Source organism: Vanessa cardui, chromosome 16 (genome assembly GCF_905220365.1).
Source record: "Vanessa cardui chromosome 16, ilVanCard2.1, whole genome shotgun sequence".
NCBI classification, from domain to species: domain Eukaryota; kingdom Metazoa; phylum Arthropoda; class Insecta; order Lepidoptera; family Nymphalidae; genus Vanessa; species Vanessa cardui.
The window spans coordinates 3,021,359-3,093,447 of record NC_061138.1 but is presented as its reverse complement, the minus strand read 5'-3'; the positions used below and the strand labels follow the sequence as shown (position 1 = coordinate 3,093,447).

The 72,089-nt window shown below is 32.3% G+C and overlaps 6 protein-coding genes and 1 pseudogene across 6 annotated transcripts; 3 read left to right on the top strand and 4 right to left on the bottom strand.

The window, feature by feature from the left end:
• Nucleotides 1-11,827: 11,827 nt before the first annotated feature.
• LOC124536271 (large subunit GTPase 1 homolog) lies at nt 11,828-23,737 on the bottom strand. Its single transcript, XM_047112778.1, has 10 exons — nt 23,535-23,737; nt 23,124-23,347; nt 22,821-23,042; nt 22,458-22,578; nt 21,640-22,230; nt 20,782-20,934; nt 19,284-19,422; nt 18,564-18,763; nt 15,981-16,069; nt 11,828-12,041 (listed from the first exon to the last, which is right to left on the bottom strand). The coding sequence occupies exons 1-10, from the start codon at nt 23,628-23,630 to the stop codon at nt 11,921-11,923; spliced, it is 1,956 nt and encodes a 651-aa protein (XP_046968734.1). The 5' UTR covers nt 23,631-23,737; the 3' UTR covers nt 11,828-11,920.
• An 804-nt stretch (nt 23,738-24,541) lies between these two features.
• On the top strand, nt 24,542-33,782 carry LOC124536228 (trimethylguanosine synthase). The gene is made up of 11 exons (XM_047112719.1): nt 24,542-24,649; nt 24,736-24,868; nt 25,284-25,428; nt 26,507-27,879; nt 28,421-28,631; nt 29,240-29,516; nt 29,584-29,719; nt 31,086-31,246; nt 31,675-31,850; nt 32,335-32,457; nt 32,649-33,782. The coding sequence occupies exons 2-11, from the start codon at nt 24,738-24,740 to the stop codon at nt 32,742-32,744; spliced, it is 2,829 nt and encodes a 942-aa protein (XP_046968675.1). The 5' UTR covers nt 24,542-24,649; nt 24,736-24,737; the 3' UTR covers nt 32,745-33,782.
• Nucleotides 28,328-28,406, bottom strand: LOC124536551 (annotated as a pseudogene).
• A 951-nt stretch (nt 33,783-34,733) lies between the features above and the next one.
• Nucleotides 34,734-35,705, bottom strand: LOC124536251 (small nuclear ribonucleoprotein F). Its single transcript, XM_047112757.1, has 3 exons — nt 35,564-35,705; nt 35,304-35,491; nt 34,734-34,979 (listed from the first exon to the last, which is right to left on the bottom strand). The coding sequence occupies exons 2-3, from the start codon at nt 35,476-35,478 to the stop codon at nt 34,888-34,890; spliced, it is 267 nt and encodes an 88-aa protein (XP_046968713.1). The 5' UTR covers nt 35,479-35,491; nt 35,564-35,705; the 3' UTR covers nt 34,734-34,887.
• A 257-nt stretch (nt 35,706-35,962) lies between these two features.
• Nucleotides 35,963-37,729, top strand: LOC124536250 (phosducin-like protein). Its single transcript, XM_047112756.1, has one exon. The coding sequence runs from the start codon at nt 36,240-36,242 to the stop codon at nt 37,047-37,049; it is 810 nt and encodes a 269-aa protein (XP_046968712.1). The 5' UTR covers nt 35,963-36,239; the 3' UTR covers nt 37,050-37,729.
• A 440-nt stretch (nt 37,730-38,169) lies between these two features.
• LOC124536240 (SUMO-activating enzyme subunit 2) lies at nt 38,170-43,625 on the bottom strand. Its single transcript, XM_047112740.1, has 7 exons — nt 43,354-43,625; nt 43,127-43,281; nt 42,751-42,898; nt 40,962-41,456; nt 39,887-40,058; nt 39,497-39,664; nt 38,170-39,223 (listed from the first exon to the last, which is right to left on the bottom strand). Exons 1-7 carry the CDS (start codon nt 43,495-43,497, stop codon nt 38,679-38,681), a joined length of 1,827 nt encoding a protein of 608 aa, XP_046968696.1. The 5' UTR covers nt 43,498-43,625; the 3' UTR covers nt 38,170-38,678.
• A 4,342-nt stretch (nt 43,626-47,967) lies between these two features.
• Nucleotides 47,968-49,249, top strand: LOC124536482 (myosin light chain 1/3, skeletal muscle isoform-like). Its single transcript, XM_047113034.1, has 2 exons — nt 47,968-48,218; nt 48,542-49,249. Exons 1-2 carry the CDS (start codon nt 48,048-48,050, stop codon nt 49,118-49,120), a joined length of 750 nt encoding a protein of 249 aa, XP_046968990.1. The 5' UTR covers nt 47,968-48,047; the 3' UTR covers nt 49,121-49,249.
• The last annotated feature ends 22,840 nt before the right edge of the window (nt 49,250-72,089 follow it).

Here is a 72,089-nt window from a genome sequence, read left to right as displayed (position 1 = left end):
ATCCTGATAAAGTTCTTCCACTAACTTTTTATCGGTTTTTATTTGTAGTATAGTTTGTAACAAATTACACCTGTCACTAGTGCAATTGAAGACATTTGTATTTGTCTACAATACAACTAAACTATTTTCAGACACTAATTGAGCAATTCTGAATTATACAATAGGGTAGTGTTTTCGGTGGTGAAATATAAATTATGAAAGTTGATAAAACTTAAAGATTATATCGAAATATAGTTAAAAATTCTAATTTTGAGCCATAAAAGCACGTTATTACTTTATTATACTAAATTAAAAAGTCATAATTATTAATCTACATGTCACGTGATCTAAAACACGAGCCGCCATGGTGTGACGTAAGTGCGGCAAATACGGACCGTTTTTTATGAGGATATACAACATTTCAAAGTATTATTTCAAACACTTTAGAATACCCTATTAGATAAATTCGTCTTCTCAGGAAATTATTCTTTATGTATTTTATATTATTACTAGCTGTTGCACGCGGCTTTGCTCGCGTATAATATGGTTATAAACAACTTAACAGACTAATTTAAAATATTACATTAATTTAAGACCTCTTTGTAAAGAACCCTGGTGGTTCATTCAATTCCATGCAGTCAATTTTAAAGATTCCATCTTGTGCTTTTTTCATTGACTTTAAGCGCAAACTGTACTCTGTTTAACTTAAAAGATATATATGACACTATTTCTCATCTATCCATCTATTATCAAGTGATAACTGCAGCCCCTATCACATTCCGATGAAGTGCCGTAATTATTAGTCTAGTGCCATTGTATATGGAGGTCTTAAATCACTCAGTAATATTATTGGCACCACAATATTCTAACTTAAAAATGACGGATCTCAAGATTAACATATATACGAAATTTCAACTTCTATTTCAACCCTTAGGGTAGAATTTCCAATAACGCTTTAATAAATATCTACTCATTTCTAACTAGCAACAACAACAATGTAAATTTCTCACTGATGAGCTACGGCCTCCTCACCCTTTGAAGAGAAGATTTGGAACATATTCTACTGCGCTCATAAAATCCGGGTTGGTGGCATACTTATGTGGCAGAATTTCTATGAAATTACATACATGTTTCCTCACAGATGCAGGTTACCTCACGATGTTTTCATTCAAGTTCAAGATGCAGTGTAAACACAAATTAAGCATGTGAATATTCGGTGGTGCTTGCCTGCGTTTGAACCATCCAAATCATCGGTTAAGATGCACATGTTCTAACCACTGGGCCATCTCGGCTCCTAAAATTTCTAACCAGTTTCCCAAAAATATAGTTTCATGTTTCTAACTTCAAAGACAGCGGTCCTTCAGATTAACTTATAAACGGAACCCTTTTTCACCCTATAAGGCTGGAACATCCAGAAACATTGAAATAAGTATCGACTTATTTTTAATCAGTATTTAAAAATAAAATTTTATGTCCCTAACTTAAAAAAATGACGCACGACCATTCAAGCTTTCAACCCTTATTTCACCCGTTTAGAGATAGAATATCCAAAAATGCTGAAATAGATATCGACTTATTTTTAATCTGTAGTCCAAAAATAAAATTTCATGCTTTTAACTTAAAAAATGACACCCCTATTTCACCCCTTAGAGGTAGAATTTCCAAAATTCCTTAGTGGGCGCCTACTCAATAAATCCATCCTACTTACCAATTTTCAAGGCCCTAACTTTAATAGTTTACGCTCGGCGATGATGAATCAGTCAGTCAGGACTTGTTATTTTATATAGATTACGTATAACATTAAACATGTAACTCAAAGCTCAAGTCCTATTTTATTTGTAATTTTAGTGTGAAGCGCTATGCTTATTGATATAAATAAATGCAGACCAGCATTTGAAATTATGTTTTTAAACTGTCAAGATTAGTGCCATTTAAAACATAGTACACTAAAATAAAAAATACAAAGTGCAGATACACCGAAGACACGGATATGTCTATGTAAACACAAATAAAAAATTAAAAAACATGAAATAGAAATTAAACTAACTGTAAGTGTTACTACATAATATATTTTCCCAAATGCTGAAATAAGTCCGCACTTGAAGTCAAATTGACATAAGATTTAATTTATATAAGTTATAAATAAATTCTATGAACTTTAACTAAAAAAATTACTACTAAAAGTTAAGCCCATATCTTTCTGCGTAAATGTTAATTCTAATAAATTTCACGTTCATGCGTTCGTCGAAATTTAATTTCAAGTATATGAAATTTGTCATTCGTTACAAATAAATTTAGACTTTTTAAACAAGGACCGACCTCTTTTAAACGAAAATAAAATCACCCTAAGTCGTCAGAAAGAGGTCGAATTGCAACAACGCCTCTGGCTCGAATTTCCTGGAGACAAATCGTAAACATTAATTGAATTAAATTAGTCGTGAAACTCGTGAAAGTCGACGTGATTCTTCGTCACAACCAAATAAACTTCCCGACGACGACATTATACTGTATTATTTTTTCGGCAGCTCATTAAATTGTCTGTTTTAATAAATACCGGTGATAAAACATCTTTCTTTGTTCTATAAAACTCAATGCGAATTCTTTTAACTTTATGACCTGATAAACTGCTCGTTTCGCTGTTTGTAAAACGATGCATATTTTAACAAGCTCGATATAAAAACCATATGTATGAAAGATACATTTTTTTGCTTTGATATTTAAACATTATTTCTGTATGTCTCTTGCAGACGTAAATATAGTATTTTATTATATGAAAGGTTATTGGTAACTCGACGTATATCCGTTAGGAGGTGATAGGGGTGACTATTTGCAATAATTTTAACCCCTATATGCATAATCCAAAAGTAAACCATTTTTGAGTTTTCTCATAATTTCTTTCTTTTTTTACATTTTAAATTTGGACCGATAATTATTGCTTAAATTTTGACAGACATTCAATGTTTAATCGTTTTTATAAAACAATGGAAAAAAAATATTTTAATTGATACTTTTTTTAAATACATTTTGGAAGTTGCATTTTTGACAAATTTTGAAAAAAGCTAAAAAACGTGATAACTCAAAAATGGTTAACTTTTGGAGTATGCATATAGGGGTTAAAATTATTGCAAATAGTCACCCCTATCACCTCCTAGCGGATATATGCCGAGTTACCAATAACCCTGTATATATAGATTACATATAACATTAAACATGTAACATAAAACAAAAGAAAAAAATATATTTTAATTGAAACTTTTTTTTAAATAAATTTTTGAAGTTACATTTTTGACAAATTTTGAAAAAAACTAAAAAACGTGATAACTCAAAAATGGTTCATTTTTGGATTGTGCATATGGGGGTTAAAATTATTGCAAATAGTCACCCCTATCACCTCCTAATGGATATACGTCGAGTTACCAATAACCCTGTGTATATATTAATATATTTAATGTAAGGATCCTTGAGAGCTTGTTGAAAAATCACTGATAAGGATAGTGTTTAATGGTGCTTTAATAAATTGCAAAAAATAATTATGAAACAGTTTTTAAAGTCTAAATTCTATATTCGACGTGTCTCATAATGTCTCATAATGAATTGGTTCTTATGAGAGTTTCGGTATCGTAATGTTACAGTTTTAAATTAAAAGATGTGTGTAATGGCTATAATTCGTATCAACGTTTGTTTTTTTACACTTAACTACGCATAAAATAGATATTATGGTACGTAGGTACATTGAAAGTATTAAAGAATCGTAATATGCAACTGCAATATTGCTTCACGCACAGTCTAATTTCTCACGACTATACGAAAAACTTTATAGAGATAAGACGATTAAAGAAAGATAACAAAAAAATTGTCGTATTTTTTAGATGGCATAATGTTAAAAATTTTAATGTAAACGAAGTTATGTTTAAAAATAAACACTATTCGAATAGAAACCGGCAACCGAGCCTCCAAATCATTACCGTAACTGTCAATCATCGTTCAGTATTTCAGAATTATTATTTATCAATCAACTATTTCCAAGAATACTTCCTCCCACGACAATGGATAATGTGTTCATACGCATATTTGTTTCCCGAGTCAATGTTTGATTTCTCTACTTGAACGTTTGCCAAGAACTATCCATCAGTTCATTCTACCACTACACCCTCGAAAGGTAAAGATTTGTGTTTCCTCAAGAATCCTGACTACACATTCGGTATCAAACATACACAACGTATGAGTTATGAAATCTTTATCATTGAATTACATTAGATTTTTATTTAATTCCCGTATCGTTTATTCAGAAAGGTTCTAAAATATCTATAATTTGTTAATTTTCAAAATATAATTATTACTCAATATATGTATCATAATATATGATTGTGTTGTTGTGACTAAGTTTTTCTTTGAACTTCAACCCCGCTGCTCCACTATTGGTTAAATAATATACAAGAACAAAAATGTCATTGTCCAACGCGAGTAATTCTTTTCGATATATAATATTTAATTCATTAGCGAGAGAGAAATTAAATAATACAGAATAAAAAATTAACATGTTTAAGTATTATTCGCTAATGATTAAAATCTGTAAGTTCGATGACTGACGAGTATTCGTAACACGTGTATATAAAAATAATTTTATGTACACGTGTTACTGTAGGAGCCGAGAAGTCCCAGTGCCTACAATGCGTACATCTTTTAGTTGCTGGTTTAAACCCAGGCATGCACCACTAAAGTTTCATGGGCTTAATATGTGTTTTAATTGCAATTGCATCTGTCTAATTTCACCGTAATTTTGCCACATATTTATCCACCAACCCATATTGGAGCAGCGTCAAATATCCTTCTTACCTTCTCCTCAAAGGAAGAGGAAGCCTTAGCCTAGCTGTGGAAAATATACAGCCTTTTACTATTATACTATATTATTATAAAATAAATTGAAAGGGTTTACATTATTTTAATCCACTGTAATTTGCAGCAATGTATAAAAGTCCAAATAGTTCTTATCAATGGGAAAGCTATTATGGAAAAATTCAATATTACTTTTTGGTTAAATCCCAATTATTGTGTTGACGAGATTTCACAAACCCGTAAGGTTTTGTGAAAGCTCGTCTGGGTTGCTACTACTCACTCAATATATATTCTACCACCAAGGAGCTATATTTAGTAATGTTGTGTTAAACAAATTGTAACTACAGGCACAAGGGACATAACAATTTATTTCCCAAGGTCGATAACCCATTACTGATATAAGAAATGGGTAATATTTATGTCAATGTCTACGGAAGTGCTTCATAAATCCATGTAGAGAAGGAAAAAATATACTTTTATTCCAAATTTAAAAATCATCGTCGGTAAATCTAAATCGCGTAGATACACCAAATATTGTTTAAAATTTATAATACTTATTTCATTAGTGAATTTTCATAGACGCATATATTTGAATCTACGTAAATAAGTTATGGAGAAGCTAATTATTTGATATCCGGTTAAACACATCGTACGTTAAATAATTTAGTACGATATAAAATTAAATCATATTTAAATAGAAATGACATTCAAGACTCAAGTGTTTCAACATTCTGCTTTGGAAGTTGGACGTTATATTTATATAAACACAAATTTTGTTTATGTTATTTCTAGGCAATGATATAGGTACGAAGCAGAGTTTAAAATAACTAACATCCTTTGCCAAGAGGCAACTAAAAGTCCTAAGTACAGCGGAAAACAATTAGCTAGTGCGTAGGTACTTATTGCTGTAATTTTAAAAGTAAATTTATCGTCATTATCGATTCTTAGATCTTTCACACAAATACTATAATATTCATTATAAATTAAACTTAGCAATATATTACGAGGATAACTACAGTCGAACACTGTACGCATACTTGACTATTTTGAGAATACCTACCTATTATTAGTCTGTTAGATGCAATACAGGATTATCACAAATGTTTTAGGTAAAGGAGCTGAGATGGCCCAGTGGTTAGAACGCGTGCATCTTAACCGATAATTGCAGGTTCAAATCCAGGCAAGCACCACTATATATATGTGCTTAATTTGTGTTTATAATTCGTCTCTGGCTCGGCGGTGAAGGAAACCCGCATGTGTCTAATTTCATCGAAATTCTGCCACATGTGCATTCCACGAAGAGGAGGCCTTATCTCAGCAGTGGGAAATATACAGGCTGTTACTTTACTTTACTTACTTTACAAATGTTTTAAATTTGTATATTTATTCAACTGTGTATTTAATTGCAAATAAACTATAAATATTATGAACATTAAAAGTACTATATTTTACCAAATATTTGATGATGTGTGGTGTGACGCATAAAAATAATAAAAACGTAAACTTCCAAAAACACTATTTCTGTATAGAGGGTGAGTGAGGCAGCACATTATTTTACTATTTAGATTTAGACCTAACTTTGAATGATTATGACTGTTGTTAGTGCTAACGTTTAGGTACAATATAGTTATCAGTTATTGCCTTCCATTTAAACAAAATTAGTGCTTAAATTGATAGACTGTACTCTTAATATGTTACTATTTGCTTATTTATTTAAATATATGTATAATATTGAATAATTAATATACTTTTTTTTATAAAGAGTTTGCTGAATAACTTTTATCTCATAAAAGCATATGTTTTACAGACTAATTTTTTTTAATAGCGCAACATTGGAGAGTTTCTGTATGAGAAGAATAAACTCAAAACGGCAGAAGAAAAAAAGTTCTCGATAGATTTGTCTTTTTCCGCTTTGCTGCTGATTGTTATAGAATGTCAACAGCAAAGTGAAAAGGTCTCCTTTATCAGAGCTTTCTGCAGGGTGCCCTTCGTCAGAAACGCCGCTGAAAAAATACTACGCGGTCAAGTTGATCAAATTGGTTAATTTTGTAATGTGCCATTTTTCTTTTATTTGAAAATCAATGTAATGAACTAAAATTAAAGTTGTTAATAAAAATATTCATTTTGGTCTGTGCATGGAATATCATTTGTCTATTGTATTGTTTTATAAAAAAGCATAGTGTACAATTGTATTTCCGTTTAATACATATTCGTTATACAATTTTTCAATATGTCAGAGTCATAACCCAGCAACGGCACGACATATCCGCGCGCGATTTTTATGCGCGTTTTACAATTAAGATACGACAAGACAGACAACACTACCGTGTGGCAAAAGTTATGTTAGGTTATGGCACTTACACTGAATTTAGTAAACTTAAATATTAATAATTCAAATATTATTCAAAAAACATATAATTTATTTTTTCTTGATTTTTCCCATTTTATTTATTATCCAAATGCATATGATGTAGGTATAATTACAAAATATACATAGTTTAAAAAATAGTTGAACCAATATAAAAGGGATGATGTAGGTAAGTTGTTTATTTAGAAATTAAGAAATCAATGAATTTGAGATGTATTAACACGATGTTATTTTTATTTCAATTTCATACTAAATTCCTTAGAAATGAATCTCACGAAACATTTTTATCCTATGTTTATCTATTGGTGTGAAAATTGCAATCACTAAAATCGAACAGATTTAAGTATTTTAATAAGGTTAACCCTGAGCCCGCCATTCATAATATAAACATTTTCTGTGCGTAGCCGTTGAAATATTCGCGGAATCCTATGGCGTAATGTTGGCCCGAATCTTCTGATTTATAACGCCCGCTAATTTAAGACAAGTGCTCGATTTCACGTTCGCAACTCGTATGTCAGATATAACAATTTGAGCTAAAGTGACGTTTAGCTAAAAAAATCTTACAAAAAAACAATTTACAGTTATGGTAAACTTGGCTGAATAATTCACATTTCTCTGGTATTACGAAAATTTGTATAAAGGCGAAAGAGCCTTGCGATATAATATAGTAAAACTATTTTGAAATATAAAAAAATGCAATTTTTTTTAATAAAAAGTTATTGTGGAATAAAGACACATGCATACGTTTATAAGTCCTGAAAACATTACACTCCTTTTTTGGGACAGTCGTGTAAAAATATATTTTGATAATAATTAGAGATTTTTCTTCACTTTCATTGTTTTCAAAGTATTTCCCGCCCATTTTCACGTAGGTAAAACGCCCAACGATTCATGTCATATAAATGACGTCAACGCCATTATTTATCGTCGGACATAAATTTATTGCGTTTAAATTCTTTGTTTATTTTATAAGCACCACTTCAACTAAATTACGATGTTTGCTTTCCACATAAAGTAGACATTTCATTGATCCATATATATTTATTTATTTTGATCTTTACCGTTACATGTTATTAATGAATTTAATTTAGTATCTGTGACACTCAATATGCCAAAATGGCCCAGTACAATATATTTCTTAAAGCCCCGTACACACGCTCGTTCTTGCTTATACAGAATTACAAAATTTAATTCTGTATAAGCAAGAACGATTAAATTTTAATAGAATCTTCAAAATCCTAATAAATATTAAAAATATATAAATCAATCCATCAGCCCATAGGCCTCTCCAACTGCACGCCACTGTGATCGTTCTTGGGCTACTCGCATCCAGCTCCTGCCAGCCGTCTTGAGTAAATCGTCACTCCACCGTGTCCGAAAACGTCCTACACTACGTTTGCCAACGTCCATACCACGTTGAATGCATCGGTTTTCGTCCGATCACCGAAGTTAAGCAGATCGGACGCGTTCAGTACTTGGATGGGTGACTGACCACCTGGGAACACTGCGCGTTGTTAGCTTTACTTTTGCGATGTAAGGGGGTGAAAAGGGATGGAAGGGGCCGCAGGGGATGGAAGGGGCGCAGGGGATGGAAGGGACGCAGGGGAGGTAAGGGGGCGTACACTATATCTTAGCGCCTCAAGTCAACCTCACCTGTCCGTAGTGCATCCTGCCGAGTAGCAAACGATGCTCTGGCGACCGACTGATGGCGGTAAAATGGAAATGCCACAGGCCGATGACGGGCAGCATCGTGGCGATTCAAAATCAAAATAAACTTTATTCAAGTAGGCTTTTATAAGCTCTTTTGAATCGTCATTTTACAATTAAGTGAAGCTACCACCGGTTCGGAAAGTAGATTCTACCGAGAAGAACCGGCAAGAAATTCAGTAGTTACTCTTTTTTAACATTTAAAAAATACGTCATGTTAATTAAATACAATTATTTCAATTAATGTATCCTGCTTGGAAGTCAACAGGTATTAACTCCACGCTTTTTTATCATCTATAAAATCTTGTATCGAATAATATGCTTTTACTACCAATGTATTTTTTACAAACGATTTGAATTTACTAAACGGCAAAGTTAAAAAATTTTGCGGAATTTTATTATACAAACGGATACCTTGCCCCAAGAAGGATTTATTGACTTTGCGGAGTCGGAAACTTGGCGTTATAAGCTTATCCTTACTCCTAGTGCACATACAATGATTATCACTGATTTTATCAAAGTGATCAATGTTACTGTGAATATACATAATATTGTTGTAAATATATTGCGACGCAACAGTGAGTATTCCCACTTTGTTAAAAACATCCCGAAGAGAGTCTCTAGCTCCAAGATTATAAATAAACCGGATGGCTCTCTTTTGTAAAATAAAGACAGATTCAATATCTGTAGCATTACCCCAAAGTAATATGCCATATGACATAATACTGTGAAAATAACCAAAATAAACTAAACGAGCGGTATCAATATCAGTTAGTTGTCTAACTTTTCTAACCGCGTATGTTGCGGAGCTGAGTCTTCCTTTTAGGGATGATAAATGAGAAGTCCACTGAAGTCTGGAATCCAATTCTATTCCTAAAACACCGTAGTATCAGCTACTTCAAAACGGTCACCATTTAAAGATATATTCTAATTTTGCTTGCTAACATTAGGGGATTATGGACAATGTCCTCTTATGCAGCACTCACGCAAGCCACGGCCCCCAGATCCCGGCAGGCCCGCTATTCCTCGTCATGGTTTAGATATATAAATAAATTATTTGTTAATAATGTATGTTCTTTATGTGTATGTATGTTTTTTGTAACGTTGCTATGTCCACAAAAGTGAGGTGTGAGTTATTTCTGCATAGAAGGAGCAGATTGCCTTCTTTAGAATGTTTTAAAATAGTCCTGGAATTCTAGCATCAAAAATTGGTCCGCTCTGCATAAAATCCTTTTACGTCATTTTTTTATTGAGACAGACGGAGACAGAGGGTATACTGCGAGCGTTAGCCGCCATCTTGAAAACCGTTTTTTTGCATATATCTAGGAAACGGTAAGTTTTACGTTAAAACCGAAAAAATCTTTTTTGTAGAGAACAAAATTTCAGACCTTTTTCACACCAAACTTTTGCCCCTATTGTTGATATTTTCCGATATATTTAAGTAAAAAAAACCACATTTTTTGTAAAGTAACTCAATAATTTTCTAATATTAAAAGCTCTCACGCAAATTTTGCTGGAAATAATATCTTGCAAATGCAAAACGAAATGCGGAGCTGCCTACGGTTGCCGAAAAACTGGCTTGAAATGTTCGAATAGTGGCCAAACATGTGATAACTCAACTCCGGCGGACGAAAGCGACGAGGAGGATACATCATACACCAAATGAATCTCTCATACATTCTTCTGGTGCAGCTAACATGGACTTGGAAGAAGACAATTATATTGTTGATATTTTCCGATATATTAGATCCAACTTCGAGGGATCCGTAAATAGACGTTGTGTTAGTTTCTTTTATTCCATCACAAACAAAAAAAAAAATAAACAGCAAATTGACGCGATATAATTGGTCGAGAGCAAATCATTATCGGAATTTTCGAAGTTAAATGAAACTGGAAGTATGTAGGTGAGTGTAGATGGTACATTGTAAAGAAAGATATATTATTCAAGAACTGCATTACACTTTCTTATTGATGGTCAATTGAAACACTACCACCGATTCGGAAAAATAAATACCCTGACCTGAGAAGAACCGGCGAAAGTTACTCAGCGGTTTTTTTTTTTGTCTCATATATTATATAAACAATTTAATATGAGATAAAATAGCTAGGAGCCGATCGTTTCATTCCCAAGGTGTGCTATCGATCATAAACTCATTAATTGTATAGTAACCTTTTGCACACAAGTTTACATATTTTTTTTAAATTTGGCAGCAGAGGCGTTTGAATGCTTTCTGGGATCCTGTTGTAAAGCACTGTAGTAGAGCACAATATAGCTGAGTTATTAGCAAAGCGTATGAAATACGTAAATCTAACATTTGTATAACTCTTTTCCTGCTTCGAATAGGAAAGCGACTGACAGCAACGATTCCGTTTTTATTCGATTTCGATAAATTAACAATTCGTTAAGAGAATTAGAGCCGATTATCGAGATATAAAATGCTACATCGGAACGAATAAATGAATGACGTATTAATTCGATAATTTCTCACTAACTCGATTTTTAGGAAATGAGAGACACAAAGTGCTTCGATTTATCTACGCCTCGTAAACTTTAGAGTATTTACAAAGAAACATTCATTCTAAACAGCTGTTGAAATTTCTCATCTTTAAAACAATTTCAGTATAACAAACAACAACAACAACAGCATGTAATTTCCCACTGCTGGGCTAAGTCATCTCCCTTAAGGAGAATGTTTGAAGCATATTCTACCACGCTGCTTCAATGCGAGTTGGTGGATTCACAGGACATAATTTTGTTGTAATTATACACATGCAGGTTTCCTCACGATGTTTTCCTTCACCACCGAACACGAGATGAGTTTGAACCCGCAATCATCGGTTAATCTTTACGCGGTCTAACCAGCTATCTCTTCTTACACGGGTTATTTCGGCTCTTCTTTACTTCAGTATAAAATAAATTAAAATCGTTTTGAATGTAACAAAGTTTATTAAATACCGACATTTGTTTCTCACATTTATAAATTAATGCTACACATTTATTATCTGTATTTTAAAATATTAAATCTGTGGTTAATGTTCGTCTAAATGAGCGTAGACTCTTCTCAACTTTTCTCTTTTATTTTTATTTGCATGTTTCTTTTCGAGTTTCCAGGGTTTTCCAACGATCGGCTTGTCTGTTGGCGCTGTCACACTAAAAAGAAAAAAATATAATTAAATATATTTGTGTACTATAATTAAATTTATTTTATAATAAACATTAAAATAATAATATAAGTGTTTGTTTTTTTTTTAAGGTGTATATTGTCTCAAAAGAGTTCATATATAAGTTCTGAAAGCGAACATCATATTATTTATTTTATAAATTTTTAATTTTATTTGTACTAAATATTATTTCATTTGTCCTTATACTATTTAAGTTGTATATTTTAATTAAATTATTAAGAATATTGAAAAAAATATTCAATGTGTATATGTAAGCGAATTTGCTTATATTTTTCAAATAAAGATATATTATTGTTTGATTACAATTAGAACACATTGAAAATAATTAATAAATAATCATTTTTTTATATATATAATATCCGGTTAGGCATATGACTCCACTCCACCTGATGGTAAGTGGAAATGGAATCCAAACGCGAAGATGACTAGTACGCACAGCAAGAATGAGCTGCACTAGTCACCCTCGCCATGCCGGCCCGCAAGATGCCTCTTCACACGTTTGAAGGCACCCAGGTTATTATTATTAATTATTTTCCAATAGTTAATATAATAATTACAAATGTCAAATCAGAAAAAAATAATCAACACTTGCAAAACATCAACATGATTCACGAGAACATTTCCACAACTAAGATGAAAGAGATAGCGTCCGAAAATTATCAATTTTAGTTAAGGGAAACCTAAATAAACTTCCCGGAGACGAAATAGTCACCCTGGACCGAGGCCAAGCGTTAATTCATAAAATTTAACTGCTTTACGAGTAGTCCGGGAGTTAACGAGCATGAAAATTGCTCTTAAAGTAAATACGGACGCAATAATGTGTGCACCGTCTTATGTTTGGATGTGAAGATTGTATGGGTAAATGTAGGTTATTATAACATATATATAATATATATTAATATTATAAGAGTGTTGGGCTACAAAAGGGATGACTGAAAGACAATTGGATGTTGCGGAGATGAGAATGCTGAGAGGAATGTGTGGTGTTACGCGAATGGATAGAGTAAGGAATGAGTACATAAGAGGAAGTTTGAAAGTGACACCGATAGCCGAGAAGTTAAGTGGAAGGCGGCTATCATGGTATGGGCATGTAATGCGGAGGAATGGGGAACATATTGAGAGGAAGGTCTTTGGCATGGGTGTGGATGGATATTAAGGATAGAGGACGACCAAGAAAACGATGGATGGATTGTGTGAAAGACGATATGGTCAGAAAGAATGTTACTTGTGAGATGACGTCTGACAGAGAAGTATGGAAGGAGGAGACATGCTGCGCCGACCCTAAATAAAATTGGGATAAGGGCAGCAGGATGATGATATATTAATATTATAAATTTTAAATGAACTCTGTATGTCTGTCGTAGTTAGGGAGGCGAATACGGCAATTTTCGGTAATCATCGAGCGTGGCAGTTTAAGATATGAGAGATACCTTAGACCTAATAGAACAACCTTGTAAAGTATTAGCTCTATATGTAGTGACGCGCGCCTAGGATAGACGACCAGATTAGTAAAAAAAAAAATTAGAAAAAAAGAGAAAAAGAAAGGAAGAAATACTCGAGCGCGTCAGATTAAGATATTGGGGGTTGATTTTAGTGTTTTAAGACTAAATTTAACTAATCTGACGATAAGTCCTTGACGCCGCCGAGTTATAGGGTCGCGAACTTGTAAAAAAAAAAACGTTAATCCGGCATTCTCGAGCGCGATTTTTATTTTTTTTATTTTGAAGAATATAATCTAAAACTTACTAAAAATACAAAATCTGCCGGTTTCCGCATGACCGGAAGTGTGGAGGAGCCATTTCGTCTTCCGAAAAACGCGTTGCGGCATATAAGTCGCGAATAATACATTTTGCAAAAAAAAAAGTTTAAATAAACAAAAAAGGTAATTTTATTTTACACAAAAAAGGTCTCTTTACATTTTTGTCCAAAGTAAAAACTTTTTGACTTGAAGCATCATAAAAACTCAAACTCCCGGTTTTTTGAGTATATCTCGAAAACTGAGGGCGTTAAAAAAATATTGATATGAAATAACGATGATTAAATTATGTGACTTTTATTATATCACAAAATTTTTTTTTTTCTAATGCTTCTCGACAATTTTCGTGAACTCGGAAAAAGTTACGCGTATCTGTATACAAAAGTATTATTAACATGTACAGTTTCATGTATTTATATTATTCAATAGCCTGTTGATCCTCAAATTGTTTTTCGGACGTACCGTAAGCAAAACGAAGTGAAGAATTGAAGCAAAAAAGAGGGAATTGAGAGAAAAGAGGAGAAAGAAAGGAAAAAAAAGAAACCAAAAAACCTTTTTCGGTCAGATTAAGAGAACCCACCAACATTTTTGTCAGATTAAGAAAATATGCTTTCAGGATACCGAGATAAACCTCCCCTATGAAAATCTGACGCGCTCGAGTATTTCAAAAAAACTTTTTTTTTTACATTTTCAAAAATTCATCGTAACCTATCGTCACGCCGAAATTGTCAGTTTTTTTAAAGGGAGTTTCCTTGTGGCCTACTTAACACCCCTTCTGAAAATCTGACGCGCTCGAGTAATTTTTTTTTTTTTTGCAATTTTGACTACTTTATATGCCTACCCCCACCACGCAAACCGGCAGATTAGTATACCGTTGTTATCAGAGGCGCTTGGGGCATACGTAGTATGAATATCTGACGCGCTCGAGAATGCCCAAGTAACTGTTTTTTTTAACATTTTTGAAAAACCGTACACGCCAAACCCACCGCTAAAATGGTTTTTACCATACGAGCTTTTCTTTTCAAAATTATTTTATCTTTCGATTTTGATAGGCCTCGACGACCCCGCTGAACCGAATTTGATGAAATTTGGTATGAAGGAAATTTACACTCTGAGGAAGGACATAGGTTGCTTTTTTGCCTGACATATGATTACCAACAACCTTAAAGCGATCCTAGCCACGAGCGACTATTAATTTAATATATATTATACAAAAATAACGTATGTAATTTTTTCAACAATTGATAAACTAAAGACCTTTGTCATATGATCATGATTTTGCCTTCTGATTTAGATGACGTGCTTAAAGAGGAGATATATTGTGATAAAAACTAAAAATGCAGTTTCTGAATTTAACGAAAATTAAAACAGTTCGAAAAGACACGGGTCACGGTTTCTCGCTAATTTTTTTTTTTTTACTTTATGGCAGAAAGCAAATTAACAATGAAGCATTAAAAGGCAATTACAAAACTGCTCCAAAACATGTCCCATGCTCGAAGAAATATCATCGAAGGTCAGGAACTACAGTAAAGGGCGTTTAAAATTTTTCAAAATCAGTTTAAAATATAAAGGTAAGCGACATCTTTATGCAACTCGAAAGGGACGTTAAAGGAATGCCGACCGAGACCATCAGAGTTTTCTCAAAAACCAGTACGAACGCATTTTCATCTCGAGAGATTGAGCTTCGGCTGTAGTTTCCTTACTCGGGAACGATGGGTGCAGACTTTGATCCTCATTGAACGTTACAAACACCCTTAATGGATTTATTATTGACGCGTACTACACAATAAATGACTTATACATGTTACAATGTATCCATCCAGTAAAGAAGTCCACGTATCTTTAAGTAAATTGATTTATTCGATACGGTTTCAAGGAAAATCCGGAATCTTCCATTCTTTAAATTAAATGCTTAAGAACTAGCGCGCACTGGTAACTTTTGTCACGGTGACTGTTTCGTCACTCTTGTCGAGTCCATGAATATGTATGCAGGTGCGCGCACATTACGACGTGACATTTGTGTCTGCATCTGTACATATTAACATAAGCTTAAGCTTATAAGGGAGTTACCCTTATAAGCTTAAGCTTAAAATGTGTTGTACAAAAAACTATCACAAATTACATTCCAAAAAAGGTTATTCTTATACATACCCCAAAATCGGTTTCCCTTTCACGTGCGCGCCGCCTTTCTGCATAGCGAAGAACGTATTGTCGATTTCCTTGGACTTATTCATCCAACCCTAAAACAAAAAACATAACAATTTAAAACAGATCCCTCAATACTGTGTTAAAATAAACCAAGGTTGTTCTACATCTTCAAATAATACATTGCCTTTGATAAACTACGTAATAAAATTGTTTGATGAAATGTTTTAAGTGGGTGTTGATGAGCACTTTCTTTAATAAAGTCTTGCGCTAAAAACCTCAATCGCGTGATTTATTTCTAAAAAACGTTTTAACAACAGCAATGGACGAAGACAGAGCATCGATGACACAGAGAATAGAGAGCTACACAAACATCTGAAGATCGGACGACAGCTGGGCTAGTACGCCATTGAATTTTCATATATACGAATATTGTAAATGCGAAAGTAACTCTGTGCTTTTCACATATAAACCACTTAATCAAATTTCATGAATATGGTATAGAGCAAGCTTGAACTCCACAGAAACAGGGTTTTTATGCCAAACACCTGACAACCACACCTACTGTGATTTTTACCATAAAATGTAACCAAAATTTTTTAGTGCTATGGGTTGGTACATTCCTGCACAACACGGTCCAAAAATTGTTTAGAATATTAAATTTCGTACTCGGTTGTGAAGGAAAATATGTACGCACAAAAGCCTGGCAAGTTCGGCAGTAAATAAATATAACAACACAAAGTGCAGCAGCACGGTAAATAAAGTCCAAGCATTTTCGTCTACAGATGAGCCCAAAATGGGACATACAACAACAACAACAACAGCCTGTAAATTCCCACTGCTTGGCTAAAGGCCTCCTCTCCCTTTGAGGAGAAGGTTTGGAACATATTCCACCACGCTGTTCCAATGCGGGTTGGTGGAATACACATGTGGCAGAATTTCTATGAAATTTGTCACATGCAGGTTTCCTCACGATGTTTTCCTTCACCGCTGAGCACGAGATGGATTGTTAAGACAAATTAAGCACATGAAACAGCGGTGCTTGCCTGGGTTTGAACCCGCAATCATCGGTTAAGATGCACGCGTTCTAACCACTGGGCCATCTCGACTCTAACCAATGGGACATAATTACGCTGTTACTCGAAGCAGAAACTACAGACATCTTATATGGACATAGACATATATTATATTATTTTATCCTATCATATATTATATATATGGTTCTCTAATGTTTATATCTTAATCATCCCGAATGAAACGGATGATAAACACAAAAGCGTACAAGATATAAATCGTGATGTTTGCCAAGAATCTCAACCGGCGATATGGTCAAGATTTTATATCTAATTAGTTCAAATAAACATGTCGATTTCTTATATGTTACCATGTATTACAGACTTATTTAAACAACTTAAAACACTTATCTTTTCTCATCTTACAGACTCGTCTAAATAACTCAAAGCTGCATAAAATTATTTCTACAAGAACAACACAAATGCAGATTTATGAGAGTGAAAACCTTTTTAGGTTCACAAAAGAGAGGTATTAGAGATGACAAGGCAGTATTTACCTATAAAAAACATAGTGACTTGATGCAACTAAAGTTTTAAAGGATTACGAAAATATTATGATATCACGTACTGGAAAATAATACGAAACGCGAATAAGTTCAGTGGTTTTCGTGATAATATCGGATCTCAGCAATTTTGGCAAAATTATCTTTGATGACAATGAATTGGATTGACATTGCGAATAGCTATAGCAACGGGAGTCGAGATGGCCCAGTGGTCAGAACGCGCGCATCTTAACCGATGATTGCGAATTCAAACCCAGGCAAGCACCGCTGATTCATGTGCTTAATTTGTCTTTATAATTCATCTCGTGCTCAGCGGTGAAGGAAAACATCGTGAGGAAACCTGCATGTGACAAATTTCATAGAAATTCTGCCTCATGTGCATTCCACCAACCCGCATTGGAATATGTTCCAAACCTTCTCGAGAGAGGAGGAGAGGAGGCCTTTAGGCCATCAGTGGGAATTTACAGGCTGTTGCTATAGCAACGCACTGGCTTATATAAAAAAGGTCGCAAAGAAATATTGGAGACATATTTCCCTAGCCAGAAAAAGCTAGAGTTGGTGCACATTTAATACTAACCATCAGAGAGCTTGGTTCATTTTCTTATATTGAAAAATCTTAAATAATGAGACTTAGATAACTCTTCCCCGACGGACTCCAGTTTCGTCTTAAACTAATAAAACTATGAGGTGACACATTATCGGAGAAAAGCCTAACTGTTGAGGTTACAGTAATTTAACAGACATTTTCTGTTAAGCTTAGTAAATGCGTCCCCAATTGCAACAGAAAAGGTAACGGTAAACTCTTAAAGACAGATTAAATAAAAATAAAGAAAACCAAAAAAAGGGCTTAGATAGAAGAATTAAACTTTATGCCTAAAAATTTTATTTCAGTATGATAACTTTTTTTAGTTTTTCTAAATATTTACACAATATATATATAAAATACTTTTTAATTAATGGAGGATAAACATAATAAAATACATGTTAACTGTAATCTGTGACACACTGCTTACCTCGACAGCTCTTGCCTCCCTGGGAGTCGGTTTCCTGGTCTCATTTTTCTTCTCTTCAATCAGCTCATCCACAGGGGCCGGTTCGTATCCGGGGGGTAACTGTTCCCAGTGTAAGCGTCCACTGGCCGCGTCTTTGAGGAAAAGTCGAGCTGATCTCGACTGGTCTGGCTGACCAGCTGCCGTCATGAAGCCTCTGTTAACTGGAAAAACATAGAATTGTATTAGAAACTAAGGTATGGTAACTATATCTTCTCATTAGAAAAAAATAAATTTGTAAGTGTGCTAATTGTAAAAATGTACCGGATTTTAGTCCAATATTCTTATTTATATTGAAAGTTTATTATGTAATTTAAATGTTGAAAAAGAGTAACTACTGAGTTTCTTGCCGGTTCTTCTCGGTAGAATCTACTTTCCGAACCGGTGGTAGCTTCACTTAATTGTTAAATGACGATTTAAAAGTGCTTGTCCTTGCCCACTTGAATAAAGTATATTTTGATTTGTTTTTGATTTTGTACATATCACCAGAGGTAGGTGTGTTAATGAATATTAATACTGAGCATATTTACTTAAAATATGATCGAAAAGCCTGCTTTTTTAAAATAAAATACATAATTTGTCACTTCAAAAATCACTTAAATATAAATTGTATTTTGTGTGTGTGTGTGTGAATTTAACACAATGATTTGTTGGTTTATTTAAATACTTTAAAAAAAAACTTACATGCATGAGCAGTCAATATTTTCCTGTACTCAAGTTCACTGCCCTCATACTCCGGCAGAAGTAGTCCATACTTGTGCTGGAATGTGTATCGACTCACGAGCTGGCACAGACGAGCCATCGCTGCGTCGTGAGCTTGCATCTGAAACGAATCATCTATCAAATATCTAAACTGCTATTAATGCGTTGAATACTATTATAGCAGTCAGTACAGTGGTAAGAACGGTTCAAACACCACTATATATATGTGCTTAATTGTGTTTATCATTATCCATCTCGTGCTCGGCGGTGAAGGAAAACATCGTGAGGAAACCTGCATGTGCATTTCAGCATAGTGGAATTTGTTCCAAGCCTTCTCCTCAAAAGGAAAGGCCTTAGCCCAGCGGTGGGAAATTTACAGGCTGTTACTTTACTTTTACTTTACTACCCAGTACAAATACTTCCACCAAATATAAGCCATTAAGAGCCGAGAGTGGGCCATCTCGGTAGTTAGAACGCGTGTAACTTAACCGACAATTGTGGGTTCACACCCAGGCAAGCATCACTGAATTAACATTTGTCTCAATTGTGTTCCGTGTTCAATAGTGACGGAAAACATCGTGAAGAAACATGCATGTCTCTAATTTAAAGAAAAACTGACACATGTGTATAGCAGTGTGGTGGAATCAGCTCCAAGCCTTATCCTCGTAAGGAAGGAGAGCCTCGGCCTAGCAGGGCACTTACAGTTTGTTACTTTACTTTGTAGAAAATCAGTCTTATCACAACTCAATAAATGAGGAAAGAAAACACAAGTACCCAAATATATCTATTAGAAATCAAATTTCTATAAACCAGGTACCACTATTAATAATTCCTACAAATGTAAACATACATATGTATTAATATAATCATATATACCGCTTTCCTGATTCACGGCAGATACATATCCGGAAATATTCAAAGTTAACAATTGTATTACAAGGATTTATTTTTGAGTGAGAATTTGTCACCTTAATAACGGACGCGTACTGTGATGTCTATCAGTAATATCCACTATGATGACAACACAATTTTTGAATTTCTATTTAAAAAAAAGTGTACTGAAATATGCCCAGTATGTGCTATTGTGCTATAAAAAAATTGTGCATCATAATGGACATCTATCAGTACGTCATCAGAAAGACATTTTCCATTGAGTAAATTATATGATGAAGTCTTTCTGATGTATTTTGACTCCAGTAGTAATTTTCGAAGTCATTATAGTACGCACACGAGGTATAATTACTTAAAAACGACGCGTTCAGAAATAATTGAAAAAAAAACAAAGCGTTTAGAAATTATTGCTTCTATTATTAAAAAAAAAAACAGAGACAAAATTTATAACACATATTACATACTTCAACATATACATTATACTATACATGCATATCAGTAGGACATACCATATACATTATACTATACATGCATATCAGTAGGACATACCATATACATTATACTATACATGCATATCAGTAGGACATACCTGATCGATGGGCAGCACAGCCGTTAGCAAGAGATCTGGTGCCACGGCGTATGCCGGTAATACTAGTCCAGGGCAGTCCAACAGTTCCAAATCTTCGTCCAATATCAGAGATTGGATGTGTCTCGTGTGACCCGGCATTGAGCTGACACTAACCTATGAATATTAAAAATGGAGCTCAATTAATTCTCATCACACCGTATACTTACTTGCCAAACAAAACTACTAGGTATCAATGTCTTTTGGTTCTAAGTTAAGGTACTACAGACACCATGGTAGCATGCGAAAGCTATTCTAAGACAGAGAGGGTACAGGTGGTTTTTAGTGGGTACACCGGAGTACCGGGGCGCACTCGGTTTCCAGGGCACCGGGGAGTGCCAACTTACCCCCCCCCCCTTCCATCCACGTGGGGGAAGTGCGTTACCTAACTAACTAACACGTTTTTTCAGCGAGAACAAAGGGTACTATAAACACATGGTACATAACATCCTTTGTTGTTGTTTTTAAGGTTGGTGGAACATTGGCAATGCAAGGATTTGCTAATATTTCGTACAAAATTACTGATAGAAGATTAGCATATAATAGAGATATAAGAATAGAAGCATTGCACTTAATAATTGATAGACAAAATATTATTAATCTATGGTTGGGAAAAGGAAATAACTTAATCTGAGAAAAAATGGTCAAAATCTTGAGGAAGTCTGCATGTGTCCAATGAAAATCTCTACCACATACACCTAATATTGGAGCAAAGTGAAGTAAGAAGCTTCACGCGCTTTCGCTTCAGGAGTTAAAGATAACTTTGACCAACAATTTGGCTTTATTAGAATATGACTGATTGTAATTATTATTTTTATTTACCTTTTTAGTTTGCATCAAAACATTGACAGTACTTGATTTTCCTACATTGGGGTAACCAATCATTCCGACTGTCAATCTTGGTGGATTCTTCAAATTACCAATCTTCTGTTCTTTAAGCACTTGTATCAATCTATCACGATCGAAAATTTCATGTGAATTCGTAACTTGGTCAATATTTTCATTTACTTTATCAGCATCTTCTGAAACAGTATTTGAATCTATTTTTTCCGATTCTTCTGTTGATTGTGCTGATGTTGCATTATTTAGTGTTAATTCTATACTTTGAAAAGGTTCTATAGGCTTATCTGTTCTTAGATTTTCTAGTACCTTATCTAATGCTATTTGAATTGCATCAATTCTATTGGCTGTGGCATTAACTGCTTCACCAATATCTCCCAATTGCCTTTTAAACAGTTCAATGTCGTCTTGTGTATCATTTAAAGCATTATGATTGTCTAATTCCTCTTCAGACTCTGCAGACTCGGCACCTGAATCATCATTATCCTCAACAGCTTTAGCTTCATTACTCTCTTCAGATATTTTTCTTTCCTTTGTACTTTTTGCAGCTGAGAAGAATATTATTGAAATGTTCTGAAAAAAAAACATATATTATAATAAACATTTTGTCAAAGAACCTGTAATTTCTGATCAATATAAATATAAATTTACATGTCATATAAGTCAAACAGCAATGCTTAGAATAGTTGTCTTCCAGTTTGAAGGAAAAGTGAGCCAGTCTAATTACAGCTCTCAAAATTGGTTGTGCATTGTTTATACACTAATACACTTTTTGTTTGTAAATATTATAAAGTTTTTACCTCTTTAGCAAAATATTCAGCCCAACACTTTCTTCCATACTCTGTGGTCAAATCAGCTTTGTTCAATAACAAGAAAATCTTGCAATTTTGTTCATTTGCATATTTTTCTAAATCAGCACATCTGCAAAAATAGTTGATATATGACATATCATACTGATAAAGGAATGCAACTTATACATATATTTACTCACACTAAACACACACTTAATCCTTCATCTTTACCCCACCATCAAACATCAATACTTTTCTTCACAGTTTTGTTCTGTCAGTATATAGACAAAGGGAGTATAAACAATATCATAAATTCCCATCCATAGCTAAGAACTTAAATTACTTTTTTACTTTATTATAGTAAAATTTTACCTGAACAATAGTGGATTCCTTGCATCTAAAAGTATTAGAACTATATCAGACTTTTCCAAAGTTCTCCACAGTTGCTTCCACAGTTCTATATTTCTTTCGTATGGTGTTACCGCTGCACCCAGTTTGGTTTGCAGTTCATTTAAATGACGTCTCCAATCAAGAAATTCATCCTTCTCCTTTGTTAACTGTTCTTCTGCTGTAATACCTGGTTTCCATTGAGGTCTGGAAAAAGTACCGATTTAATGAAATTAACTTAATTTTAAGCTTGATTTTTTCTTATAAGATTTAATTATACTGGTATACCTTCTGGGAACTGTGAGTGGTTCGTCAAAGTCTGGTTGTGAGGTAGCTAGTTCAACTTCACAGGGAGCGGATTTAACATATTTAACATTCATTTTTTCAGCAATAAACTCTCTGTTTGCTAGCTCTGCGGTTGACAAGAACTCTTGTAGTGAAGATTCGGCTGTGACAGATTGTAAATTAAGACGGCCCCAATCATATCCATCTTGAACCTCTGTCGTGTGGAGCTATTGAAAAATAAGGGTAAATGACTATTTTCGATAATAATAAAAGATATCAAAAATAAATAGCAACAAATTAATTTACTGATTAAATGTTGTGTAACATTAAGACTGTAAGATATACGGTTTTGATAGACATAAAAATATGACAAAACATTTTTTTTTTGCTTAATTATAAGTAATATTATTTTACCATAGTATTATCTTCTACATGTCGGCGATGTCGATTTTTAGCAAATCTGTCTTTAATAAGAGCACGACCAAGTGATTCTTTATTTTTCTTTCCCATTGTAGTAATTAGTAAATGGGAAAAGCAACAATAACTTTTAAGAAACTTTTAATGTTAAAAATAAACGTGGTTTTGACTAATGTCTGAATTGTCTGGTTACTGTTATGTCAAGATTGTCCACTGTCAAGTTACTTGACACTGACAGCTTGACATTCGTTTACTATTGGTTCATAATTCGAGGCATGTGAAACCCCATTCTTTCGAAATGGACGGTAAGTTTAAATTAAATATATATGTTATATATTTATATCATAGGGGTAGTCGAAATGCCAGAATCATACATAAACAAAATATACTATATAAAGATAACTGCTCCTATTTTCATACTACTTTATTAATCTAACTTAAAATTAGATTCTTATTATAATAACTGACTTATTATAGTAACTGATAACCGTGTTATAAGATTTTAAAATCACAGCACAAAAAAAAAAAATTAATATTCCAATCAAAATCGGCACAGTGCAAACAAACAAACACAATATAATATATAATTTATTTATTTTGTCGAAACTCTTGGCCCTTGGAGTAGTAGTGCAAAAAGCGCCTCATTGCCTCCACTGGCGACAGGAAGGCTGGTTCGTTTTTTGCCCAGAGGATCGGAATTGCGATTCAACGGGGAAATGCTGCTAGCATTCTTGCCCCATTTAGATACCATTAAATGAAGTATTTAAACGAAAACTTTAGAAAAAAGTCTAAAATTTTAACGGAAAACCTAAGTAAAGGAAAATGTGCAAGAGAAGCAAAAGGAGTTAGAGTGAAAAATAGTGATTTAAAACATATGTTTGACTTATTTTTAATTTAAGATACCTTTTGAAGAGATATTGATTGAAATTTACCTGATATATTATTTTGACCTAATTCTTCGATTTCTCTTCACGTTGAGTTAACCTGTGGAATATGTAGATGACATTATTTTTGTCAATAACTGTCAAATGAAAGAAGAAGCAGCAGGTAGTAAGTACTTCCACTGGTAGTCTGGTACTACTTTTAAGGGAGTTTCGATTTAACTTAAGCAGGTTCGCGTATAGTTAATTTATTAAATAAAAACATAATTATAACATAATCTATATCAATAAATTTCACAAAAATATATTTCTTTTAGTGATGATGTCGGAGTATTACGATCATTACCACCGTTGGGAGCCTTTAGCCGAATTTCATTTCTTTTTTGACGATGATGAGGAATTTTACGACGATAATTACGTTTATTGTTTATGTAGTCGAGCTGTAATAAGGTTAGTGCATGATTTAGAATATCATTCATTATAGTTTTTAAAAAATCAATACAAGAAACGTTTGATTTAAGATTTCTTTATTATTTAAAAATTCTCTATAAACAAGTCTTAAATATCATAATGTTAAGAGACTTTTTTTATATTGCAGTTCATCAATGAATGGTTTTAATATTACTCAGCTATGTAGTATTGTTCAGTAGTAGAAATAACATTTTGGTTGTTGATAAAAATAATATAATCATTATTTTGTACAATTTGATTAATTAACTCGAGCAGCACTATTACATTATTAGTATAAAGTATTTGATATTAATTTTTAAAATACAAATAAATCATGACAGTGATAATATCTTAATAATATTATGATAAATCTTTTGCAATTAAAAAATATTAATAAGAAAAATAAATGTTTTAGAGATGGAGTAAGGACTTATTATGCAGAAAAGGAATATGGTACTGAAAGTGAAGCAGAAATTGCAGCCGACTCTCAATCGCAGGATATTGACGATCATTCTCATGTACATTTCTCGGTTGACACTTCATACAAGACTAAATGTGAGGTATGTATTTTTTATGGTTCAAATTCTAAAATCATAAAATTAATACAATACTACGATTTTACTTACATGTTTAATTGAAGCTGAATCAAATTTTTGAGGTTCTGACCCCATAACTTACTCATTAGATTTCGTCAAAATTATTTTATCTTAAAAAAAAATTTACAATTAAGTCACTCAAATAAATGAAATGACATTTGTAACAATTAACTAATTCAAATATTTTTTTCATTAATGTATTTTTAAAATTGAATCAGAAATTAAATCATATTTTTTCTACAAAGAACGAAGAATTAATTCTCTAAGTATTTTGTTGATGATCATACAGAGTAAAAGTTAGTTAAATAAATTATTTTAGTTCAGTCAATTTAAAATAGTCTAAATAAATATAATTTAAATTCATGTTTTCTCAGAATATATAATTATTCTTACTCTATGGATAACTTTATTTTGAGTATTTTAATCAAGCCATTTATTATTGGGTGCACAAATATTTATGGATTGCATTAAATATTTAGAAATAATGTTTGCCTCCTAAGAAGTGAAGGATAACGTAGGAATATAAATTTTAATCGAAGAACTAAATAACTCATTGTTCTTAACCAATTGCCACATATTCTTGAACCAAATCTTTGATTAGATAATGCTTAGTTGGAAGAATTTGTAGTGGTAGGATTTTTATATCACTTCTTTTTAACAAGCTAATTATAAAATATATATATAATTCAAGTTAAGGTTTTTATCATATTGTGTTTATCATAACTCCTACACAGAATTTATTTCTGAGGTAGATTTATTTCTGTTTAAGGACCAAAACAAATGCAAAATTTGTCTAAAGAGTTTTCTTTATAATAATGCTTATCCCAAATTTATTTGAAATTTAAATTTTTTAAGCTTTGGAAACTGGATAAGTCTTGTATCTGATGACAAATATAACATGATAAATATAATAAAATATCATAAAATAATGTTTACAATGTTTCCAATATACATTGTTTACACTGTTTCCAAAAAGGTCTTTATCTGTCGTTTTGTTATATTTTAATGTTTGTTTCTTTAATACACAAAAATCTATTCACAGAAAGATGAAGGTGCCAGTTGCTACTGTAGTGCATCTCATACTGACAATTATTGTTCAACTGATGAGCTAGATCCTACTCAAATACATGGTTTCCCATCCCATGCTCTTCAACCAAGCGACAGTGGCGCTGACCTCACATATCAGGACTGCCATTCCGACTACACCACACTTGACAAAATAGAAAGAATGGAACAGGATATCATTGATACCAATGAAAATTACCTATCAGATAATACATGGGAAAAATTCTGGGCTTCTAACGGTGAAAGAATTATTTGGGCTTCCTGGATTAAGAAGTACAGTGACTACATCAATCCAACATATCTAGATGAAAACAATGATTTAGTTTTGGATGATAACAACATTCCGAAACAGCACTCAGCCGAGCCTTTGTGTAATAAGGACGTAGTTGATTACAGAGAACGCGATGATGTTAATGTCATGAGGGAGAGGAAATTCTCTTATGATTCTAAAGTCAATCCTTACAAAAAGGCCAGTAAGGACCAGAATTATGAAGATAAATATGATAAACCAAGTGAGAAAGTAAGTGACAAAGATGAAATGTGGCTTCCAGCACGTAGAAGACGTTCTTGCTCTGAACACGATGGAATTGTAAGTCCCAGAACACTTCCAGGTACAGATTCGATGACAAATGTGACCAAACTAACTCTTTCGAGTCACAATGTTACTTCCAGTCATGTAACATCAGAATCAACTCCAACAGATGATTATAGTGTCTCATCATCAACGTCAACATCTGATGATCAATTTAATGATCAGACAAGGATCGTAAATATTGATGATACAGAACAAATGCCATCCGAAGATTTGGATACTGAACAATATTGGCAATTTCTATGGAAGAAACATTTTGGCGAACAATATGCTTTGCACTACGCAAATTATATTGAATGTCATGAAATAAGAAACAGAGAAATAGCTGCTTTGAATGTACAAGAGAGTAAAATTGAAGAATTGAAAGGTTTAGATAATGAGTGTGAGAATAGTGAAGGGAATTCACAGGAACTGCCTTCGGTTATTGAAGTTCAAACACAAATCGATAAAATTAACTTAGAAGAAAAGGTCGTCAAACCAAAAAGGAGGACTAAAAATGCAAGTAATCGCATCATAAGCTCAGTGGGTGTACTGCTGCAAAATTTACTCAAAGAACAAAAGGACAAGTCGATAGATGAAGCCTTTGATGGTGAAGATGGAACAACTAATAACGAAAAGTCTGAGTCATTGGCATTGGAGAAGAATGAAAATACAACTGGATCGAATAATCTGCAAAACAATAGCAATGTATCCAAACACGATTATTATGATGGAGACGACGATCCACCTGAAGAAAAGCCGGTATCGTTAAAGAGAAGGTAAAATTAAATAAGTATATTTCTCAATTAATTACCAAAAGATCTTCTTAATATCCAAGGTTTCTAAATGTTGCTGATCAAACAAATCTTTTAGCTTTAGGATTTAGAATATATTATGGAAACATATTTCGTTTCATTTTCATCACTTTAGTTAATCATTTTATATACAACAACAACAACAGCCTGTAAATTCCCACTGCTGGGCTGAAGGCCTCCTCTCCCTTCGAGGAGAAGGTTAGGAACATATTCCACCCCGCTGTTCCAATGCGGGTTGGTGGAATACACATGTGGCAGAATTTCTATGAAATTTGTCACATGCAGGTTTCCTCACGATGTTTTCCTTCACCGCAGAGCACGAGATGAATTATAAAGACAAATTAAGCAGATGAAACAGCGGTGCTTGCCTGGGTTTGAACCCGCAATCATCGTTTAAGATGCACGCGTTCTAACCACTGGACCATGTCGACTCTAGTGTGTTGATCTCGTGAAGAGCTTACTATAGAAATGATCCTATGTAGTAAGGTCTCATTTTATATTACAGCCATGAAATCGACGACGAAGAGGTGAATTCGGAGAAAGTTAAATCGACATTCCAAATCATGGGTTTCTCATTCGACTCAGAGAAGATACCGAAGGGTCAGCTTATTTATAGAAAGCGGTTAGGGAGACTGCGTCCGCCGCGGTACAAGCGAAACGGGACGTCGAAGAAGACATACTTTGACGATGAAGGAAAACCGTATCACTTGGAACAGGTCAGCGAATATTTTCTTAAAGTTTTTCATTACCAATTGTCTTATCATAGTATAAAACAAAGTCTCTTAATTGCTTGTCCCTATGTATGCTTAGATTTTTTTAAAATTATGCAAAGGATTTTGGGTTTATTTTTAATAGTGATTCGAAATAATAGTTTTTGTATATAATATCATGGATAATATAGGAGAGAATGTCTGAAAAACTGTGAATATTGCAAGACATTCCGCAATACATTTTGTATTGGACCGTGAAAATGAGGCGGGTCGCTAATGTTATATACGTAAGATTCCAGTACAAAAGAATAACTATGTGTTTCATGTGAAGTTATTTGTGTGAAGCATATCAATCTATCGAGATAATACATTTTCCGTTGTCCTAAATTAAAGTTTTCTTGGTAGAAATATTCCAGTAGAATAAGCAATAACGCCTGATCTATAAAGATATTAGGAGATACAATTAAGAGAATAAATTAATCGCTTCCATCAGCTATAATATAAAATCTAAATGTGCTATTAGACATTCTTCGGACATTTTTTTAATTCATAAAGTTTACATTGAAATGATTCCAAATTTAAAATCAAGCAATAATGATGATAATTCTTTTCAGAATCAAGAATCACAGGATGAAGGCGAAATGCTTACGGATGATGATGGTCCAGAAATACAATCAGATGGTGAGAAAAATAACTTAGAAAACAAACTAGAAGAAAGCACAAACACAGAAACAGAAAACACAGAAAACCATGAATCCAAAGATAACGAGATTGAAATCGAAACTATATCTGAAAATACTGCAGATATTTTACAAGAAGACGTTGAACCACAGAGTGATGTTATTAACAGCAAAAACGACGAACAAACAGATACTCATGTCGAAATAACAAGTAAGTTTTCTATATGTATATTATCTTGAGAAAACATGTATTGTAAATCTGATGTATTGTTTTTCAGGTCTTAATAAACGCAGGCGTCGACCTAAAAGGTATCCTCGAATGGAGGACTATGATACAACAGACATGCCAGTAGAGCTCAAAGGAGATGAGAAAATGTTTAAGTATTGGAAGAAACGACATTCGTTGTTTCATCGGTAAGATAATCTTTAGCAACAATAATTACATATAGTAGGACACAAATTAGATGTAGCATCGGAAAATGCAATGGAATGAAATTAAAATCGATTACTGCCGATTTACACAACCAATAGAAATAGCTCCCTATCGCGCCATTCGGCGCTATTCGTCGCTATAGATTGACGCTTTAGAGAAAGCAAGTGCATGTAAATCCACCCGTCAAATTGACGAGTATATTAGGTCTTATGATATAACAAGTTATTACGTTTGTGCAAAGATCATATTCGCATGAGAAATTAATATTGATAATTTGGTATAGCATACTCAATTCGGATGTGATCGGTTTTACGAATTTTGCCGATGCGACATCTAAGTTGTGTCGTACTATACCTTTTCTCTGTTCCAATTGAGTTAATATTTATCTCTAAAATTATTATCTAGATTATAGTAACTGGGTTTTAGTTTAGGCACCACCCACTCATCAGATATTCTACCGCCAAACAACAGTACTTGGTATTGTTGTGTTCCGTTTTGAAGGGTGAGTGAGTCAGTGTAACTAAAGGCATAAGGGACATAACATCTTAGTTCCCAAGGTTGGTGGTCCTTTGGCAATGAAAAGAATGTTTAATGCTTCTTACAACATTATTGTCTATGGGAGATGGTGACCATTTACCATCAGGTGGCCCATATACTTATGTGTATGTCAAATAATAGCATAAACAAAACTGGGTATTCTCTTAGTGTATTGTTTTAAATATTATCTATTAATGTGAATTATTGTGTGAATTTATTATTTTTAATTTACTATATTATTTACTGCCTTACTTAATTTTTAATTAGTCAATGTCAATATAATATGTCTATCTATTTTTAAAAGTCCGATTTAATTTAATTTAAATTAGCTTTGAAGATTGTTAAATTTAAAATTTTAATTAAATTTTAATAATAATTATTTGCATCTATACTGTAACTGTAAAAATTGTATGAATTATTTAACATAGGAAACAATTTAGATTTAAGTAATAGTTTTTGTGTTAAAATTTTTATGTATTCAATAGTTACTGTATGTTTCCAAAATAAATAAATAAATAACTCGATTTAATATCAACTTAATTAAATGTGAAAAGTAAATTTTTGGTCTGCAAGAGTTGGACTATATCGGTACTAAAAGTTTTATAGGATAATATAATATATATTAATTTTTATATTTCTTACAGCACTGTTGTCTATGGGAGATGGATGTGTATGTCAACTAATAGCATAAACAAAACTGGGTATAACTCGATTTAATGTCAACTTAATTAAAAGTGATCGGGACTAAAAATTTTATAGGATAATATAATATTTATTAATTGTTAACATCAACCGTGGTAACACTTGCAGCTTCGACGAAGGCATACAGTTGGACCGCGAGAGTTGGTTCAGCGTGACGCCGGAGAGCGTGGCGCGCCACATCGCCGACAAGTGCGGGCGCGACCACGTGGTCGACGCCTTCTGCGGCGCCGGCGGGAACACCATACAGTTCGCGCTCACGTGCAAGAAAGGTAACACTAAATAAACCTGTTTTTTTTTTTAATTTATTTTGTCTTGTTGGCTGTACGGTGTAATACTTTTGCCTTTTCCCTCTAAGGAAAGAAAAAAACGGAAAAAAAAAAATATTTTGTCTTGTCTATGTCCATTTGCCCATGCCATTATCACTTCAATCTTTTTTTTTATGTGATTACGTGATAATCATATAAAAATCCAGTTAAAAAATAAAACTCATTATGTAGAAATTACTTTTTTAATAATACTTGTACCAACTAACAACAACAACTGAGAACAACATTTGATTAAAAAATGAAATGTTAGTGTAGATGCAATATTAGTATTATGGTCATTTCTACTAATAAACCTCATTGCATATATCCTCAAAAAACATGCTAAATATATAAAAAACACCAACTTACACCCTTTATTTGAACTTTTCCAGTAACCGCCATAGATATCGATCCAGCAAAGATAGAAATGGCAAAGCACAACGCTGCAGTTTATGGTGTGGCAGATCGAATAGAGTTCATAGTGGGAGACTTTTTTGAAATAGCACCAACTCTAACAGCAGACATGGTGTTCTTAAGTCCTCCTTGGGGAGGGCCGAACTATTCTGATGTGAGTTATTTATTTATTATAGAAATGTGTAATTTAGTTAAGGCTACTTCCAAAAGAATTTCTAAGCTAGATTTCTTATTTGTGGACTTAAATGGGACAGCAAATCAGTGCCAGTACCTACACTGGCATACTTGTTCTTAAAACTGGATCAGTTCCATACAAAGAATTCATACATTAATTGAATAATTTAAGCAAAAAAACAGTATATTCATTAACTATAATACATGATTGATGAAATCGAATTTAATTAATGACTTGTATGTTCAGTAAGATCTTCATTACAAACCTTGGTTTTAAATGCTGTCAAGTGGTTGTTTGGAAAATAATACTGTATTCTTCTTTCAAATGAATAATCAATGGTAACAGAAAGAGAAGTCAATATTTAAAAAAAAACATGCTAAATAACTTTTACAAGTAACCATAATAAATGATGACTAAGCATAGGGACATTTTATACTTATAGCTATGTATTTCCATATTGCAGAATTATGAATATGACATAGAAACTATGCTGGAACCCAAACCAGCATCAGAATTAATGAGGATTGCTCGGGATATCAACTCGAACATAGCACTGTACTTACCGAGAAACACAAGAATGGATCAGGTATTATTATATTTTGTATAAAATTTGAAAAGCAAAATAAGCTAATGGTTGTGTCAGACTTGATATTACTGAAATCTTAAGTAGTAGAAAAAGTGGATAGTGTCTAGGATGTCTGCAAACTACAACAAATTTTGTTTCAATTTAGTTTGATTGATATATTGGTTGTTTATAATGATAATGTTTTATTGCAGATACTTTCCATTGCTCAAGAAGTCGGCGGTTCTGTAGAGGTAGAACAAAGTTATTTAGATAAAAGATTTATAGCACTCACTGCCTATTTTTATTAGATATAATTATATTGCTGAATACATCAAACATTTTCAAATATATCAATTTTTATGTATTGCTTAGCCATCTCATATTTTAATCAATTAAAAAATGTTGGCAAAATTTTAATCATTACATTAAGATGATATCATGTAAAACAAAATAGGTTTCAAAATTAATTGAATATTCAAATTAAAATAACATATATAGTGGATTTAAAATAAATAAATATTTCAGTATATAGGTCTGCATTGTTCCGAGTTATCTGCATTTAAACTGTTGTAATAAACATATTGTTATAGTGTAATTTTAAAATATTTTTATATTACCTCAGTGTTGCTACACTTTAATATTATTAGATTTTTTTTTATCTGTACATATTTAACAGCGCAGTTTTTTTAAATTTTAATAAAAAGTAACAAGCAATAACTATACAAATAGGGTTTATACTACTTTTTCTCACCTAATATTGTATTTTAAAATAAATATATTTAAATAGAAGATGTATATCGCAGTATAAAAACAATATGTAAATTGCCTTACAGTTTGAAAGCTACACTTTTAAAAATATATAAAAATAAGAGTATATACTATTATTATAAAATATAAGAATTTCATCAATTTATATCTATATCAAGGTTTGCTATATGTGTTGTTTTTCTGAAAAAGAAGCAATCCTTAAGCTATTGTGTATTAAATTACTTGAACTTGCATTTAGAAAATAGATAGATATTTTATCTAGCAGAAATATATTGTAATGCACTGTAGAAATTATTTTTCATGTGTCAAATAATATCTGTGTATTACTTTAAGTGTTACCACACTTATATACACAATAAATTTTAAAATTGCCTATTGGCACCTTGATATCTGATTGGGTATTTGAGGAGATTGATATGCTGATATTGCAACTCAAATATATATAACTGGAGTCAGATATGTATGTGATTGAATGCATTTATAGATGAATACCTATTTGTAGGCCTTGTGTGTGTGACCATAAATGTTGTGATCTCTGTAAATATTTGTTGATGATATTATACAACTTCAACTGTGAATGATTTTTGTCTTATTTCAAATTTGTTTATTCAAAGAATAAGTTAATTGTCAATAAGATTATTAATAAAAATAGGCTATTCGACAATGCGAAAAATAAATTGTGAATTATTGTAATCACTGTATATTATGAGTTTAAAAATGGTTATTTACTAACGAAAGTTGGAAATAATACTTAATTTATTTAAAAATCCATAAATAAAAGTGCATTTTTCAAATGTTTGTCACGTGACACAAAACGCTCCTGATTGGCCGGGCTTATGATAAAGTCACTTTTTTGTAAACCTTGCATTTCTACTATATGTACCACAGATAAAGTGACGTCACCGACCCCATTGCAGCGCCATATTGTCCAAGTAGCGTTTTTGCGCACTATTTAAATATGGAATTTTTAATATATTTTTCGGTAAATATGTACTAGAAATGACAAAAAAACAACTTTGACTGGGTTCCTTAACTTCTACTAAGTAATATAAAATGGATTTTAAAAACCAGTCAAATAGCCTATTGTGAATAAGATTTGTCATCCACTTGAAATGTAACTTCCACAAAGAGCTTGTATGTACGGGGAATCAATAACTTTATTTGATGGGGCTTTGTGCAACCCAGTCAGTACATATGGATGGATTATACTAGCATCTGATTGCAATGTGAATTTTACAGATAATTGCTTAACTAACAATTGTTATTTCATAGATATCCTTTCTTATGATTTCATCGATATTCTTATAACATCCATGAGGTTTACATGAGAATATAAAAAACATAAACATAACTTGTGTTGGGAACTTCTAAATTATAGAAGAAATAAAAAATAAACAATATTTAAATCTTATATTTAGGTGGAAAAATCACATTTTCAAAATATCCATTGAAAAGAGTTACAACTTAAGCATTATAATTACCTTGGTAAGAGACCTTAATTAACCTCTTAGAATATTTACTTTGACCACTGTTTTGTTGAATAACTTGGTATTTCAACTAATTCCCCTTTGATTTTTAACATCAAACTTAGAGGTGTTTTTTTTTCACGCAAGTGACAGTAGGATGGATAAAAATGTTTAAATGTACATTCCTAATTTAATTTTTTACCAATAATATCTAAATTTATTCTTTCATTTCACCTTCTTCGTCTTCTTCTTCTGCTCCTCTAACATATAACACGTTATTACATCTTATAAGAACTTCACCAAGATTACCTAGAAAAAATGTTATTACAATTTAATAAATACAATTTTTAGTACATAATATAGTTACCATAGAACGTACATCATAATATGATGTAATGTCATATAATGAACATGTCTTTACCATTGAAATCATCTCAGAAATCATCGCTCAATTTAAATATTTTTTTTATTGTAAAAGATTATTATACACACACTATACAAAGAATCAAAGACGATTAAAAGGAAATTGGCTCTGAATAAGAAATTGTCCGCTCTTAAAAAAGTTATTTACTTCTTAATTCTTTTAAAAACACTAAGAGGTTATAATAAATATTAAAATTTCAATAGTCTAACCTGTACAAGATCCATCAACAATTTCTTCTGTATTGGCTAGTTGTAAGTTCATGTATCCATCTGCTGAAACCAATAAGCCTTTATACTCGTGACCCCACTTTAATTTAACAAGAACAGACTTGCCCGTTAGGCTGTTGAGGAATGGTTTAGGGTTAATAGGCATAGCCGCCGCCATTTTTCTGTTTTATCTGAAAGGTAATGTTTTGTTAATTTTGTTTGCAAATGTAACAGCACATTAATATTTCGAACAAAAGTCTTACTTTAGTACTACTGAACTAAAAGCCGCGAATTGCTAAAAGCCGCGTCGTATTGTATAGAACCAAAAGATTACAAAGTGACAATGACAATTAATATTAAGTGTTGTAACTTATCATACGAATTACCATAAACAACTAATAATGAGAATTTCGCATACGCATTATTGGAGTGCTACATTTTTCCGATTGTTTTTATTTTATTCAATCCCCGTTTTTAACGAAATGGTAGCTGCGGTTTATTAAATGATATTTAAATTTTTGTGATTATTAAAAAACATTAATAAACCTTTAATCCGGCTATTTAATGAAATAATATGATTTTTTAGTATACTTCATACTACTACCTATAAATCACTCTTGGCATCGTGTTCCGTTCAATTGACAGTTTACTTTGACATTTTTAATTAAATATATTATCTATACTATAGCATTAGCCAAAGTGTTACTTATATTTGTACTTAGTGATTCTCGATTCTTTCCTAAGCCTTTTTGGTATACTTAATAATTACAATAAACTTTATACGGGCATGGCATTCGCAATTGCCATTATTTTGTGACTACCAATAAATATCGTAGTACTAATTATAAAGGTTTGAATACTCATTGTGGCTGTTTTTTCTAATTAATTTTATTATAACAATTTTACCCAACTTGTGAATTACCAAAATTTTCATACATTATGGCTACTTTGGAAGATAAAATTCTGGGTGAGAAATTACAAAACTATTGTAGCAGCAGTGAAGATGAAGGGGGATCTGGTGATGAAGACAGTGCGAGCGGTGATGAGGAAGGGACTGCGTCTAAAATGTGTTCGGCGCGCGCAGAACCTCCACCTATTAATAACTGGAACGGTTCCGCCACCAATACCGGTCCGAAAGGTGTACTTGAAGATTGGAAGAGATTTAAACAGTTAGAAGCTGAAAACCGCAAAGAATTGGCTAAAGAGCGTATTGCTCTTGCTAAGAAACTTACCCTAACCGTAAAAACAGCACAGGAAGAAGAAGAAGCAAAAGAAATTGATGAGCTAGAGGATGAATTAAATGAGTTAATGGATGAAGATTTCTTGATGAAATATCAACAACAGAGAATGCAAGAGTTAATGGCTCAATTACAAAAGGCTCCTAAATTTGGCAAAGTACTAACATTAAACAGCCAAGAAGACTTTTTAAATGCTATTGATAAGGAAGATAGCAAAGTTACAATCATTGTACATATTTATAATAACGGTGTTAAAGCATGTGAGAGTATGGATGGCTGTCTAAGGTTATTAGCACCTGATTATCCTGCTGTAAAATATTGTAGGATAGCTGCTGATATTACTGGCCTGAGTCGTCACTTCCGCATCGATGGAGTCCCAGCTTTATTAGTATATAAGGGAGGACAGATAATTGGTAACTTTGTAAAACTTGCAAATGAACTCGGTGAAGATTTCTTTGCAACTGATGTTGAGAAATTTTTAATAGAATATGGAATGTTACCAGAAAACTAAATTTTTTGTGATAATATTATATTGCTTAATGAAAATGTACTTAAATGTAGTTTTGTTGTATGTCTATTAACATATATATTAATTAAGATTTTTTAAAATATACAAAAAAAAAAATTTGTAAAGCTATTACTTTAGTAGTAGATTATATACATCAATTAACATAAAAAAATCACATCCTTCATTATGTCATTGCATGGTATAATAAAAAAAAAATCAAACTGCATTTTTAATATAACAGCTTAAGCATTAAGTTATTAATATATAAGTTAGTCTTTTTATTTAGCTATTAAGTTATAAATAACATTTCTTGCTTTATGTCTGTAATCAATCACTTGAGCTATGAAATATTTGTAATTCTAAACTCACTTTCTTAAGCAATATTAATTGTCTAGAGAAAGTTTTACTTGTTTTATGTATGAATTATTTTTGTTCTCTCAATCTTATATGCTTCGGTGCAGGCACTGATTTGAGATTAGATGTGTATGTGTGTGTTTGTAATAGATTTAAATTTAGAATGATTTATTATCATTATTTCTTAAGGTATATGTTATAATTTATTCAGATAGGATTAACACTTCAAAGGTTTTTTTTCTCATAATTCAGATTATGATAGCATTAACCCACCAATTTTTGTCAATAAGATATTAATACAAAAATGAATAAAAAAGTTTTGTTTCATTCCAATGTTTTTTTTTTTAGTAGTTGAAGTACCTAAATACCAATATCAGGTCAGAGTTAAATTATTCAATGGTAACTAGAGTAATTTAAGGTCCAAACTATATAAATTTAATTTTCCTTCATCTTGTGAGATGTATTTCATGTTTTCTGACATTTTATTCTCTAATTGGACAATTTTTTTAAAAGCAAAATTATGTTGATTACTGAACAATTCTAATGTGAATTTTATTTTACAAAAGACAACATAATTGAATGTAATTTTACATTGATAAAATGTAAAATTAATCATAATAAAGTTGATATTTTACTTAATTCGTTTATATGGGTAATATGACTAATTTGGGTTTAGCAAACCAAATAAATATTATGGTGTGATCACTATTTTTATTCCAATAAAATCTTTGACAATGTAGCAGGTTTCAGAATGAAATAAAATTAAATGTTTTTGTAATTTTTTATTTTTGAGAAGTAACATTTCGAAATTCTTATAAATTATGAGTTGTTCATTCAGTAAATTACAAATCTTTTCTTAATTGAACTTGAAAGTAATATTGTATTTGAGAATCATTTTATTATTTGATTTCGAACCACTTGTGCTAGCTTATTTGGAACAATATTTTAATATTATTGACACAATCTTAGTCACTATACACGAAGGTAGAAAATTTACTTGCTTCAATACTCAAGGCAAACCATATGTTTGCACATTATTAATAACAATTATAGTTTGAAATGATGAATAAAATTGAATATCATAAAAATACAAGTTATTGATATTTTGTAGAAAGGTATAACCATAGTAAATGTATAATCTTAGACAATACTTTTACAAAGATATAATCACTACAAATATATTTTAACTGTACTTACACTTTAAAGAGTTCAATATAAATACTAGTTACCATCGTTTGCATGTAACAATAAGAATTTACACACAATGGTGATATTTAACTAGCAGAGTTCAACGACTTCATCACTTATTTCAGTACGTCTGCGCTTTGGTGGTTTCGGTGTTGGTTCACCATCATCATCTTCGTCAATAATTTCCATGTCACTATCACTATCTTCTTTAGAACGGGATGGACCGGGTTTTGGTTCCTTTGCACCATTAGAGCCATTAGCTGTCTTGTCCTCCTTTGGAGCTGGCATTGGTGCATCTGTGTCTGTTACGAGGCGCCATGATTTCTCATCATCTTCTTGTTGTAGCCTGACACGAACTTCATAGTTTTGTAGGAAGTCATCAACTAACAGAGCACAACCATCATTGAGTCCAATCTCTTCAAGAGTTTTTTCATTGTTGTGGTCTGTTTCACCAGGTTCTGAAGACAACACAACAAGCCCTTTGCCTTCAACGGTTGCATCTGGAGCTTGCATGTTGAGTCCTTCTTTGAAGGCAGTGTTCAGATCTTTAAGAGTGAGTTGTTTGATATTGCAAGCAAGACCTACTTCTGGTTTCGGAGCGCATACATAACACTTAGGGTTTGGTGCAGTTAAAGCTGGAAAAAAAGTAATTGGTTAAATTTATTTGTATAACAAGACCTCATTGCTGCTTTTTAATTTATAATGAAGGGGGTTTAATATTTGTTAAAAATTTATTTCAACTCAGGAAAATACCTTTAATAAAGGATGCCTCCTTTCTCTAGTTTTGTAATTAACAAAAAAATTAAAGTAACATAATATTATTAAAAAAGTTGCGTCACGTCACGTTGAGTAGTCGCGTCAACTTTCTCGTCACAAATGACGCATTGAATCATTGTATTTCTACTTACTTTTTTCCGGTACAAACAATTGTCCACGATGATTAACTTTGGGTCTTAAATAAACACTTGTGCATGTTTCGATTTCTCCCTTCAGCAGGGCTTGGGCACGTATTACTGCCAGCCCTGCTACAATCGCGTTAGCTGTAGCTATTGCTGGAATGATGTTCCCCGCCATTGCTAAAAATGTAAAAAATGTTTACATAAGTTGTATTATACAATTGATTTATAAGTTTCCCAAGCTGAAGAACAAGACCATTTTTTAATTTAACATATAAATAGTATTAAATGAATTATTAAAACTAAGCAATATGGAAAACTATGATTAACAGAGGCTAATTAAACGACAACTTTAATATTAACTATAAAAAAGGCAATAATAAATAGATTTTAAAGATTTACATTTGATTTCAAAACGTGACTTCAGTTGTATGTTGAAGATGTGGGCACGAATGTTCGCGCATGCCGTCACAAAGTCCATGGCGCTCTTCTCATCCTTGTCCCAAACAAGATGATCACCATCAGGACGACTCTTCAAATCTGTTTGTAATGCCTTGCAGCTGGCGGCAAATACCTGTGAAAATATAGTATCAATTTATTCATTTAATGCTTTGTGCTAGCCCATCTGGGTAGGTACCACAGACTCATCAGTTATTCTTCCGCCAAATAACAGTAATCAGTGTTGTTGTGTTCCGGTTTGAAGGGTGAGTGAGCCAGTGTAACTACAGGCACAAGGGACATAACATCTTAGTCCCCAAGGTTGGTAGCACACTGATGATGTAAAGAATAGTTAATATTTCTTACAGTGTCATTGTCTATGGGTGATGATGACCACTTACCATCAGGTGGCCCATATGCTCGTCAGCCAACCTATACCATAAAAAAAAGCAAAATTGTATACAGGATAATGTCCCCATTTTAATACTAAGGCACTTTAGAGAACAATATTTAAAATATGACTATCTGTGTTGTATAGGATATATTACAAGTAGCAATTATTAAAGCCCATTTGGACTGCAACAAAATAAATCCACTCTCTCTGCTATCACATTAAGGGAAATAATGTGCATTGAGTGTAAATTGTATAATCTAATTTTAGGTGATGGATGTTTTTTTTATAAACAATTGATAGTATGTTACACCTTGTAATTAAATTATTGATTCTCATAAGATTGAACTACACATGTTATATACCGTTCAAATGCTACCATTACAATATACTTATATATAAAAATGTTTTTTTCACTTATATCCAGCATAATTAGTTATTTAACTGCCAAACAGAATACTGAGTAACGCTTTGTTGAATATGATACGTCAGTGGAATATGAAACAATATCTTAGAAGGTTAGTGGTATACTGACAATGTAAAAATTAATTTTGATATTTGTTACTTTGGCTATGTGAACAAGGCTTCTTGCCATTAGTGGATATTATATTCAGTGTTATATTATTAGTACATTTTATATCAAATTACCTGTGCACATTCGTGTACTGTCCACACTCTCTGATCAGGTAATCCTGAATGTTGGGCAGGTGCATTATCTTTTCCTGGCAGATTATCCCATGTTAAAGGAGTGGGTGGGCGACGTTTCTTCCACAAATTCTCCATGGATAACAAATAACGAATATCATCCCCAAAGAGCTTCGAGAATAACTTTTCGGGATCGTAGTTTGTGTCCGAAGCCCAAGCTCTTGTACTTTTTCTTTCAATATTGCCTGCCGCTGTTCCCTCAGAGGACAATGCAGATGCACCTGCATCTCCAGCTGCTTCAGGGTCTGCTGTGTCTGGACTTACATCTTGGTCTGGGTCTTCTTCACCAAACAGTTGGTTGAAGAGATGCTTGGCCCAAACAATGCAATGAATGGGTTCAGATGGAGTATTTCTGATGGTGCAGCCAGGGAAAGATTTTTGTGGGGCTTTTGGTTGACATTCATAACATTGTGTTAGACCTTTTTTGATAAGTTCAACCTATGGAATTACAAGTTTCAGGTTAATGCATTATATATTCATGTTTCCATTACATCAGAGAACTTTAATAAGCAATTTATTGTATACTTAGTGTTTTTTCATTCATTTCATTTGAAAATCATCATTCTTTTAAAATACAATGAGGAAATCCTTTGTTTTCAATTATTATCATGTGATAAAGATGAAGAATAATTGCATATGTAAAAACATTATTTTTTTTTTATATATTATATTTAAACATTTTTATACCATTTTTTCCCAAAATAGTTGCATGATGGCTATGACATAAATATATTCATCATAATCACACCACTGTCATGCTTATATTGTCTTTCAGACAGAATGCTACTGGCCATCTGCAGATTTAGTTTGGCAAATAAATATTTAAAAATAATTGGGTCGGCATTAGAAATTCGCATCCCGAATTTGATGATAGTAGGGGTTGTTTCTTAAAGGGGTTGTTCCCCTCTCTCAAAATTTACCACTCCCAACCCGCGGAAACCCATAGTTTTTTTTTAATGTGCGTTTAAAGTTACGTGTAACGGATCGATATTTTACATTATAATTAACCTTAAATCATTATTTTTATGTTTATTAGCTTTTTTCTGTATTATACTTTAACAAATAGGTACCTACTATATTAATTTATAGTAAAAAAAACGTGTAAAAGTTTAATTTAATTTTGAAGTAAAGCGATTCTTTTGTAAAGAAAATAATAATCACCCAGAAGATTTTACGAACATGATAATAGAATACAATATAACATAAAATATAAAAAAGATCCATTTATCGCATTATTAAATTTAGTCAAGTATATATACAGATAAATGGTTCTTATAAATTTCTAAAATATACCTATTGTTGTTTCTATTTTTCACCCAAAATTAACAGCTGTGAGAGGCACAGGAGTGGCGAAGCCACTCCGGCAACAAAAATAGTAGATAGTTATAGTAGCTAAGGATAGGTTAGGTTAGGTTAGATTTTATGACCAAACGCTGCGCAAGCCGAGCGAGCGAAGCGAGCGTGCCGCGGCAGCGGCCGGCGCAGCGCCAGAAATCACATTGTATACCAATAATTGGAATTTTATATCTCTCCCCTTCCAAAATTTAACTAACAGTACGAATTTTGATGATTTTAGTATTGAAATTTAAAAATTGAAAAAAAAAAAACTAATGATTTCCGCGCGGGGGGAGTGGTGGTGTAGGTACTACACCACCCCCCCTTACCCCCCACCCCTTCCCCAACCTTAAATTCGGGATGCGAATTTCTAATGCAATCCCAAATAATTTATTACCTGTCCAGCATAGCCTGCAGTTCCAGTTTCGATGAGCGGCACGTTAGCAGCTAAACACATTCTATTTACATGGTTTCTGGCAACCCGGTTATCCAATGCATTCATCACAATATTGAATTGCTTGAAATAACTTACTCCATAATCATTGCTAAAAATATTATTTTCATATAAATACATTATTAGCAGTAGATAATATAGTATAGAAATACTTTGTTTTTTTTTTAATTAGCATTAATCTGCTTTGTATTACAAATATCTAATTTCAAATGAATACTACTAAAAAACATACTAAGAATAAAAAAAAAGTAATGAAGTTCGTGACAGTGATTTGGGTTCATTTACCTTTATGACGATTATAACCTAATATATTACTAACCTGATCACACTGTCATGATGCGCAATGATATTAACGTTCGGATTAAAGCTAAGTGCACTGTCCTTGGCCACTTGGGCTTTCGACTTCCCAACATGCTCCTTGTGAAACAAAAATTGACGATTCAAGTTGCTTACGTCGATTGTATCAAGGTCGATCTGAAAATTAAACGTAATATTATATACTTATTAAAATAACACCGAAAACGAGTTAATATATACTACACATACAATTTCAATCTGAGGGAAGCCGGTCAGAACAAGGTTTTTCAGTATTTCACAACCAATTCCGCCGGCACCAACAACTAGAATCTTAGAATTTGCTATAGCCTCCGTCAATTTCTCATCGAACACTCCTGCTACCCGTGCTACCATTTTCTTTGCGATATATTTTATCTTAGTTGCTAGAAATTCTTATAGATTTTACAAATATTTATTAATTGAATACGACGACGAGGAATTTGCGGCACCGACACAACTGTCAAAGTTGGCGTCAGGCAGTGTTGCCACTATGTATTAATTGAACCATAGACGGACTTTGCGAAATTGTTGCGGAAACAGGTATTAATTAAAATATAGAATAAAATATAAATATTACTACCTCAAGAATATAATTTGAAAACATATTAATGTATCTCCATATAAGTGTTTTCCCTTTTCAATAATTTAGTATTAATAACCAATTTGATATCAATTGGTTAATAGGTCATCTATAAATATATAAAATGAACGGGCGTCCATTCCATCCTATTAAAATCAAGGAGTCCAATTTTTGGAAATCGAGAGTTAAGTAAGTATCGCGCTGCTTACTTAAAGTGAAGCAATTAGAAATTTTTATTGTTTATTTAATAATTTTCTAATAGCTATTATAATGCAAGCAAACTAGCAGCAATTTTTGGCCGGTATTGCCGTTAGTGTTATTATTACGTTATTACCGTAGCGATACCGTTAAAATCAAAAGTAAAAGATTCTTTATTCGAGTAAGCTTTTACAAGCATTTTTGAATCGTCATTTAACAACTATTAAGAAATCACATTCTGATAATTAATTAAACTCATAAAACATCTTAGGGATAATTTTTACCCCTTGATTATTTCTTGGACTTGTTAAAGAGGAAAATAAATAGGCTATTTGACTGGTTTCTAAATTCCATTTCATACTATTTAGTAGAGGTTAAGGAAGCCATTATTTGATTAAATTAAAAATTCCATATTTAAAAAGCACGCGAAAACCTTACTTGGACAATATGGCGCTGCAATGGATTGCTTTTGCCACTGATGACACTTGCCTTTATTGTAGTCAGTGGTACATATAATATACATACGATAGGCAAACGAGGTTAACAAGCAAGTGACGTCATCTTAAACCCGACCAATCAGGAGCGTTTGGTGTCACGTGACAAACATTTAAAAAATGCATCTTTTTTATAGATTTTTTAAAAAATTCATTATTACTATTCACTTTTCGTTGGTAAACAATTATTTTAAACTCATAATATATACTGATTACCATAATAGGCTATTTGACTGGTTTTTAAAATCCATTTTATATTATTTAGTAGAGGTTAAGGACGCCAGTAAAAGTAGATTTTTTTAATTCTAGTACATATTTGCCGAAAAATATCATATTAAAAATTCCATATTTTAATAACGCGCGAAAACGCTACTTGGACAATATGGCGCTGCAATGGAGTCGGTGACGTCACTTTGCTGTATTTTATTCTGTGGTACATATAGTAGAAAAGCAAGGTTTACAAGAAAGTGACTTCATCATAAGCCCGGCCAATCAGGAGCGTTTTGTGTCACGTGACAAACATTGCAAAAAATGCATTTTTATTTATTGACTTTTGAATAAATTAAGTATTATTTTCAAGTTTTGTTAGTAAATAACCATTTTTAAACTCATAATCTACACTGATTACAATAATTCACAATTTATTTTCTGCATTGTTAAATAGCCTATTATAGCAAAAATCGCGTTAAAAATTGTGTAGCGACTGACGGACATTGGTTTAAAATACCCGTTATTTATAAGACAAACGAATTATATAAAAAATTATATTACTATAGAAGAAACTACCCAGTCCCATGAGGGTTCTTGAAAACCTAATTTCAATTTTTTTATTCTAATGCTAATATAATAATAATAATAAGTATTATAAATTACTTATGAATTGACAATTAAAATAAAGAATAAACCTTGATCTCAAAAATTAAAAAAAAAAACCTGTGGAAGAACCTTAGCAGGTTATTTTGTCAGATTCTCACTTTATCATTAGTACTCAATACTTCATAGAAAAATGTTATGAAATAATATATTAATTAAATTTTGGGATTTTAAATACTACTTAAAGGGAAAACGTTTATCTTAAAAATAGTATCAGAATATTGTTCGAGTAACTTGATATGGGAATATCGAATGGCCTAAATTGTTATGATTTCTTTTTTATTTTCTTAAATCTAATAAAAAATTATTTAAGTTTTTTAAACAATTATATTTAATTAAATATAAGACATTTATTTAATGATAAACATAATTCGTCTCAAAGGACCTTCTTCTCAAAGGGAGAGGAGGCCTTTAGCCCAGCAGTGGGAATTTACAGGCTGCTGTTGTTGTCTATTTCAATAAAATTTTAACACCAAAAATATATTTATTTTGCTAGTATATGTAGATTTGAACTTTTAAATCTCTAGTTCAACGAATGTCTTATAGTTTTAAATTTTAATGGTCACATTATAAGAAATACCGCCGACGAGCGTCAGTTTTACGATGCAATTGCTTGAGAAGATGGTTTTCATAAAAATTGCTTTTGAATTATACGAAACTAACTTGCTGTCTACGGTTTTTATATTCAATTTTAATGATCTACGATTATTACACTCGCGATCATAGTTATTAATTTAATTACGTTGCATAATCTGTTCATTTGATTTTATAGTGTGGCAGACTATAACTCAACTGTAACCAGTTTTTTTTTTTTTGTCGCTGGAAAAACGCATTACGCGCTTCCCCCACGTGATGGAAAGTGGGGGGGTGTGTGGGACTCCCCGAAACCTTGGACGCCGAGTGCGCCCAAGTACGCCGGGTTTACCCACTAAAAAACCAGCGGTACCCTCTCCGTCTTTCGATGGACGCCACGTGATCGCTTACGCATGCTACCGTGACGCCCTGACGGTCGGCCCGCCTATGCGGGCCTCTTACACCTAGGGGTGATTCTCGGGGTAACTCAACTGTAACCTCTAAAATAATCGTTAGTTAAACTTTTTTTTTGAAGACATCAGGGCACTGACGTTACTGACTGAGTTGTTATGACATAAAATCACCATCTTACTCTTTCGTTACGAGTATATTTAATATAAATGTTTTGTAGTAAGTATTTGATTACATTCTTTACGTTTCATTTTGTACATTATATATATTAAACGTTTTTTTTATATCTATAAATATGTTTTCATCTATTGTTAGCGTTATTAAAATGTTAAATTACTAAAATTTGTATTTTTACTTATGTCATGTAAATTATCCCGCTCATACCGTCAGTCTAATTTTGATGCCTGGATGAAAGAAGAAGCGAAATTCGATACTCCTTTAGAACATTAATTAATGGCCTGAAGAAGCCCCAGGGCCCTTTAAAATAGATTAATTATTATTTTTGGTAAAAATAGTATATTTGAATTTAATTATCATTACTGGCCAACTTTATTCACTGCTGGATATAGACTTCTCCAAGGTGCACTAATGCTCCCAAACTGTTGATCTAAAAAAAAAACCATTCAGTACGAATTGTTACAATATAATCTCTAAATAAGCAAATGTCTCTAATAAGTAAAAGGTATAAGTCGAGGTTGTATCTAAGAGTTCGCCTACAGGGAAGTAGCGCCTTTGCACGCAATTTATTTTACTCATTGAATTGAAATTCATCATTTATCTTTTAATTTTATAAACCTTCGAACTAAATAGTTTCGTGGTTAAAACCGATTCTGAGTAATTTTATTACACAATTACTACTATTTCCAAATGTAATCAATTTGTACAAATTGATTAGATTAAACTATATATAACTATATAGAACTATCTATCGATATTAAATATCAACTCGACGATTTTCTCTATTGGAGGTACAAAATTATAAAAGAAATAGTTTTAAATTTTTTTTTATTTGCGATTAACATTTTCGATAGCTACTGGTCAGTGTTGTGTGTCTCACAAAAAGGTAATAGCTTTTATCAGTAAGACGTGTTTCTACGCAACGGACTTACCTACCAATTTATTGATCTTTATTCACTATAATTACACATTGACCTCAAGCGAAATGAGATGTTATAGCCAAGGCCCACGACAATCAAATTAAAGAACCGCGCCAATCCCGACGCTTCCAATTTGTCTAAGCCGCCTAATACGTAAGGTTTGTTGACAATTAGGGCTCACAGTAAAGTGGTCATTTAGATTTGTTGGGAATGACCAGCACTATTTTCCAGTTGGGCTGTTTGTCGGATCGGCCCCGTGGTTTGACGCGCCGGTCTAATGTGATTGTTATTTCGAGGTGGAACGTTTGAATTAGGCCACTTAGATTTAAAATTCGTGAGTGCATTGGAAGTCAATTCAAGTCAGTGGAAAAAAAAAAGATTTATTTTTAAAAATGAAGTAAAGAGAATTTGTTTCATGATATCAAATTAAAATAAACTGCTATGATCTGCTGTCAATGAGGATAAAATTATGTTAGCAGAAAACATAAAAAAAACGGAGTAGTACACAAAATGCAAGTTGTCTTATTTAAATATATATTCTCATTGACAATATATTAATTTTCTAAATAATCTGTAATGTCAGATCAATCAATATTGACAAAATATGTACTTTTATAGTATATAAAACAACTGTTTAGAAATGTAAATTGTAGGTTATAATTTGATTTCGAAATCAAAATGCCACCGAAGAAAGGAAAAGGCAAAGAGCCACCACCAGCACCAAAGGCTGCGATGGGACCCCCACCAAAACCAAAGAAACCTCCTCCTCCGCCTGCTTGCTTTGGTCCTGAGGATTTAGCCAAATTTAAAGAAATGTTTAAGGCTCATGACGAAGAAAATATTGAAAAAGTATGTATACACTATCCAGATAATATTTAAATGGTCTTGTCTTCGTTGCTTTAACTGCTTCGATAGTCTTAATAGATTCTTGTGGTTAGTTTATAATATACTGTTGTTCTATTGACTTTTTCTGTCAAGAAATGAACACAATACTTTGAGAATATACGTATTATGTCAGCCTTTGTACAATAGCCTGATTGAGATTTAATATTGATTTTATTTCGTATAATTTATATATTATATAGGTATAAGGATAATTGTTTTGAAGGAATATTTAATGTTATAAACTATAACCTATGTGAACTTGTATTTTATCAATCGATAATTTCCAGGTTAAATTAGAAGCGATTCCGTTAATGTTAAGGAAACTAGGCTTCAATCCGAAGGGAGCCGAAATAAAAGAACTTTTTAGATTATTTCTTGAAGACGATCTTGTTGATACAGTTGAATATCATGAATGGTTGTTCATGATTGAAGCAAAGATGAACTGGGGGGATGACTTTGAAGTAGCAGTAACTAAAGCTTTTGCTGCATTAGGCCACGATGATGCTGAAACTGGTGTAGCTGATTTCGAACTTTTGCGCGAAGAGCTCATGACTTGGGGAGAGCCATTATTGGAGATAGAATTCGCCGATTGGCTTCGACTGGCCATGAAGGATAAAACCTATAATCCTGAAGACGGAACAATAAATTATGTAAAGTTTATTGAAAATATGAACGCCAAAGATGAGAAATATATAAAAGAGCCTATTAATTTCTTCAAACTGGACCAGAAAACTTTGGCTGCGATGGCAATAAAGAAGGCTCAAGAAGAACGTGAAGAACAGGAGAAGAAAGAGGCAGAAAAGCGAGCTAGAGATGAAGCAAAAAGACAAAAGATGATTGCTGAGGGCTTAATACCTCCAGATTAAAAAAACAATTTTCGATGTTAATGAGAATTAAAGTAAAACTCAAAAATTTATATCTTTTTAAATAATTCAATATTACATTCCATTAATCGCAATATTCTTGGATTACATTTAATTTTTATACGATTCAATTCCACGACAATTTCTCAAGAGAAAGACAAATTGTTAAGGACTTCGTAATTGCTTTGATGTTGCTTTCATTTAAATCTCTTGATGGTAATATTTTGAAATATTATAGTAAATAATATATACCTAGTAAAATATACAACTGTTCATTAATTATATTTGAATGAATTAATTTTTGTCTTAATTAATGGCGGCCATAATTTGTACACTATTTCTTATATAATTTTGATCTATATACATTGAAATTATACAAGAATACAAATTTTATTTATAAAGATAATTTTATGAATGAAAATCTTAATTGACTTTTCATCTTTGCTTTGAAGAACGAACGAAATTATGTTTGCTGTGTTATTTAGAGAATATACTTTCAGTAATAATGCCGAGCACTATTGCTGTATAGCAGTATCGTATTGTCTACTTAGCCATACCGTAATGTAACAGCCATTACTTGCATATTCATACTAACGTTAAAAGCAAGTCTGCATAATTTCTATCTAACAAAGAAATGGACCGAAAATAATGTGAATATTTTTCGCATCGCATCTTGTTTAGAAGATTATGAAACGTTGTGATTAAGATATTTAGGGCGTAAAGTTATCGAAACATCTGTCATAATAAATAATGGAATGAATTTTAATAATTTTAAAATCAAAGCATATATTTAGTCTCTTGTCCTTTTCTGGAGTTCAAGTTCACTTCATACCAAATTTCATCAAATTCGGTTCTACATTTTGGTCGTGATAGAGCGACAGACAAATGGACATATTTACTTTCAGATTAATAATATTATTATTTATTTAGCATAGGTTATTAATATGAAGTTAATACGAAGTATATATTGCTATTTTTATTTCAATATTTACCTAACCTACATTTTAGGATACGGCGTTTAAATAGATTTGCCGTGCCTCGATTTGGCCAACATTGACTCTAAATATATTTGATTATTTTGGTTAACGCTATTTCCTCGGGGTAGAATATTCTTAAAATAAATATTTGACATTTCTCTTACAAATTTCAATCTAAATAAATGAATTTGTGGAGGTCTACGCTAGCTCCGATCTAAAATTATGCACTATTATCGATCGTTAAAAAAATCATATTTTTTTTTGTCGATGACATATATCCGCATAATATTTTACTCGATATTAAATCCATCAAATTGAATGACATGACAGTTCGTTGAAATGAAAAATCGATAACATAGGAATTGAGTAAATTTTTGAATGGTATTAAATAATATCGTGCCTTGTACGAAACATTTGTCCAAACTTTGTTATTAAAGGATTTACCTTTGTACAAAATATCGAAACAAACCAAATTCTATTATTTTATTGAGATATTTTATTCAAATTGACTTCTGAAAACACATTTGAACCGCTATTCATCCGTCATCCATATCTTAGTTATAAGGAACGTGTAATTTCCGGAATTATACGTATCTTGGGGTCCAACTCTTCTGTTATTGCGATTACGATACGTTCCCGATTCGATACCGATTTTTTATGAAGAATTATTTGAACTCCTATTCGTTATTTCAAAATCGAAGACAGTTTATTAAATATTAAAGAAAAGTAAGACTTAATTGCATAAAATTTAAGATCATACGCGAATTTCATGTTTTATTCAATTTTTATTAATTATTATTTTTATTTAATTTTCTACTTGTTTGGGCATTATAATTTGAAAATAATATTTTACATTTAATCGTAAATAAGTCTAATCATAGCAATACAGCGATCTTTGAAATTATAGTAAAAGTTTTCGATTATTAATCTCAAACTAAAAAATAATCTTACTACTTATAAAATAATAATTATAGCACACAAAGCATTTCAGGACCGGTAGGACAGTTCCGTGACCTCACTGCTCAAACCCAAGCGATGTCTTCATGACTCTGTGGAAAGTCAAATGTGATCTTGAAGTTAGCACCGAACTACGCCGAAGACAAGTTCACAACCGTAGGCATGACTTTCGTTCCATTTAGTGTCTGTATGATTGACCGGATGCGAAAGATATACATATTTATATGATTACTTTTTATGACAATTTCTAGAAATAATGCACCTGGTATAATGCTTTATAATGGTTACTTCGAATAAAAAAGCTAGTTTAAAAAATATTGGCTTTAAAACTAGGCCTATCATATTTTGATAAGTATGAAGTATTTTTGTCTGAACATATATTTTTCAAATAAATAAAGAACAAACACGAGTTCTAACTAATGTTTTAATGAAGTAGCTTGTTTAGATCGATCTACGTATGTTACACAATATTACACATTACTTATTAATTCGCTAACAACATAAAACAAGGAAAGGTACATTGTTGTTTTTGTTACATTGTTTAAGACACTTATTTGCTGTATAATGAAATAACAAGTCGTTCTACTTGATTAAACCTATACCTAACCTATATAATTTAATGTAAAAAATATGTATATTGTTTTGTAACGGTCATATTTTAAAGATGAAGCCCGCGGCTTCGCTCGTGTTTTTGGGGGTTGGTTATGTTACCCTATGTCCTTCCTTGCAGTTCAAGCAAATTTCATCAAATTCGTTTGTTTGGTTTGACAGTTAAAGAGCGACATACACACAGACAGAGGTACTCACACATTCATAACATTCGTATATATAAAGATTGTCACATTTAATCTTATTAGTTAGAGTACTGAAGAATATCTTTATATTGTCCTGACCGGTTTTGGTTATACCCAATTTAAAGGAAGTCAACTATATATTATTGTACATAAGTGTGTCCTCAAGTACTACTACTAAATGACTACAGTAACAGCCTGTAAATTTCCCACTGCTGGGATAAGGCCTCCTCTTCCGTTAAGGAGAGGGTTTGGAACATATTCCACCACGCTGTTCCAATGCGGGTTGGTGGAATGCACATGTAGCAGAATTTCGATGAAATTCGACACATGCAGGTTTCCTCACGATGATTTCACTGCCAGGTGAAGGAATATTCATATAACCATACACCACAGGTGAACTTTTTAATCCCTTACTGTTATCATCCGATAAGACAGCAAATCCGACAGGATACGAAAGAGTTTTGCGTGTTCTAAGGCTCGGTAGTATACATATTTCCAACTTCGAGACTCCGGGGTATTATTGTGAGAGCTTCAATGGAAAAACTTTCTTACCGTCATCTGTTAATCCCGTTCATGCGGGTGAAATAATTATTTTCTTTTCACGTTCTTATCATTATCATTATAGTCATCATCGTCATTATCATTACATAGTGTAAAACAAAGTCGTTACCGCTGTCTGTATAGATATACTTAGATCCCTATGTATACTTAGATCTTTAAAATTACACAACAGATAGTTTGATTTAAGAGGAATATTTATGTGTATAATATATGCACAATGAAGCAAAGAAGTATTTATAATTTTAGAGGATTCTAAAGTGATGTTGTAAATAAACAATTCTTTTGCGATTACAGTTACTCTTTACCAGAAATAATGGCTTATTTTCGAAGCGATTTTAAGCAGTATAGCATTATTCTGTATCCAATTAAGTACCTTAAATACATATGCATTCAATATATATAAAAATGACCCTTTACAGCATGTAATTTAAATCATGTTTTCGAATACATTACAGGTTTAAAAAAACAACATAGCAGTTTGTATTGTTGTTGTCCAATGAAATGAAGTATATATATCAGTATTGTACCTGTGCGAAGCCGAGGCGGGTCAGTAGTTTACATACATATATGTATATGTATTTATATAGAGCTGAGAGCTACCGTAGCTCTGAGCATAAAATAAAAAATGTAAACTCTCATAATTAGTTCGGCTTATATTTGGGATCGTGTGCAGAATTTACTTTTAGCAGCAAATATTTCAACGGTTAAAATTTTAATTCCGAGATGGCATGTAACTACGATAATTTTGCTGCTAGAAAACTTACACTATGCGCAAACACGTTCGACCGCAGATTAAATATAAATTAATTAAATACGTTTGTTGTTTTTTAAATAAATTCAGATCGTGATTAGCTTATGAATATGCGATGTAATTTTTGAGACGTGATTTTGAATATTTTAATGATATTTCTGGATGAGGGGTTTTTTTAATGATGTTATAATTTAGTGAGCCTAAAATATGTGGTAACCTGCTCATTATATAGATTAAATTTGCGTTAGGAAGGGAGACGAGTAATGTAGCCCAAAAAAGTAGTTTTAGCGTTGTAATATAATATAACAAATAAATAAATATAACTAAACGTAATAATAAAAGTTTATATCATCACATCACATCATCAGCCCGTTTTTGTCCACTGCTGGACATAGGCCTCTCCAAGTGCACGCTACTGTGGAAAGTTTATATATAATCAACCAAATTTTCACCAACTTATAGATCTATTCACTGATAAAGACAGTGACCGCCTTCATTTAAAACTAAAAACAAATATAGTTTATAATCTATTTTGTATTTTTTGCTGTTATTACTATTGTAGATAATCATCTCACAGTAAGATATCTGGTAGGCCCAAACGTCACTCAATGCTAGTGAGCGCAGATTATTATTCAACATAGAGGCGCGCCTTTTGGGTGAATAGATTTATATCTACATTGTAAATATATATTTCACAAAATAAACATCGACGTTGAATGATAAAAGTAAACGAACAAAAAGGTCGTGCTAAGCAGCTTATATTCTACACAAATATATTGACACAATTATAATAAAATTGTGAAGTACCTGCTGAAACATTTGTATTTATTTATACACTCTATTTTTTATTTTATTACTTATTTTGAGGATAAAATTATAAATAAACTTTTATTACCTTCACCTGTATCTATATACCAATCTAAGTATATAATTTCAACGACAATGCTTAATAAAGGTGTTGGAGCTCGAAATTCGGAGACGTATCGCTGGAATGCCTATTTGTATATACATAAAGTATGGACTCATAATATCAATAATTAAATTATCTGTATTTTATTTATATATCTAAACTTTAAGGAATACATTGAATGATAGGGCAGTCCCAATCAATCGGAGATTAGAATATAATATGAATATGTGAAACTAAAATACTTGTATCTACAATCGAAGCGAGTTTCGTTAAGATTCGCAAACATCTTATAAAACCCCTAATTGTAATATAATTTCCGGGAAGGCGTATGCTACTTGCTATCTTAATTTGACCATTATTCGTCAACGGTTGCCCGGCGTATCAAGTAGTGATGTTTTTAGGATTCGGATATTTTCGCAGGCAAGTGAATTGGGCAAACGTATATCGCTATATTAAACCAAATAAATTTTAATGTTGTTGTTTTTTGGTTTGAAGGTTGAGTGAGCCAGTGTAACTACAGGTTGGTGGCGCATTGGCAATACCTATTGTAGCGATAGATAGATTAAGAGGGTGCCAACTGTTGAAAAGTTTATATTAGGCTATATTCATCAGTTTCGTATACTAAAAGTAACTCATAGATATAGCTGTTCTTTTCATTTTTGTGTTCCTTATTGACAGTACGTAAATAAACTCAAACTGTGGTACACTTCTTTCCCAAGAGTGTTATTTGGACGGCAATCTAAAGGCGTCCAAAATATAGACGTCAATTTAGCCAATTGGGTCGACTACTGTCATTATTCTAATTCGTTCTTCAGAATACAGAATTCTGTATAAGAGTTCATTCATACAAAATTAGGCGATCATTCTACGATTCTTGTCAAATAACAACTCCTTCAAATTATTGTTTATATGAATAAGATCATATGTATGCCTCCATTTATAAATATAATATTTTTATTGAAGATTTGTTTATTGGCAATACAAAGAAAATTATATTAAATCAAATATTTATAAATAATCATTGAAAGTTGTACAGCCTGTATCTATTGGGTTATATTCAATCACAGAATATAAATAAATGTAATGTATACTTTTTGGTTTGAAAATTTTATAACTAAAAATAGAATAAGAATATATTTGAATTTGACATGAGAAATGTTAATCTGGGTTGAAATTCAAAAGAAAATGGATGATTGAAACAAAAACTGCAAACTATAAATACTGTTAATTATTTAATGTTTTCGTTTACTTAAAGCTGGATCTTCATTATGTAAGCAATAAATCTGTTTTAAAGTGATCGCAAGCATGTTTTAGGTTTATTGTATTTGATAAATACTCATACATCTGTCTTTATTTTACAAAAGAGAGCAATCCGGTTTATTTATAATCTTGGAGCTAGAGACTCTCTTCGGGATGTTTTTAACAAAGTGGGAATACTCACTGTTGCGTCGCAATATATTTACAACAATATTATGTACATATATTCACAGTAACATTGATCACTTTGATAAAATCAGTGATAATCATTGTATGTACACTAGGAGTAAGGATAAGCTTATAACGCCAAGTTTCCGACTCCGCAAAGTCAATAAATCCTTCTTGGGGCAAGGTATCCGTATATATTGTATATATTTTATTATATATTCTATAATAAAATTCCGCAGACATTTTTAATTTTGCCGTTTAGTAAATTCAAATCGTTTGTAAAAAATACATTGGTAGAAAAAGCATATTATTCGATACAAGATTTTATAGATGATAAAAAAGCGTGAATAAAGTTATTTTTGATTAACAGCCTGTAAATTTCCAACTCCTGGGCTAAGGCCTTCTCTCCCTTTGAGGAAAAGGATTGGAGCATATTCCATCACGGTGCCCCAATGCTCTGTATTATTTTTATCAATTCATTTCAGCAAAAAGCTTAGGTTTCTTAACGCAATTTTCAACGCCTGACGTTTTCATTTTAAACCTCACTTACGCACGACGAGACACGCTATCTTTGTATTTACTTCAGAATTACAAAGAAAGTTCAGTCGCTACGTCTTAATTCCATTAAGAATCTTGGTTTAAACAATGTGAGCCAGAAATATATGGTAAAGATAACATTCTCGTAAGAAATTTACTAGGTCCTGTTAGCTGATAATATCAACCAACGCATATTTTTGGCCTTTTCCATCGACTCTTTGTTTTATGGTTATAGTAAGTACATGTTAATCAGTTTCGATTTTATTTATTTTTATAACGTGACCACAGTCAACATCCCTTTACACCTTTGCAATTAGCTGAATCTATTTTAATACACTAATTTCACCATTTTATTCCTTTAAGGGTTCATACATTTATAACGCAAGATAGATGTCACTAGATTTTGTCCCACCTACTATAAGAAAAAATAAGAATTGGCCGACCGCCTCCCCTCCTGTCTATTTCCTACAAAATAATGTAAAGGGATAAACTAATATACGATTGATTTATTTTAATATTTATTTATCAAGCAACAACTTTTTGAAATATTTGTTTGTAATTTCGAAGGTTCTATAGGTCGCATGGCAAAGGACGCATCCGTGCAAACTTCAGCAATCGCGTGGTTTTCCTCGCTTTTTCAAATAATCTCTTGCAAGAATTATCGAAACTCCTTCCCATCTCATTGAAAACATAAGACTTGGTCCCCTAAATAAATGCGTAATAAATAAATGCCCCCTAAGGGGTAAATTAAATTTGCTTTGCAGTCAAGATCACCTAATATTAGCATTATATATTACCAGCTAAACCAACGGCGTTAACCTCGTGATATTTATATAATCTATCTATGACAGGCAAATCGTCACCCCCTATTTACCACCACCTTTATGTAACCTTGGGACCGATTTAGATTCCGGGAAAGGTATCTAAATTGGCTTGAACAGGTAACAGATATAGTTACTTTTCCCTTCACAGTATTATTAAAGATATACATGCAGATATATGTACATGCAGTGTAATCTAGGTTAATTAAACACGACGTTTTGTATACTTAGTAGTCAAGAGAGTAGTTCACGACCGTTTTTAGTGGCAATGTTCGTGTTTATCCCTACGGAATAGCTCAGCCCTCGAAATTTACTTAAGCGAAGAAGATCGTTGTGTTTGTATAATGTGTATGTGTTTGTATCATGTATTTATGTTCTCAACTATTATTTATGACTGAGGCTCCAGTTGATGTCATGATACACTACTTATACATGCCACAAAAAATATTGTCCTAGGAGAGGAATGGTCTATAAAGTTGCTTCAAGAATAACATTGAAATATTTTTCTGTAGTCCGTGTTTGGTAAATATAAAATGTATATATTTTGTCATATTTATAGATTCGATTGTTATTTAATTGGTGAAAAAGAGCTATTAAGTTAGTTTGGTTTTTCTCAATTAAATTATCATTGATAGCCGATAAATCTATATTGAATATAATTTTTAATTTAAAAGTACTGAATTACAAAAGTTTTTTGCACGTTTTGGAAACCTTCAAAAAGGTAATCAGGCTTTCTGGAAGGCGCTGACCGGGTTATATGAAATTCTTATTTACTAAAACTGCGATGACCGTCATCGATAGGGAGAGGCTGTGGGATCTTGTCGATAGAACGTATCCACGGCCTTTCTTGTGCTATGTTCGTAGCTCGGTGCAGCTCTCCTCAAGGGTAAGTTAACTTTATTATCTTACTAATGCGTACGATGACGAGGCAATCTTAGCTGCCAGTCTGAGGGTCGCACATCCATGTCCCCAGGGTACTTCCTATCTTTTAAGCCCCAGGCGTCAGGGCAGTGCGAGGGCCGATGTGACGTTTTATTCGTCTCCACCAAGCGGAGTGGAGCCCTTAGGGATATTGCACCTTATTCAACTAAGTAATATATTTTGTTGATTGGACTGCAATAAAGAGAAGTGAATAAATGAATACATATTAATAGATCTTCATTGCAAAGATGTAAGAAATATATCTTAGAAAGGCACTTCAACTTATTGGCAAATAAATGTAATTCACGGTTCATCGATTATTATATTTTGTAATGGCCGTAAGTCGTAACCTAGTAAAAAAGCAATTAAGAAGTGGACTCGTAACAGGGTGAAGTCGTATAGTTACTGGCAAGTTTATGAATTTATAACTTGATTTATTATTCCGTTGTAAAACGGTAAAATGGAGGTAAGAATCTGAAGAGCTGTTACTTCAATTAATTATCACAATCAAAAGCAAAATGTAAACCTGGTAATTTTGCTTTTATTAATTGTTCTAATGAAATTTTAAGGACTAGTCAACTGCATAAAGTAATTCACAATGCATTTTGTGTGTATGTGTAAACAAATGTATAAATTAATTTGTTGGTTATAAAAGTAATAAGCTTTATTTTTTATTATTATAAGAGCCAAGATGGCCCAGTGGTTAGAACGCCTGCATCTTAACCGATGATTGAGTGTTCAAGTCCAGGCAAGTACCACTGAACTTTCACTTGTTTAATTTGTGTTTATAATTCATATCGTGCTTGACGGTGAAGGAAAACATCGCGAGGAAACCCGTATGTGTCTAATTTCAATGAAACATGGCCCCATGTGCATTCACCAACCTGCATTGGGGCAACGTGGTGGATTATGCTGCAAACATTCTTTTCAAAGGAGAAAAGATCTTAGCTCAGTAGTGCTAGTTTTAATTAATAATTATCATTAATTCTAAAGCTTACTCCTTGCTGATAAGATTTCCGTTTTGTAATACTGGCTAGTTACAAATTTGAAATTCAATATTCGACTATGATTTCCAAATTCAAATTATATTCTTTTCAATTGATAAAAAGACAGTTATCTATTTGCTCAGATTGTTTTTCACTAAATATAAAGAGTGTTGATGTCTGCGATTGCGGAAAAAAATCAATCAAAATAGGTCCCAACTCGGTACTAATAAATATTGATTTACTTAGTTGAGTGTCTATTTATTTAGTATAGCTTTCCTAAAGTAAATTAAGACGATGCTCTAGGGCTTTGGATCTCAATGGGCCTCGGGGTCTTTGAGTAATCCAATAACGGTTATCTTGAGATATAATAAAATAGTTCAGCTGAATGAATCAAATTATTACGGATTTAATTAAGAGTTTATTTCGGTCTTTTCAATAATAAATTTCGAGAAGATCTATTGTTTTAACTATTTAACAATTTCCCTGAGAAATTTTGATTTACTTGGATAATCTTTACGACTTATTTTGTTTGTGTTACGAGAGTACCTAACCCTAGCCGTCAATACGGTGTTATTACATTTGAGTCTATATCATAATTTATAATATATTACATTATTATTGCATATTATGAATATAGCACGGGCTATTGAATTTACTTTATTATATACAATTATTATTATTGTTAATTGATCAATAACGTGTTAAAGTTTAATAAATATTATTTTATATGGCATAGCATTTAACTGGCATGTAACACTATTTCATATTTTAAATATGATTGAGCTGTCATTAGAAAACAATTGGACTATAGCGGGCGATTCTAACAAAAGATGTAGAGATTGAAGCGTCATTGTAGAACGATAATATTATTTAGACCATCCCGAACTGAGCATATTACACTAATACATGTCAACATTTTAATTTATAGTCATATGTTACATTACAAATAGTAGTCGCAATTTTTAGAGGGATGTAAGAGTTCAGGACTCAGGGTTCAGTAACAACAATAACAGCAGCCTGTAAATTCCCATTGCTGGGCTAAAGGCCTCCTCTCCCTTTGAGGAGAAGGTTTGGAACATATTCCACCGCGCTGTTCCAACGCGGGTTGGTGGAATTCACATGTGGCAGAATTTCTATGAAATTTGTCACATTCAGGTTTCCTCACGATGTTTTCTTTCACCGTTGAGCACGAGATGAATTATAATGACAAATTAAGCACATGTATCAGCGATGCTTGCCTGGGTTTAAACCCGCAATCATCGGTTAAGATGCACGCGTTCTAACCACTGGACCATCTCGGCTCAGGGTTCAGTAGTAGCTTAAAATTGGGGTTAAGCTTCTTATGAATTCCCACACATCCCTAAAATAAAATTAATTCTTCTGGAAACGCAAGGCATATGTCTAAAAAAAGTAACATTCCAACGGTCTATCATTATTAATAATATTTGTATTTCATTATTTCTATATTTTTTTAGAGCCCGACATAAAAAAGATTGGTATCAAACAATAACTATTTATGTATATTCAAATGTTATCCATGTAGACTTCCTCACGTTCGTGTTTCTTTTTTTGCACGAGATAAATTATAAATAAATCTTGATAGTAATTTAGTTTATTTTTGATAGCAAATCTTAGGAACGAAGCGATTGCCTCCTGGCTGTTTCTGTTTACACAATATGTATGTATTTATATATGTATCTAATAAATTTGCCGGTTTTTTTAGGATGTTCCTTTTCCGAAACGGTGGTAGTGTTTAATCTGACCATCAATAAGTGTAACGCTTCTACGTTGAATAAAGTCATTTGAGTTTGAGATTAATGAAATTAAAAATTATGTATTGTTTGGATCTGAAAATTTCTGATTCTATTTGATATTATTGAAAAAGATCACGAAGAGATTTAGGAGATGAGTAATAAGAAAAAAGATAGAATGCTAAATGAAAACAAAGTAATAGCAAATAAATGAGTTTTGGATTATACGAATTCTTTTAAATATCTTATCTGTTATATTAAATGTTATTAATTTGTAATAAGAACTCTGCTGCTGGGCAGATAAAACTGCGATCTTAGTAATAATAAGCAAATAAAAAGTAATTGAGGCTCTTAATTATTTTTTCAAATTAACGCCTTTTGTTTGAAAATAAGATTTTTACAATTAACATAAATAGTATAAAAAGGACCTTAATGATAATTTAAAATTAGTTTGTCGTTATGCCGAAATGGCTCAGTGGTTAGAACGCGTGCATCTTAATCGATGATTGCGGGTTCAAACCCAGGTAAGCACCACTGAATATTCATGAGCTTAATTTGTGTTTATAGTTCATCTCGTGCTCGGCAGTGAAGGAAAACATCGTGAGGAAATCTGCGTATGTCTAATTTCAACGGAATTCTGCTACGTCATCAGTTATTTAGTTTAAAATCTATTGTAATTGAAAATAAACTATTTCAAAGTAATTGTATTGTTTTTAATTATAATCATCAGCCTCGGAAAAATTTAATTTACTCTATAGACGTCATAATAGTTACTCAGTTTTCACGCTCTACGAACTGGGTCATTTTGAACCACATATATAATTTACTAAACAATTTTTTATGACTAGACATATCACATATCGTTTAGGTATTTAGTGTATAGTCTTGTTTGTTGCTGTTTGCTTTCGAGGCGAGCCACAATTAGCGCTATTCAAACATACCCACACCCCGTTCTACCTCGTATTATGATAGTCTTTTGTTACGATTTCACATTAATGTTTATGTAAGAATAATTAAATATATAAATAAATATTGGACAACATCATATACATTACTCTGATCCCAATGTAAGTAGCTAAAGCACTTGTGTTATGGAAAATCGGCAGTAACGACGGTACCACATACACTCAAACCCAAGACAATATAGAAATCGAACCCGGGACCTCGGAGTGGCGTACCTATGAAAACCGGTGTATACTCTTCTCGACCACGGAGGTCGTCAAATTATAATAATATGTTAAAAAATATCATATTAAACTAGATGGATAAACTTAAGTTTATCAGGCTTTTTGCTATCAATCTCTCATAGTCAATTAGATTCCTGAGTATAGTTCTGTTTCTGTTTAAAAGGTGAATTAGTCTGCGTGACCTCATGTACATGGGCCAAAGCGTTTTAGTTCTCAAGATTGATGGCACATTGGCAATTTTTTTTTTAATTTTCCATTTATTTGTACCGAGCGAGCACAGATTATTTATATAAGATTTGTTATGCCTTCATTTCAGTATAATTACTGAAATTATTTATTAAACTTCGATAATATATCTTAAATAGGTTCTAAGGTTTTGAGCATGAACGTGGATGGATATAGTGGATGGGGTGGACCAATGAAACGATGGTTGGATTGTGTGAAAGATGATATGGCTGGAATTGTGAGATGACGTTAGATAGGGAAGAACAGAAGAAGAAGAAAAGCTGCGCGGGCCCCAAGTAATTTAGGACAAGGAGAGGAGGATGATGATGATCTTATATAGGTTAGTTTGAATATATTTTTTGAAGGTTGAGTGTTGTTTACACTAAAAAGACATATTACTTCGAATGTTACCAGTATCTGTTGTTTATTTAAGTGTTCAATGATGGTGATAATAATTCAATAAATAAAAATAAATAAATATTTGGTTTTGTTTGTCCAGTGACCCTTTTAATGTATTCATCCATCCATGCATTCCAACGACCACTAAATTTCCAAAGAGTTTAATTTACGTATTAAATTCATCACGTACCTGATTTTGAAGGATAGCGAAAAACCTGTCAAGTGTCAAAAGAAATTCCGATTGAATGATTCGAATGAGTGATCGGAGTAATATACGATTAATTCATTATTAAATTATTTTTACCTCCTGTTAAATATCATTGAGAGGATGTATTTCATTCATTTGTCTTAATGTAAATAATAAAGTTTTAAATTAAAACAAAAACACGCAATATTTATTCTAGTATGCTGCAGAATATCTTCGTTCCTGCAGATTGATCGTTTTCAATTAAAGGAAGTACTAAGTTGCTTAGTTTTAACTATAAATTTTATGTTCTATTATTTCATGGAGGTTCGCCATAAAACGAGTTTATTGGAAAGTTAACACTAAAAGCAAATCCTTTGATTTTATTGTCGGTCAATATTATTGTATAACATCTTATGAATTTCAGACGATTTGTCTAGAATGTAAAATGATTAAAACGATTTTACGAGCTAGCTCTTATATTAACTACCGATTGGTAATGTTTACGATTAATATCCTCGCCATGCAATAAGTTTATATTTTTTTAGCTCTTAGGTTAATTAACAACGAAAAGCTCGAAAACGATTTTACGAGCTAGCTCTCAAATAGCAAACTACATACCCTTGAGCATCGTCGTCGAGTTGCCAGCTTATCTTTTTTTTAGAATAAGATACTTTGGGGAGTGCTCGAAGGCTCTTTTCCAACTGATGGAGCCTCCATTTCTTTATCGGACTACTAGGCGCAGACAAAAGTTTCATCCATACATTGTTGACATACCCAAAAGTCGAACTAAACGGTTTCACAGATCGCTTTTGGTGAGAGTCGCCAAGATTTGGAACGACCTACCTGCGCCTATTTTTCCTGATAAGTTCAACTTCGAAACCTTTAAGAGTAGATTGAACAGGTTTCTGTTGGATGGGCGTGTACCACCTTCGTCTTTATCTACACATTCCATCAGGTGAGATGGAAGAAAAATGCCCATTCCATTAAAATATGTATGAAAAAAAAAGAGTTAGTGCGTTTTAATGTCATTAATGTACATGAGAACTTTGGAAAACCTGAATGATGGATGTTATAATTGATGACGAAAATGAATTTCATTTCGATTGATGATAATTTTAACAAAGTAAATTTTTTGGGTGGTACAAGTGTAAATTTTTACAATTATTGTTTTTATAATTGCGCAAAAATACTGTATAAATAACGTTTTATTGATACATCTTATGGCTTACAGGAGGGTAAATTGCTTCGTTACGTAACGCGTTACCGCATTAATCTGCCTGGTTTCCCTTTCTCTTACGCATGCGGCAGCGTTAGACAGATTCCTCCTCTCTCTCTAACCCACAGCACTAGCCGTATTTCTTAAACTTAGGACTTCTGTCGGATCTCCTGAGACGCATATGTATTTTTATAGTGACGTGACGTGGCTCATGACGTGGCCAATTTACTGGCAGTGAATTAGTCTCCCAAGTCTATGAGGTGACAAGGTCATGTGCAATTTAACACGACCTATATAACACATTACTTATGCCTAACGAAAAAAAACGCGAAATTTATGTTTAAGATTCATACGTTCTAACCTCTGATCTTTTACGTTCATTATGATTGCTATGTCAAACATGAGTACAATGTATTGTTATAGCTTACATAGCCTTAAAAGTAATAAAACTCGTTTAGCTGCCTCGGTATTAAGTTTCATTTTAATAACCATATCTGACGTCATGTCTCCTTAAAAAGGGTTATTTGCAAATTCAACCAAGGTTTTATGTAAAGGGATTTAATGGTGCACAAAAATTTACGTTATTGTATTTTATGTTGTTGTATAAAAACGACAATTAACGCTTTTTTTTAATTAGTATATAAGCACATATCATAGGTCCTTGCCATATTAAAATGCGCCGTCAATTATTTTTAAAATATATCCACATTTATTCATTTATAATCTCTTATATAGGTAAAAGATTATAAATACATATGTGATGGTTGTTGTGACATCTGTGAAAATGCTCAAAGTGTTCTGTAAGAAAATTAAACACAAAATTACAGAGCATTGAAAAGCAAAAATATGGTTATATGTTAAAGTAAAAGTAAAATAACAGCCTGTAAATTTCCCACTGCTGGGATAAGACCTCCTCTTCCATTAAGGAGAAGGTTAGGAACATATTCTACCATGCCGTTCCAATGCGGGTTGGTGGAATGCACATGTGGCAGAATTTCAATGAAATTAGATACATGCAGGTTTTTTTACGATGTTTTCCTTCACCGCCGAGCACGAGATAAATTATAAATACAATTAAGCACATATATATATATATATAGAGGTGCTCGCCTGGGTTTGAACTCGCAATTATCGGTTAAGATGCACGCGTTCTGGCCAATTATATGTATTATGTAACAAAAAAAGAGGTCTAAGCTAGCGAAATTTATACTAATAATAATACAAGTAAATGTCAAAGAAAATTTTGTTTACTCTGTAAGCAATATAAGTATTGAGTCCAGTTTTTCAATTTCCCAGTTTTTATTCTGGGAACTATTTCGTTTTTCTAACCCTTTGATATAAAAAGTATATTTTGGTGTTCAAGTACAATCCGGATTATACATCCAATTTAATTTAATGGGTTTAGTCGAGAAAACATTTCATATACTAAATACTCTCGTATTTAATGATTTTAGACAAAATAAATTTATATTTTTTTAAATAGACTTATAATAGCATTTTTAAAAGTCATGTTACAAAATACAATTTTAAAATATATCTAACATTAATGTAGATCATAAAGTAGCTTTCAAATTTTCTCTTCTAGATCGGTGTGTTCGATCCTATACATCTTATCTTAATAATATTTCTATTTCACATCTCAGCAGTTTCGCAGGACGAACCTTTATTACGCTGACCGTTCAGACTTCAGGATAAATGACAGAATTAGTTCAGCTCATTTCATTAGGCCTGATTGAATCGATATCAATCAAAATGGCTTAGACAATGTTTAAAGATAAGAATTGTTGTTGTATTTGATGATAAAAAACTATTTTTATTTATGGCAAGAATATACAAACTTTTTGGAAACTATAAATTTAAGTATTAACTAAAATTCTTGGTGGTATGGCTTTGTGCAAACCGCCTGGGTAGGTTCCACCCACTCATCAGTTATTCTATCGCCAAATATCAGTACTTAGTATTTTTGTGTTCCGGTTTGAAGGGTGAGTGAGCCAGTGTAACTACAGGCACAAAGCACATAACATCTTAGTTCCCAAGGTTGGCACATTGACGATGTAAGGAATAGTTAATATTTCTTACAGCTTCATTGTCTATGTGTGATGGTGACCACTTACCATCAGGTGGCCCATAAGCTCGTCCGCCAACCTATACCATAAAAGAAATTTAGCCGAAATCAGGACGAGACACTGAATTTCATTTGTTTAATTTGTGCTTATAATTTATTTCGTACGGAAAACATAATGAAGAAATCTGCATGGGTCGGATGGAAATCTGCTATATGTACATATATCCCGTTTTGTTAACCTTATTTTTAAAAGGTCAGGAGGCTTTCCCATCTGTTTGACGTTGCCAGATTGTTTGTTATGTAAGTTCATTTTTTTTGAAGCGAAATTAACATAATTATTATTGTTAAACGATGGAATATCAAGACACGCGGTAGCGTGTCAGCCAAGTTCAGGTAACAGAACTGGCGAGTAGCACCGTGTGTAATTTTACACGAACCATTTGGAGCCACTTTTGATCCCTTCATAACTCAAAAACTGTTTGATATAAGCGTGTCAAATTTGGCAAATATATTAAGACTTGCGAGATACATATGTGCTCCAAATTTTCAATTGTCCAAAAATCGTCATTTTTATCACTGACTGACTTATGGATCAAAACTATTTCCCACTTCCAGGTGACCTAGAAAGTTCAAATTTGGCATTGTCAATGCCATTAGCAATGTCTGGTATTTAGTTGAAGGTGTTATAAGTTGTCTTCCAATCATTTGTTCACTCACTCTATCTTTATCATAAAAAACACCGTTGCTCCTGAAATATTTGAACCTTGTAGTATGCGACATTTCTTATAGAGAAGTAATTAAATGGTTAGCAAGTATTAAATTTGGTGAGCAAAAAAATCAGCATTTAAATTATTTGTTCAGCATACAAAGATATTGGCTGCAATAAAAAAATTTCTTTTTCCGCAAATAATTTCAATAATGGTTAAAAGTTAAACCATAAATAGGCAGCAGACAATATCATATGTTTATATATTAAACATTCAGTCCGCAAAATAATTACTTGGTCAGTAAGATTTAATTATTGAGCAGCAGAAAAAACATGTCTTTAAGCAGTTTATTTGATTGGTATGGATATTTAAAACTTTGTGAGCAAAATAATTATTTGGATTGCGTTTTGTATGGTCTTGTCGGCCTTACCTCTAGATTGTTTTTTAAGAATCCGAAGGCGCGAAGGGGGAGGCACGATGTGCCGGTGCTTTGTTACGTAAGGTGATGGTGTTGCACATCCCGTGGCGCCGAAGGCAACTGAGTTTCTAAATTTTTGATATAGTTTTAAGGTTAGAAAAATATTTTTTGCTTACCCTCCTTACCAAAATTTTATTGAAAACTCATTGCTCATTGCAGCTTATATAAATAATATGCTGACCAAACACGATTACAACCACCCAGAATGACATAAATCGCTGATAGATATTAAAATGTAAGCTGACTATTAGTTGCTGACCAATTAGCTATTTCTGCTAACAAATTATATTATTCGGCTCGCACAATTGTCAATACTGTGCTGACCAGTTAATTTAACACTCTTTCTTCTAATAATTATAGCACGCATTAAATTATTTTATCATTCTTAGTCGGTTTTCATCATTTCAAGAATGAGAGACGAAGTGAGTACAGAATAGTAATCCCGTTCACAGATTAACAAACAGACAAAAATAAAATATCCGAAATAAAAACCTCCTTGTTTGAAAGAAGATAAAACAATGTAATATCGATGTTGTACCACCTTTTCATCAATAGGGTAATCTATGGTGTTTAAAATAGTATGTACTTCAAAATGTTGTATATCCTCGTAAAAAGTCACAAAAATATATATTGGCAAAATAAACACCTTTTCTTGGCCGAAAATGAACTTAAAATTAAAAACCTTTATATTCGCGCAAAAAACGCTGTCAGTCATTTTAGTGACGTCACACCTGTGTAAATAACAGTCCATATTCAAATCCGGTTTGCATTTTAATAAATAAACACGTACAAATAAAATTTACTTATTTTTTTTTTTATTTAATGTTAAAGTAAATCCTAGAAGTTAAAGTTGATAGATATAGTTTAACACTGAACTGACCGCACTTACGTCACACCATGGCGGCTCGTGTTTTAAGTCAAATGACATGTAGATTAAAAATTACGACTTTTTAATTTAGTATAATAAAGTAATAATGTGCTTTTATGACGCAAAAGCAGAATTTTAAATATACTTAATATTTTTATATAATCTTTAAGTTTTATCAACTTTCATAAATTATATTTCACCACCGAAAGTACCCAAGTACCCTAGTAATATTGTACCATCGACAAAAGATAATAAGTTAGTACTTTTGTATTTCGCTTTGCAGGGTTAGAGAACTAGTGTAACATTTAGAACTAATATCATTATACAAATGGAATACGTTTGCTTTACTGTTCTAAATTCAAAAAAAAGAAACATCATGATTGAATGAATGATTTTCATGTTTGAAAGACTGTACATAAAAAACGAATTACTTTCGTAGTGTCCTTTATCTAAACAGTATACAAAAAAACACGTGTCAAATGTTTCTCGCGTAAAAACAAATACATTTCGCTAATCTGCTTAATGTGTCGTAAAAGAGAAGCCCCGAAGGGTAACCGGCGGTACTGGAACGACGGCCATTTTCATGAATAACAGAATGCTTTCGTACTACTTTCAGGCTTATTGTGTTTATTTTTACGATATTCTTTTATAAGGTGTATCTTACAAATGTAACAATGAATATCACATGGTGTGAGGTTACTATATACATATACATACTAGGTGTGCCCGTGACTTTGTGGGCATTTGAATCTAACAAATATTTCAGTTCATAGATTTTATTATAACTTATTAATTCTGTAGTGGGCAGTGGCGATTTTAAGTGCGCATGTGCGAGGGCTGGACAGTAATTGGACGGCGCGGGGGATTTTACGATTATTTTATATTTAATTCTATAAATAAAAGTAGCCAAGCTACTCTTTATCCCATGAGCTATCTACCAAGTCTCGGCAAAATCTGTTTAGCTGTTCGTGAGATTAGCCGGAACAAACTGACAGAAAATTGTAAATTGTAAAAAAAAATATTTTGGTATATACATTTATACATGTGCATTTGGTAATAGGCTGTTATTAAATTTATCACTATTCAAATTCATCTTCAAATATCAATCTCATTGCAAAAAAGATAGTCTAAGTAAAACTATGATTACTCTATCGTTTTTTTTTCCAAACAATCCACGCGGTCAAGATTTATACAGTAACTAGTTTTAGTTCATATTTGTATATATATATTTAAGCATTTAATGTTGTTAATTCTTATGTTAATATATATATTTAACAATCTTCATCGACGTGATTTTGAAATATCTGACGTCATTAATACGTGGGATAATATACATTTGAAGTCTCATTGGATTTCAAGTAAGAAAAAGCATTATGAATTCAATGCGGTGCTATCGCCATCCGATTTTCGGTCATATTTCATCTCAATGGTTGACAGCACTGTGTAACGTGAAGTTCATAGGAGTCATCTTCAGGGATACGCTGGCTGAATCTGTAACATGGAAGAAGTGAACTCTTTTTTTGTGTTACCATAGTTTACGATAATTATCATCATAATTACATAGTATAAAACAAAGTTGCTTACCGCTGTGCATGCTAAGTGGATCTTTAAAATTACGCAAAGGCTTGTGATACATGTTTTTAATTGATAGATTGATTCGAGAGGAAGGTTTTCTTTTATAATACATGGGAAATATAGTAAAGTAAGTTTCTAATATGACGTCGTAAATAAACATATCGTTTGTAGTATATTTATTATTCGTATTTTACCCTTGCGAATCCGAGGCGGGTAATAGCAATAGATATAATCAGCGTTGCCAATGTGTGGGGAATTCCCTTCCCCGGGAATTGTAGTCGATTATTAGTTAGCATGTTAGCAAATAATTTATCATTATAGGACTCCCTTAGTTTGTTTATAGTAAAGAACTGAACATACACGAGATAGTTTTCTTAGTAGAGACGCAATATATTATAAAAAGACATCAAATACCATGTTTTTCCCTTAATTTCTGTGTGGGGAATTTGTGGGGAATTGCGTCATTTTTTTCCCGACTTTGGGGAATCTCGCTTAGATTTTTGGGGAATTAGGTGAATAGGCATAGGATACCCTGAATATAATAGTTATAAGTGCGTATAACTCGTCTTATATTATGTATTATGTCTAGTCTAATAACGGAATTCAAACAGACGTGACGTTGTATAATGTATGTTTGATTTGCTTGCTAAAAGAACAAATTCGAAACTAGACGCAGACTTTGGTGACAAACAACAATGTGAATACACTTTTAAAATTAGACCCGTAGTTATTACCTGTAAATATATGACTGCTGGGACTTCATTCCCTTTAAGTTTTGCAGCCTATTAATACATGTGCGGTAGAATTTTAATTAGACACATGCAGGTTTTCGTCACATATTTGTATGGAATAGGCGTTTGTCTTCCATCTCAGCTGATGGAAAGTGTAGATAAAGACGAAGGTGGTACACGCCCATCCAAAAGAAACCTGTTCACTCTACTCTTAAAGGCTCCAGAGTTCAACTTATCAGGAAAAATAGACGCAGGCAGGTCGTTCCAAATCTTACCAAAAACGAGCTGACAAATCGTTTAGTTAGATTTTTCAATGGCTTTCTCACAATATTTTCCTTCAGCGCAGAAAATGATAAACATTATAAGCCTATGAAAATTCAGTGGAACTTGAGTTTGAATTTGGAACCATTTGTTATGATGCATGCATTCTAATCAAAGGGTCATCGAAATTACACACGCATAACTATATTTATTTATTTACCAAAAAAAAGTTATATCTAACATTCATTAAGTTCAATAATTCTTCAGTTTACATTTAATTTAATAATAAACATATTTTTATAAAATCCAATAACGACTTAAGAAATAATATCAATAAATATTAAAATAACATAAATTAGAAAACAAATTAAAAAAAAAATTACCGTGTCTCAAAATTTTATTTATCTGAATAGCATCAACCGCATTTTTTTTTGATAAATATTCTCGCACTGCCGGTGTGTCTTTGACTTATGCAAACCAAAAAGATCAAAATCCACGAGGGAAAATAAATCGTTCAATAGTATCATTGGGTTCTGAAATATTTCACTAAGTCACGTTTTAAACTTACGATTAGGATTATTGCAAAAGTAACTCAAAACTAGACATATACTAATTGCACACACACACACACACACACACACACATGTTTACATACATATACAATGTATATGTTTTTGGTAATAAAAAAAATCTAAAGTAATTCTGTGTGATATTTTAAATTAAATGAAATACGAGATATTTACCATGTTTTTTATTTGTAGTTGGTGGAGCTCGATGTTTAGACATTATATACGAATGTCTTTTTCACGAGACTGAAGTTTGCGGGTAGATGTTGATAATGTTAGAAGTGTCAATATCGAACTACCTTCTTTCTCGTACGTTTGCTGCGTAAACACCGGTTACCCCTACTATTGTCACTTTCATCCCTACCATTGTCACTAGTTATATTTATTATACATACACTCGTGACTCGATCCCGTGTTTTACAGACGAAATTCTCCGTATAAGTATATATAGAGAACAAAAGTTTTGTTTTATAATGTTTAATTGTATCTATCATAGTTTTAGCATTACATAACCTTTATCCGACCTGAAACTAAAATTCCAATAATAATCACCTTCGAACTAATAAAAAAAAAAACATAAAGAAAATTTCATAAAACCTCTTCATAATATTTGTACGATAATTAAAACAGTAAACCCGTTCTAATATTCCCTTAATTATATTTTCTTGAAAGTAACCCTCTACCTAATTATCTCCTGGGTTACGAAAAGGCTTAATTTTCAACACAATTAAATTATTTATATCATGTAAAATCCCTGTTCGGTCATGTATTAATTAATTTAATGCTTTATAAAAGAAAATAGCTCAATTACATTATTTTAAGATTTATTGATAATGGTAGGTCAATGGGCCAGCTGGTGGTAAGGGGTCATTACTACCTATATTGGCGTTGTAAAAAATATTATCCATTTTTTACATCGATAATGATCAACCAACCTTGGGAGCTAAGATGTTGTCCCTTTTGCGTGTTATACTGGTTCTTTAATCTTCAAAACGAACACAAGAAAACTAAGTATGTATTTCTGATTGGCGGGAATATATTCGTTGAGTGAAACTTACCCAGTTTGGTACAAAAGATTTCTACCATGAAAATGTAAATAGTAACAATAACTTACTA

Excerpts from the sequence above, each read along its gene's own strand:
- LOC124536271 (XM_047112778.1), bottom strand. The coding sequence starts at position 23,630 with ATGGGAAAGAAAAATAAAGAATCACTTGGTCGTGCTCTTATTAAAGAC. Across the intron at positions 23,348-23,534 it reads ATGTAGAAGATAATACTATG|CTCCACACGACAGAGGTTCA; the intron begins GTAAAATAATAT and ends ATTTTTCAATAG. Across the intron at positions 22,579-22,820 it reads AGGAATCCACTATTGTTCAG|ATGTGCTGATTTAGAAAAAT; the intron begins GTAAAATTTTAC and ends CTATTTTTGCAG.
- LOC124536228 (XM_047112719.1), top strand. The coding sequence starts at position 24,738 with ATGATGTCGGAGTATTACGATCATTACCACCGTTGGGAGCCTTTAGCC. Across the intron at positions 29,517-29,583 it reads TACTCATGTCGAAATAACAA|GTCTTAATAAACGCAGGCGT; the intron begins GTAAGTTTTCTA and ends ATTGTTTTTCAG. Across the intron at positions 31,247-31,674 it reads CGCGCTCACGTGCAAGAAAG|TAACCGCCATAGATATCGAT; the intron begins GTAACACTAAAT and ends GAACTTTTCCAG.
- LOC124536251 (XM_047112757.1), bottom strand. The coding sequence starts at position 35,478 with ATGGCGGCGGCTATGCCTATTAACCCTAAACCATTCCTCAACAGCCTA. Across the intron at positions 34,980-35,303 it reads TGTTGATGGATCTTGTACAG|GTAATCTTGGTGAAGTTCTT; the intron begins GTTAGACTATTG and ends CATTTTTTCTAG.
- LOC124536250 (XM_047112756.1), top strand. The coding sequence starts at position 36,240 with ATGGCTACTTTGGAAGATAAAATTCTGGGTGAGAAATTACAAAACTAT.
- LOC124536240 (XM_047112740.1), bottom strand. The coding sequence starts at position 43,497 with ATGGTAGCACGGGTAGCAGGAGTGTTCGATGAGAAATTGACGGAGGCT. Across the intron at positions 43,282-43,353 it reads GCTTCCCTCAGATTGAAATT|ATCGACCTTGATACAATCGA; the intron begins GTATGTGTAGTA and ends TTTAATTTTCAG. Across the intron at positions 42,899-43,126 it reads CATCATGACAGTGTGATCAG|CAATGATTATGGAGTAAGTT; the intron begins GTTAGTAATATA and ends TAATATTTTTAG.
- LOC124536482 (XM_047113034.1), top strand. The coding sequence starts at position 48,048 with ATGCCACCGAAGAAAGGAAAAGGCAAAGAGCCACCACCAGCACCAAAG. Across the intron at positions 48,219-48,541 it reads ACGAAGAAAATATTGAAAAA|GTTAAATTAGAAGCGATTCC; the intron begins GTATGTATACAC and ends GATAATTTCCAG.